We start from the raw sequence: 60948 nt of genomic DNA on the forward strand, positions 1-60948 counted from the left end.
TATTACAGGATTTTTTAGACATAAAGCATGTTTGGTTTTAGAGTTATGTTTATATAACTTTCATATTTAGTATGAAAGTTATACCATCATATTGAGTAAAAAACAACAAATATTGTGTATCTTTACAAACCTTACAAAATATTGTTTTCCAGTAAAATTCACAAATATACCTTTCTCTAGGCATTATTAGTCATTTTGCATTTGTGTTTTAGGAGTTATTAGGAGTAATTAACTGTCATATTGAGTGTGGCAGTTATACTGTCACTATGAGTAAAACCTAATTTTTGTTTTTGTAAACCTTACCAAAATACCTGATTCTGGTAAAACTCATATAGATTCAATATTACAGGCAGTTTAAGACGGATTGCAAGTTTGGTTTAGGAGTTTGTTTTTGGAATTATGTTTATATTAATTTTATATTTAGTTTGACAGTTATACCATCATATTCAGTAAAAAAAAAAAAAAAATTTTTTCTTTACAAACCTTACAAAATAGATTTTTCTAGTAAAATTCACAAAGATACAATTCTCCAGGCATTATTAGCCATTTAGCATGTTTGGTTTAGGAGTTGTGTTTAAATAACTGTTATTTTGAATATGGCAGTTATACTGTCATTATGAGTAAAACCCAATTTTTGTATTTGTAAACCTTACCTAAATACCGGATTCTGGTAAAACTCACATAGATTCAATATTACAGGCATTTTTAGACGTATTGCAAGTTTGGTTTTGGAGTTATGTTTATTTAACTTTCATATTTAGTCTGACAGTTATACTGTCATATTAAGTAAAAAAACTAACTTGTGTCTTTACAAATCTTAAAAAATATTTTTTTTTTCCAGGAAAACTCACAAAAATACATTTCTCCAGGCATTTTTAGCCATTTAGTATTTGTGGTTTAGGAGTTATGTTTAAATAACTGTCAGATTGAATGTGACAGTATACTGTCATTATTAGTAAAAACCTAATTTTTGTATTTGTAAACCTTACCAAAAATACCTGATTCTGGTAAAAATCGCATAGATACAATATTGCAGGCATTTTTGGACATACAAATTTTTTCCCCCCCTAAACTCACAAAGATACATTTCTCCAGGCATAATTAGCCATTTATCATGTTTGGTTTAGGAGTTATGTTTAAATAACTGTCATATTGAGTGTGGCAGATATTGTATTGTGTGTCATTATAAATAAAAACCTATTTTTTGTATTTGTAAACCTTACCAAAATACCTGATTCTGGTAAAACCCACACCGATACAATATTACAGGAATTTTTAGACATAAAGCATGTTTGGTTTTGGAGTTATGTTTATGTAACTTTCATATATAGTATGACAATTATACCATCATATTGAGTAAAAAAAAAACTAATTTGTATTTTTACAAATCTTACAAAATATTGTTTTCCAGTAAAATTCACAAATATACATTTCTCTAGGCATTATTAGTCATTTTGCATTTGTGTTTTAGGAGTTATGTTTAATTAACTGTCATATTGAGTGTGGCAGTTATATTGTCACTATGAGTAAAACCTAATTTTTGTATTCGTAAACCTTACCAAAATACCTGAATCTGATAAAACTCACATATATTCAATATTACAGGCATTTTTAGACGGATTGCATATTTGGTTTTGGAATTATGTATATTATATATATATATATATATATATATATATATATATATATATATATATATATATATATATATATATATATATATATATATATATATATATATATATATATATATATATATATATATATATATATAATTATATAACTTTCATATATAGTATGACAGCTAAACTGTTAAATTGTGTAAAAAAAACAAACTTGTGTCTTTACAAACCTTTAAAAATATTTTTTCCAGTAAAACTCACAAAGATACATTCCTCAAGGCATTATTAGCCATTTTGTCAGTATACGGTCATTATGAGTAAAACCAAATTTGTGTATATGTAAACCTTACCAAAATACCTGATTCTGGTAAAACTCACATAGATACAATATTACAGGCATTTTTAGACGTATTGCAAGTTTGGTTTTGGAGTTATGTTTTATATTTAGTATGCCAGTTATACTGTCATATTAAGTAAAAAACTAACTTGTGTCTTTACAAACCTTACAAATTTATTTATTTTTTTCCAGGAAAACTCACAAAGATACATTGCTCCAGGCATTATTAGCCATTTTGCATTTGTGGTTTAGGAATTATGTTTAAATACCTGTCATGTTAAATGTGGCAGTTATATTGTCATTATGAGTAAAACCTAGATTTTGTAATTGTAAACCTTGCCAAAATACCTGATTCTGGTAAAAATCACATAGATTCAAAAGTACAGGCATTTTTAGACATAATGCATGTTTGGTTTTGGAGTTATGTTTATACAACTTTCATATTTAGTATGACAGTTATATCATTATATTGAGTAAAAAAAATAACTTGTGTCTTTATAAACCTTACATTTTTTTTCCCAGTAAAACTCACAAAGATACATTTCTCCAGGTATAATTAGCCATTTAGCATGTTTGGTTTAGGAGTTATGTTTAAATAACTGTCAGATTGAGTGTGGTAGTATAACTGCCACACATATTGAGTTATAAAGTTAAGTGTAAAACCTAATTTTTGTATTTGCAAACCTTACAAAAACAACTGATTCTTGTAAAACTCACATAGATTCAATATTAAAGGCATTTTAGACATTTTACATGTTTTGTTTAGGAGTTGTGTTTGAAAACATTAGTACTGCTTTTTTCGTTAAGGCAAGTCCAAACGGCAGGAGGCCACGGGGAAGACACAGGACACATTGGGAAGATTATATCAGCTGGCTGGCCTGGGAACGCCTCGGGATCCCCCGGGAAGAGCTGGACGAAGTAGCTGGGGATAGGGAAGTCTGGGCTTCTCTGGTTAGGCTGCAGCCCCCGCAACACGACCTCGGATAAGCGGAAGAAAATAGATGGATTTAGTATGACAGTTATACTATCATATTGAGTAAAAAAAAAAAAACTTTTGTTTTTGTAAACATTAAAAATATATTTTTTCTAGTAAAACTCACAAAGATACATGGAGTTTAAATAACTGTCATTGTAAGTAAAACCTATTTTTTGTATTTGAAAACCTTACAAAAATAACTGATTCTAGTAAAACTCACATGGATTCAATATTACAGGCATTTTTTCCCATTTTGCATGTTTGGTTTAGAAATTATGATGGAACACATTTTTATTGCTTTTTTCGCATTATCTCAGGATTTTAAGAATATTACTGTCACATTGAGTAAAAACTACTTTTTGTGTTTGCAAGGATTAAAAAAAGCATATTTTTCGAGTAAAACTCCTAAGGATGCATTATTTCAGGCATCATTAGCCATTTAGCATTTGTAGTTTAGGAGTTATGTTTAAATAACTGTCATATTAAATGTAACAGTATACTCTCATATAGAGTAAAACCTAATTTTTGTATTTGCAAACCTTACAAAAACAACTGATTCTAGTAAAACTCACATGCATTCAATATTACAGTTATTTTTAGACATTTTGCCTGTTTCGTTTAGAAATTATGATGGAATACATTTGTATTGCTTTTTTCGCATTATCTCAGGATTTTAGGAATATTACTGTCATATTGAGTAAAAAACTACTTTTTGTGTTTGCAAGCCTTAAAAAAGCATATGTTTCGAGTAAAACTCACAAGAATGCATTATTTCAGGCAATATTAGCTCATTTTTATGTGTAATTTAGGAGTTATGTTTAATTTACGGTCATATTGAGTGTACATTATCATGGTGTAAAAAAACACATTTTTTTATTTGCAAACATTTCAAACACAGCTGATTCTAGTAAAATTCACATGGATTCAATATTACAGGCATGTTTACACATATTGCATGTTTGACTTAGGAAATATGATTGAATACATTTTTATTGCTTTTTTCGCATTATCTCAGGATTTTAGGGATATAACTGTCATAATGAGTAAAAAACTACTTTTTGTGTTTGCAAGATTTAAAAAAGCATATGTTTAGAGTAAAACTCCTTAGAATGCATTATTTGAGGCAACATTAGCCATTTTGCATGTGTAGTTAGGAGTTATTTTTAAATAACTGTCATATTGAGTGTGACAGTATACTGTCATAGTGAGTAAAACTTAATTTTTGTATTTGCAAACCTTATAAAAACAACTGATTCTAGTAAAACTCACACGGATTTAATATTACAGGCATTTTTAGACATTTTGCATTGTTGGTTTAGGAAATATGTTGGAATACATTTTTATTGCTTTTTTCGCATTATCTCAGGATTTTTAAGAACATTACTGTCATATTGAGTAAAAAACTACTTTTTGTGTTTGCAAGCCTTAAAAAAGCATATGTTTCGAGTAAAACTCACAATAATGCATTATTTCAGGCAATATTAGCTCATTTTTATGTGTAGTTTAGGAGTTATGTTTATTTACTGTTATATTGTCATGGTAAAAAAAAAACTAATTTTTTTATTTGCAAAAATTTCAAACACAACCGATTCTTGTAAAACTCACATGGATTCAATATTACAGGCATTTTTACAAATTTTGCATGTTTAGTTTAGAAATTAAGATTGAATACATTTTTAACGCTTTTTTCGCATTATCTCAGGATTTAAAGAACATTACTGTCATATTGAGTAAAAAAATACTTTTTGTGTTTGCAAGCCTTAAGAAAGCATATGTTTCGAGGAAAACTCCCAAGGATCCAATATTTCAAACAATATTAGCCATTTTGCATGAGTAGTTTAGGAGTTATGATTACAAAACTGTCATATGGAGTGTGACACTTTACTTTCGTAAAGAGTAAAACTTAATTTTTGTTTTTGCAAACCTTACTAAAACAACTGATTCTAGTAAAACTCACATTGATTCTATATAATACAGGCATTTTTACACATTTTGCATGTTTAAGTTAGAAATTATGATTGAATACATTTTTGTTGCTTTTTTTGCATTATCTCAGGATTTAAAGAACATTACTGTCATATTGAGAAAAAAATACTTTTTGTGTTTGCAAACCTTAAGAACGCATATGTTTCGAAGAAAACTCCCAAGGATCCATTATTTCAAACATTATTAGCCATTTTGCATGAGTAGTTTAGGAGTTATGATTAAAATATTGTCATATTGAGTGTGACAGTTTACTTTCATAAAGAGTAAAACCTAATTTTTGTTTTTGCAAACCTTATCAAAACAACTGATTCTTGTAAAACTCACATGGATTTAATATTACAGGCATTTTTAGACATTTTGCATTGTTGGTTTAGGAATTATGTTGGAATACATTTTTATTGCTTTTTTTGCATTATCTCAGAATTTTAAGAACATTACTGTCATATTGAATAAAAACTACTTTTTGTGTTGGCAAGCCTTAAAAAAGCATATGTTTCGAGTAAAACTCACAAGAATGCATTATTTAAGGCAACATTAGCTCATTTTTAAGTGTAGTTTAGGAGTTATGTTTAATTTACTGTCATATTGAGTGTACATTGTCATGGTGAAAAAAACAACTAATTTTTGTATTTGGAAAAATTTCAAACACAACCTAATCTTGTAAAACTCACATGGATTCAATATTACAGGCATTTTTACACATTTTGCATGTTTGATTTAGGAAATATGATTGAATATATTTTCATTGCTTTTTTCGCATTATCTCAGTATTTTAGGAATATTACTGTCATATTGAGTAAAAAGCTACTTTTTGTTTGCAAGATTTGAAAAAGCATATGTTTCGAGTAAAACTCCGTAGAATGCATTATTTATGGCATCATTAGACATTTTGCATGTGTAGTTTAGGAGTTATGATTAAATAAATGTCATATTGAGTGTGACAGTTTACTTTCATAAAGAGTAAAACCTAATTTTTGTTTTTGCAAACCTTACTAAAACAACTGATTCTAGTTAAACTCACATGGATTCAATAATACAGGCATTTTTACACATTTTGCATGTTTAGTTTAGAAATTATGATTGAATACATTTTTATTGCTTTTTTCGCATTATCTCAGGATTTTAAGAACATTACTGTCATATTGAGTAAAAAACTACTTTTTGTGTTTGCAAGCCTTAAAAAAGCATATGTTTCGAGTAAAACTCACAAGGATGCATTATTTCAGGCAATATTAGCTCATTTTTAAGTGTAGTTTAGGAGTTATGTTTATTTACTGTCATATTTAGTGTACATTGTCATGGTGAAAAAAACCTAATATTTGTATTTTCAAAAATTTCAAACACAACCTAATCTAGTAAAACACACACGGATTCAATATTACAGGCATTTTTACACATTTTGCATGTTTGATTTAGGAAATATGATTGAATATATTTTCATTGTTTTTTTTGCATTATCTCAGTATTTTAGGAATATTACTGTCATAAAGAGTAAAAAAAATACTTTTTGTGTTTGCTAGCCTTAAGAAAACATATGTTTCGAGGAAAACTCCCAAGAATCCATTATTTCAAACATTATTAGCCATTTTGCATCAGTAGTTTAGGAGTTATGATTAAAAAACTGTCATATTGAGTGTGACAGTTTACTTTCACAAAGAGTAAAACCTAATTTTTGTTTTTGCAAACTTCACAAAAACAACTCATTCTAGTAAAACTCACATGGATTCAATAATACACGCATTTTTACACACTTTGCACGTTTAGTTTAGAAATTATGTTGGAATACATTTTCATTGCTTTTTTCGCATTATCTCAGGATTTTAAGAACATTACTGTCATATTGAGTAAAAAACTACTTTTTGTGTTTGCAAGCCTTAAAAAAGCATATGTTTCGAGTAAAACTCACAAGGATGCATAATTTCAGGCAATATTAGCTCATTTTTAATTGTAGTTTAGGAGTTATGTTTAATTTACTGTCATATTGAGTGTACATTGTCATGGTGAAAAAAACCTAATATTTTTATTTGCAAAAATTTCAAACACTACCTAATCTAGTAAAACTCACATGGATTCAATATTACAGGCATTTTTACACATTTTGCATGTTTAGTTTAGAAATTATGATTGATTACATTTGTATTGCTTTTTTTGCATTATCTCAGGATTTTAAGAACATTACTGTCATATTGAGTAAAAAAATACTTTTTGTATTTGCAAGCCTTAAGAAAGCATATGTTCGAGGAAAACTCCCAAGGATCCATTATTTCAAACATTATTAGCCATTTTGCATGAGTGGTTTAGGAGTTATGATTAAAAAATTGTCATATTGAGTGTGACAGTTTACTTTCATAAAGAGTAAAACCTAATTTTTGCTTTTGCAAACCTTACTAAAACAACTGATTCTAGTGAAACTCACAAGGATATAATATTACTGGCATTTTTAGACATTTTGCATTGTTGGTTTAGGAATTATGTTGGAATACATTTTTATTGCTTTTTTCGCATTATCTCAGAATTTTAAGAACATTACTGTCATATTGAGTAAAAAAATACTTTTTGTGTTTGCAAGCCTTAAGAAAGCATATGTTTCGAGGAAAACTCCCAAGGATCCATTATTTCAAAAATTATTAGCCATTTTGCATGAGTAGTTTAGGAGTTATGATTAAAAAATTGTCTATTGAGTGTGACATTTACTTTCATAAAGCGTAAAACCTAAATTTTGTTTTTGCAAACTTTACTAAAACAACTGATTCTAGTAAAACTCACATGGTTTCAAAAATACAGGCATTTTTACACATTTTGCATGTTTGGTTTAGAAATTATGATTGAATACATTTTTTTTGCTTTTTTCGCATTATCTCAGGAATTTAAGAACATTACTGTCATATTGAGTAAAAAAATACTTTTTGTGTTTGCAAGCCTTAAGAAAGCATATGTTTCGAAGAAAACTCCCAAGGATCCATTATTTCAAACATTATTAGCCATTTTGCATGAGTAGTTTAGGAGTTATGATTAAAAAATTGTCATATTGAGTGTGACAGTTTACTTTCATAAAGAGTAAAACCAAATTTTTGTTTTTGCAAACCTTACTAAAACAACTGATTCTAGTAAAACTCAAATTTAACTCACATAAAATATTACAGAAATTTTTAGACATTTCGCATTGTTGGTTTAGGAATTATGTTGGAATACATTTATATTGCTTTTGTCGCATTATCTCAGAATTTTAAGAACATTACTGTCATATTGAGTAAAAACTACTTTTTGTGTTTGCAAGCCTTAAAAAAAGCATATGTTTCGAGTAAAACTCACAAGAATGCATTTTTTCAGGCAATATTAGCTCATTTTTAAGTGTAGTTTAGGAGTTATGTTTAATTTACTGTCATATTGAGTGTACATTGTCATGGTGAAAAAAACCAATTTTTTGTAATTGCAAACCGTTCAAACACAACTGATTCTAGTAAAACATACATTGATTCAATATTACAGGCATTGTTACACATTTTGCATGTTTGGTTTAGGAATTACAATGGAATACATTTTTTTTTGCTTTTTTCATATTATCTCAGGATTTTAAGAACATTACTGTCATATTGAGTAAAAAAACTACTTTTTGTGTTTGCAAGATTTACAAAAGCATATGTTTCGAGGAAAACTCCTAAGGATGCATTATTTCAGGCATCAATAGCCATTTTGCTTGTGTGGAATAGGAGTTTTTAAATAACTGTCATATTGCGTGTGGCAGTTATACTGTCATTATGAGTAAAACCTAATTTTTGTATTTTTAAACCTTATAAACCTCCTGATTCTAGTAAAATTCACAAAGATACAACAAGATATTACAGGCATTTTTAGACATAATGCAGGTTTGGTTTTGGAGTTAGGTTTATAACTTTTCATATTTAGTATGACAGTTATACTGTCATATAAAGTAAAAAAAAAAAAAAAAAAAAGACGTGTCTGCAAACCTTACAACATATTTTTTTCCAGTAAAACTCACAAAGATGTGGTTAGGGTCTTGCATGCCAGCTCCCGCCATCGGTGTGTGAATGTGTGTGTGAATGGATGAATGGAAAAATAGTGTCAAAGCGCTTTGTGTACCTTGAAGGTAGAAAAGCGCTATACAAGTATAAACCATTTACCATAGTGAGTAAAACCAAATGTTTGTATTTACAAACCTTACAAAAACAACCCATTCTAGTAAAAGTCACACAGATACAATATTTTAGGCATTTTTAGACATAATGCATGTTTGGTTTTGGAGTTATGTTTATATAACCTACTTTCTGAGCCGCCACCTTATCGTGGTAGAGGAGTTTGCGTGTCCCACTGATCCTAGGAGCTATGCTGTCTTTGGGCTTCTATGCCCCCTCGTAGGCTCTCCCAAGACAAATAGGTCCTAGGTGAGGGATCAGACAAAGAGCAGCTCAAAGACCTTTATGAAAAGTACAAATCGAGGTCCTAGATTTTTCCTCGCCCGGACGCGGGTCACCGTGGCTCCCCTGTGGAGCCAGGCCCAGAGGTGGGGCACGATGGCGAGCGCCTGTTGGCTGGCTCAGCTCAATGAAGCAACGTGGATCCCTCCTCCAATGGGCTCACCACTCATGGGCTGGGTTATAGAGGTCGGGTGCAGTGTGAGCTGAGCGGCAGCCGAAGGCAGGGCACTTGGCGGTCCGATCATCGGCTACATAAGCTAGCTCTTCTGACGTGAAATGTCACCTCGCTGGGAGGGAAGGAGCCTGAGCTGGTGTGCGAGGTGGAGAAGTTCCGGCTAGATATAGTTGGACTCACTTCGACGCACAGGAACCTATGGCGTTGCAAGCAATGAGAGGCTGGGGTGGCAATTCTTGTTGTCCCCCCGGCTCAAAGACAAGAGTATGGGGTATCGGACTGTCTGATTGTGGCGGGTCGCTCCCTGTATGATCAGTGTAGGGCAGCCTTGGTCCGCCAAGGCTGCCCTTTGTCACCGATTCTGTTGTTAACTTTTATGGACAGAATTGCAGTCATGGCATTGAGGGGATCCGGTTTGGTGGTTGCAGGATGGGGTCTTTGCTTTTTGCAGTTGATGTGGTCCTGATGGCTTCAACTGGCCAGGATCTCCAGCTCTCATTGGATGGCCGAGTATGAAGCGACTGGGATGAGAATCAGCACCTCCAAGTCCGAGTCCATGGTTCTCGCCCGGTAAAGGGTGGGGTGCCATTTCCAGGTTGAGGAGGCGATGGCACATACTAGATGGCCCCAAGTGGAGGAGTTCAAGTACTTAGGAGTCTTGTTCACGAGTGAGGGAAGAGTGGATCATGAGATCCACAGGCGGATCGGTGCGGCGTCTTCAGTAATGAGGACGCTATATCGATCCATTGTGGTGAAGAAGGAGCTGAGCCAGAATTAAAAGCTCTAAATTTACCGGTCGATCTACATTCCCATCCTGCACCCATGGTCATGGTTATGACCGAAAAGACAAGATCCCGGGTACAAGCGGCCAAATTGAGTTTCCTCAGCCGGGTGGCGGGTCTCTCCCTTAGAGATAGGATAAGAAGCTCTGTCATCCGGGAGGAACTCCGAGTAAAGCGCTGCTCCTCCACTTGAGAGGAGCCAGATGAGGTGGTTCGGGCATCTGCTCAGGATGCCACCCGAACGCCTCCCGAGGGAGGTGTTTAGGGCAAGTCCGACCGGCAGGAGGCCACGGGGAAGACCCAGGACACATTGGGAAGATTATGTCTCCCGGCTGGCCTGGGAACGCCTCAGGATCCCCCGAGAAGAGCTGGAAGAAGTTCCTGGGGAGAGGGAAGTCTGGGCTTCTCTGTTTAGGCTGCTGCCCCCGCAACCCGACCTCGGTTAAGCGGAAGAAAATGGATGGATTTAGTAACGACAACAAAAAATGCCCATCCATCCATTTTCTACCGCTTATTCCCTTTTGGGGTGGCAGGGGGCGCTGGAGCCTATCTCAGCTACAATCGGGCGGAAGGCGGGGTACACCCCGGACAAGTCGCCACCTCATCGCAAAAAATGATTCTAGTAAAACTCACATGGATACAATTTTACAGGTATTTTTAGACATAATGCATGTTTGGTTTTGGAATTATGTTTATATAACTTTCATATGTATTATGACAGTTATACTGTCATCTTGAGTAAAACTAACTTGTGTCTTTACAAACATTACAAACTATGTTTTTGCAGTAAAATTCACAAAAATAATTTGTTCCAGGCATTATTAGACATTTTTCATGTGTGGTTTAGTAAATATGTTTAAATAACTGTGATATTGAATGTGGCAGTTATACTGTTATGTGTAAAACCAAATTTTTATGTTTGCAAACCTTACAAAAACAACTGATTCTAGTAAAACTCACATAGATTCAATATTACAGGCATTTTTAGACATTTCACATGTTTTAATACATTTTTATTGCTTTTTTCGTTAGGGCAAGTCCGATCGGCAGGAGGCCACGGGGAAGACCCAGGACACATTGGGAAGACTATGTCTCAGACTGGCCTGGGAACGCCTAGAGATCCCCCGAGAAGAGCTGGACAAAGTGGCTGAGGAGAGGGAAGTCTGGGCTTCTCTGCTTAGGCTGTTGCCCCCGCAACCCGACCTCGGATAAGCGGAAAAAAATGGATGGATTTAGTATGACAGTTATACTCTCATAAAAAAACCTATTTTTCATAGATTCAATATTACAGGCATCTTTAGATGGATTGCATGTTTGGTTTTGGAGATATGTTTATACAACTTTCATATTTAGTATGACAGTTATACTGTCATATTGAGTAAAAACAACAACAACTTGTGTCTGCAAACCTTTCAAAAGATTATTATTCTAGTAAAACTAACAAAGATACATTTTTCCAAGCATTATTAGCATTTGTTGTTTTGGAGTTATAATGCTTGCGTTGAGAGGCGACGGGCTCGGGTGGCAATTCTTGTTGCCCCCCGGCTCAAAGCCTGCACGTTGGAGTTCAACCCAGTGGACCAGTGGGTAGCTTTCCTCCGCCTTCGGGTGGGGGGACGGATCCTGACTGTTGTTTGGCCTTACGCGCCAAACGGCAGCTCAGAGTACCCACCCTTTTTGGATTCACTCGAGGGAGTACTGGAAAGTGCTCCACCGGGTGATTCCCTCGTTCTACTGGGGGCCTTCAACGCTCATCTTGGCAACAACAGTGAAACCTGGAGAGGCGTGATTGGGAAGAATGGCCGCCCGGATCTGAACCCGAGTGGTGTTTTGTTATTGGACTTTTGTGCTCGTCACAGATTGTCAATAACAAACACCAAGTTCAAACATAAGGGTGTCCATATGTGCACTTGGCACCAGGACACCCTAGGCCGCAGTTCCATGATCGATTTTGTAGTTGTGTCATTGGATTTGCGGTCTCATGTTTTGGACACTCGGGTGAAGAGAGGGGCGGAGCTTTCTACCGATCACCACTTGGTGGTGAGTTGGCTGCGATGGTGGGGGAGGATGCCTGACAGACCTGGCAGGCCCAAACGCATTGTGAGGGTTTGCTGGGAACGCCTCCGGAAGAACTTTGAACATGTCACGAGGGAGGCGCTGGACATTGAGTCTGAGTGGACCATGTTCCGTGCCTCTCTTGTCGAGCCGGCTGATTGGAGCTGTGGCCGCAAGGAGTTTGGTGCCTGTCGTGGCGGTAATCCTAGAACCCGCTGGTGGACACCAGCAGTGAGGGATGCCGTCAAGCTGAAGAAAGAGCCTATCGGGTCCTTTTGGCTCATGGGACTCCAGAGGCAGCCGACAGGCCAAGCGAAGTGCGGCTTCAGCGGTCGCAGAGGCAAAAACTCGGACATGGGAGGAGTTTGGAGAAGCCATGGAAAACGACTTCCAGACGGCTTCGAAGCGATTCTGGACCACCATCCGCCGGCTCAAGGGGGGGGAGCAGTGCACTGTAACACCGTGTATGGTGAGGATGGTGCGCTGCTGACCTCTACTGCAGCTGTTATTGATCGGTGGAGGGAATACTTCGAAGACCTCCTTAATCCCACCAACATGTCTTCCTATGAGGAAGCAGTGCCTGGGGAATCTGTGGTGGGCTCTCCTATTTCTGGGGCTGAGGATGCCAAGGTAGTTAAAAAGCTCCTCAATGGCAACGCCCTGGGGGTGGATGAGATCCGTCCGGAGTTCCTTAAGGCTCTGGATGCTGTGGGGCTGTCTTGGTTGACAAGACTCTGCAACATCGCGTGGACATCGGGGGCGGTACTTCTGGATTGGGAGACCGGGGTGGTGGTTCCTCTCTATAAGAAGGGGAACCAGAGGGTGTGTTTCAACTATCGTGAGATCACAAACCTCAGTCTTCCCGGTAAGGTCTATTCATGTGTACTGGAGAAGAGGCTACGCCGGATAGTCGAACCTCGGATTCAGGAGGAACAGTGTGGTTTACGTCTTGGTCGTGGAACTGCGGACCAGCTTTATACTCTCGGCAGGGTCCTTGAGGGTGCATGGGAGTTTGCCCAACCAGTCTACATGTGCTTTATGGACTTGGAGAAGGCATTCGACCATTTACCCCTGGAAGTCCTGTGGGGAGTGCTTAGAGAGTATGGGGTAACGGACTGTCTCATTGTGGCGGTTTGCTCCCTTTGCAAGAGTCAGAGCTTGGTCCGGCAATGCGGACCCGTTTCCAGTGAGGGTTGGACTCCGCCAAGGCTGCCCTTTGTCACCGATTCTGTTCATAACCTTTATGGACAGAATTTCTAGGCGCAGTCAGGGCGTTGAGGGGATCCGGTTTGGTGTCTGCAGGATTAGGTCTCTGCTATTTGCAGATGATGTGGTCCTGATGGCTTCATCTGGCCAAGATCTTCAGCCCTCACTGGATCGGTTCGCAGACGAGTGTGAAGTGACTGGGATGTGAATCAGCACCTCCAAGTCCGAGTCCATGGTTCTCGCCCGGAAAAGGGTGGAGTGCCATCTCCGGGTTGGGGAGGAGATCTTGCCCCAAGTGGAGGAGTTCAAGGACCTCAGAGTCTTGTTCACGAGTGAGGGAAGAGTGGATCGTGAGATCGACAGGCGGAACGGTGCGGCGTCTTCAGTAATGGGGACGCTGTATTGATCCGTTGTGGTGAAGAAGGAGCTGAGCCGGAAGGCAAAGCTCTCGATTTACCGGTCGATCTACGTTCCCATCCTCACCTACGGTCATGAGCTTTGTGTCATGGCCGAAAGGACAAAATCACGGGTACAAGCGGCCGAAATGAGTTTCCTCCGCCGGGTGGCGGGGCTCTCCCTTAGAGATAGGGTGAGAAGCTCTGTCATCCGGGAGGAGCTCAAAGTAAAGCCATTGCTCCTCCATTTCGAGAGGAGCCAGATGAGGTGGTTCGGGCATCTGGTCAGGATGCCACCCGAACGCCTCTCTAGGGAGGTGTGAGTAAAACCAATATTTTGTATTTGCAAACCTTACAAAAACAACTGATTCTAGTTAAACTCACATGAATACAATATTACAGGCATTTTTAGATATAATGCATGTTCGGTTTTGGAGTTATGTTTATAATTTTTTTACATTTAGTATGACAGTTATACTGTCATATTGAGTAAAAAAACTTGTGTCTTTGCAAACCTTACAAAAGATCATTACTCTAGTAAAACTAACAAAGATACATTTCTCCAGGTTTAATAGCCATTTTCATGTGTCGTTTATGAGTTATGTTTAAATAACTGTCATATTGAGTGTGGCACTTAACACTCATTATATCCATTTTGCACACATGCAAAATGGATATAATGCCTGGAGAAATGTATCTTTGTGAGATTACTGGAAAAACATATTTTGTAAGGTTTGTAAAGAAACAATTTAGTTTTTTTACTTAATATGATGAGGTGGCGACTTTTCCAGGGTGTCCCCGCCTTCCGCCCGATTGTAGCTGAGATAGGCTCCAGTGCCCCCCGCGACCCCGAAGGGAATGAGCGGTAGACAATGGATGGATGGATGGACAGTATACTGTCACACTAAATGTAAAAGTAGTATAAACATAACTCCAAAACCAAACATGCATTATGTCTAAAAATGCCTGTAATATTGTATCAATGTGAGTTTTACTAGAATCAGTTGTTTTTGTAAGTTTTGCAAATACAAAATATTGGTTTTACTCACTATGACAGTATACTGTCACATTCAATCTGACAGCTATTTAAACATAACTCCTAAACCACACATGCAAAATGACTAAAAATGCCTAGAAAAATGTATCTCTGTGAATTTTAATGGAAAAAAATATTTGTAAGGTTTTTAAAATTACAAGTTTGTCATTTTTTACTCAATTTGACAGTATAACTGTCATACTAAATATGAAAGTTATATACACATAACCAAACCAAACTTGCAATCCGTCTAAAAATGCCTGTAATATTGAATCTATGTGAGTTTTACCAAAATCAGGTATTTTGGTAAGGTTAACAAATACAAAAATTAGGTTTTACTCATAATGACAATATAACTGCCACATTTAACATGACAGGTATTTAAACATAATTCCTAAACCAAACATGATAAATGGCTAATAATGCCTGGAGAAATGTATCTTTGTGAGTTTTACAGGAAAAACATAATTTGTAAGGTTTATAAAGACACAAGGTAGTTTTTTTTACTCAATATGATGGTATAACCGTCATACTAAATATGAAAGTTATATAAACATAACTCCAAAATCAAACATGAAATTTGTCAAAAAATACCTGTAATATTGTATCTATGTGAGTTTTACCAGAATCAGGTATTTTGGTAAGGTTTACAAATACAAAAATTAGGTTTTACTCACTATGACAGTATACTGTCACATTCAATCTGACAGTTTTGTAAACATAACTCCTAAACCACACATGCAAAATGGATAATAATGCCTGGAGAAATGTATCTTTGTGAGTTTTACTAGGAAAAATATTTTGTAAGGTTTGTAAAGACACACGTTAATTTTTTTTTTACTCAATATGACAGTATAACTGTCATACTACATATATATATATATATATATATATATATATATATATATATATATATATATATATATATATATATATATATATATATATATATATATATATAAACATGACTCCAAAACCAAACTTGCAATCCGTCTAAAAATGTCTGTAATATTGAATTTATGTGAGTTTTACCAAAATGAGGTATTTTGGTAAGGTTGACAAATAAAAAAAATAGGTTTTACTGATAGTGACATTATAAGTGCCACACTCAATATGACAGTTATTTAAACATAACTCATAAACGACACATGAAAATGGCTATTAAACCTGGAGAAATGTATCTTTGTTAGTTTTACTAGAGTAATGATCTTTTGTAAGGTTTGCAAAGACACAAGTTTTTTTACTCAATATGACGGTATAACTGTCAAACTAAATAAAAAAGTTATAGAAACATAACTCCAAAACCAAACTCAAAAACCAAACATGCAATCCATTTAAAAATGCCTGTAATATTAAATATATGTGAGTTTTATCAGAATCAGGTATTTTGGTAAGGTTTACAATAACAAAATTAGGTTTTACTCATAATGACAGTATAACTGCCACGCTCAATATGACAGTTATTTAAACATAACTCCTAAAACACACATGCAAAATGACTAATAATGCGTGGAAAAATGTGTCTTTGTGATTTTTACTGGAAAAAAATATTTTGTAAGGTTTGTAAAGATACTGTTTTTTTTTTTTTAACTCAATATGATGGTATAACTGTCATACTAAATATGAAAGTTTTATAAACATAACTCGAAAACCAAACTTGCAATTCGTAAAAAAATGGCTGTAATATTGAATATATGTGATTTTTACCAGAATCAGGTATTTTGGTAAGGATTACAAATACAAAAATGAGGTTTTACTCATAATGACGGATAACCGCAACTTTTTTTAAACATAACTCCTAAACAAAACATGCTGAATGGCTAATAATGCCTGGAGAAATTTATCTTTGTGAGTTTTACTGGGGGAAAAAAAATAAAAAATTGTAAGGTTTGTAAAGACACAAGTTAGTTTTTTCTAACTCAAAAAGACAGTATAACTGTCATACTAAATGGAAAAGTTATATAAACATAACTCCAAAACCAAACATGCATTATGTCTAAAAATGCCTGAAATGTTGTATCCATGTGAGTTATACTAGAATCAGTTGTTTTTGTAAGTTTTGCAAATACAAAATATTGGTTTTACTCACTATGACAGTATACTGTCACATTCGATCTGACAGTTATTTAAACATAACTCCTAAACCACACATTCAAAATGACTAATAATGCCTGGAGAAATGTATCTCTGTGAATTTTTCTGTATATATTTTGTAAGGTTTGTTATAACACAAGTTTTTTTTACTCAATATGACAGCAGTATACTGTCCAAGTGAGTAAAACCAATATTTTGTATTTGCAAACCTTACAAAAACAACTGATTCTAGTAAAACTCACATGGATACAATGATACAGTTATTTTTAAATATAATGCATGTTTGGTTTTGGAGTTATGTTTATATAACTTTTACATTTAGTATGACAGTTATAATGTCATATTGAGTAAAAAAAATAACTTGTCTTTACAAACTTTACAATTTTTTCCAAGAATTATTAGCCATTTTGCATGTGTGGTTTAGGAGTTCTATTTAAATAACTGTCATATTGAGTGTGGCAGTTATACTGTCATTATGAGTAAAACCTTATTTTTGTATTTGTAAACCTTACCAAAATACCTGATTGTAGTAAAACTCACATAGATACAATATTACAGGCATTTTTAGACATAATGCATGTTTGGTTTTGGAGTTATGTTTATATGACTTTCATATTTAGTATGACAGTTATACTGTCATATTAAGTAAAAAAAACTAACTTGTGTCTTTACAAACCTTACAAATTATAATATTTTTTTTTCAGTAAAACTCACAAAGATACATTTCTCCAGGCATTATTAGTCATTTTGTATGTGTGGTTTAGGAGTTATGTTTAAATAACTGTCAGATTGAATGTGACAGCATACTGTCATAGTCAGTAAAACCAATATTTTGTATTTGCAAACCTTAAAAAAACAACTGATTCTAGTAAAACTCACATGGATACAATATTACAGGCATTTTTTAGACATAAAGCATGTTTGGTTTTGGAGTTTTGTTTATATACATTTTACATTTATTATGACAGTTATACTGTCATATGGAGTAAAAAACAACTAACTTGTGTCTTTACAAACCTTACAAAAATGTTGTTGTTTTTTCAGTAAAACTCACAAAGATGCATTTCTCCAGTCATTATTAGCCATTTAGCATGTTTGGTTTAGGAGTTATGTTTAAATAACTGTCATTTTGAACGTTGCAGTTATACTGTCATTATGAGTAAAACCTAATTTTTGTATTTGTAAACCTTACCAAAATACCTCTTTCTGGTAAAACTCACATAGATTCAATATTACAGGCATTTTTAGATGAATTGCATGTTTGGTTTTGAAGTTAGTTTACATAACTTTCAAATTTAGTAAGACAGTTATACCATCATATTGAGTAAAAAAAACTAACTTGTGTCCAAACAAACCTTACAAAATATTTTTTTTCCAGTAAAACCCACAAAAATACATTTCTCCAGGCATTATTAGCCATTTTGCATCTGTGGTTTAGAATTTATGTTTAAATAACAGTCAGATTGAATGTGACAGTATACTGTCATAGTGAGTAAAACCAAAATGTTGTATTTGCAAACCTTACAAAAACAAATGATTCTACTAAAACTCACTTGGATACAATATTATAGGCAATTTAAGACATAATGCATGTTTGGTTTAGGAATTATTTTGAAAAGGGATTTTATTGCTTTTTTTGCATTTTATCAGGATTTTAAAAACATCACCGTCATATTGAGCAAAAAAACTACTTTTTGTAATTGCAAGCCTTAAAAAAGCATATGTTCGAGTAAAACTGACAAGGATGCATTGTTTTAGGCATTGTTAGCATTTTTGCATGTGCGGTTTAGGAGTTATGTTTAAATAACTGTCATTTTGCGTGTGGCAGTTATACTGTCATTATGAGTACAACTTATTTTTTGTATTTGTGAACCTTACCAAAATACCTGATTGTAGTAAAACTCACATAGATACAATATTACAGGCATTTTAAGACATAATGCATGTTTGGTTTCGGAATTATGTTTATATAACTTTCATATTTAGTATGACAGTTATACAGTCATATTGAGTAAAAAAAAACTAACTTGTGTCTTTACAAACCTTACAAAATTTATTTCCCAGTAAAACTCACAAAGATACATTTCTCCAGGCATTATTAGTCATTTTGTATGTGTGGTTTAGGAGTTATGTTTAAATAACTGTCAGATTGAATGTGACAGTATACTGTCATAGCGAGTAAAACCAATATTTTGTATTTGCAAACCTTACAAAAACAACTTATTCTAGTAAAACTCACATGGATACAATATTACAGGCATTTTTTAGACATAAAGCATGTTTGGTTTTGGAGTTATGTTTATATAAATTTTACATTTAGTATGAGAGTTATACTGTCATATGGAGTAAAAAACAACTAACTTGTGTCTTTACAAACCTTACAAAAAAATGTTTTTTCCAGTAAAACTCACAAAAATGCATTTTGCCAGTCATAATTAGCCATTTAGCATGTTTGGTTTAGGAGTTATGTTTAAATAACTGTCATTTTGAACGTGGCAGTTATACTGTCATTATGAGTAAAACCTAATTTTTGTATTTGTAAACCTTACCAAAATACCTGATTCAGGTAAAACTCACAGAGATTTAATATTACAGGCATTTTTAGACGGATTGCAAGTTTGATTTTGGAGTTATGTTTATATAACTTTCATATTTAATATGACAGTTATACTGTCATATTGAGTAAAAAAAACTAACTTGTGTTTTTACAAACCTTACAAAATATTTTTTTTCCTGTAAAATTCACTAAAATACATTTTTCCAGGCATTATGTCATTTTGCATGTGTGGTTTAGGAGTTATGTTTAAATAGCAGTCAGATTGAATGTAACAGTATACTGTCATATTGAGTAAAACCAATATTTTGTATTTGAAAACCTTACAAAAACAACTGATTCTACTAAAACTCACATGGATACAATATTACAGGCATTTTTAGACAAAATGCATGTTTGGTTTTGGAGTTATGTTTATCTAACTTTTCCATTTAGTATGACAGTTATACTGTCTTTTTGAGTTAAAAAAAACTAACTTGTGTCTTTACAAACCTTACAATTTTTTTTTTCCAGTAAAACTCACAAAGATACATTTCTCCAGGCATTATTAGCCATTTTGCATCTGTGGTTTAGAATTTATGTTTAAATAACAGGCAGATTGAATGTGACAGTATACTGTCATAGTGAGTAAAACCTAATTTTTGTATTTGCAAAACTTACAAAAACAACTGATTCTAGTAAAACTCACATGGATACAATATTACAGACATTTTTAGACATAATGCATGTTTGGTTTTGGAGTTATGTTTATACTACTTTTACATTTAGTATGACAGTTATACTGTCCATCCATCCATCCATTTTCTACCGCTTATTCCCTTCGGGGGGTGCTGGAACCTATCTCAGCTATAATCAGGCGGAAGGCGGGGTACACCCTGGAAAAGTCGCTAGCTCATCATATTAAGTAAAAAAACAACTAAATTGTTTCTTTACAAACCTTACAAAATATTTTTTTCCAGTAATTTCACAAAGATACATTTCTCCAGGCATTATAGCCATTTTGCATGTTTGGTTTGGTAGTTATGATTAAATAACTGTCAAATTGAATGTGACAGTATACTATCATGGTGAGTAAAACCAATATTTTGTATTTGCAAACCTTACAAAAACAACTTATTCTCGTAAAACTCAACAATTGATTTTAGTAAAACTCGCATGGATACAAAATTACAGGCATTTTTAAACATAATGCATGTTTGGTTTTGGAGTTATGTTTATATATTTTTTACATTTAGTATTACAGTTATACTGTCATATTGAGTAAAAAATACTAACTTGTGTCTTTATAAACCTTAAAAAAAATGTTTTCCAGTAAAACTCACAAAGATACATTTCTCCAGGCATTATTAGCCATTAACCATGTTTGGTTTAGAGTTATGTTTAAATAACTGTCATATTGAGTGTGGCAGATATACTGTCATTATGAGTAAAACCTATTTTTTGTATTTGTAAAATTACCAAAATAACTGATTCTGATAAAACTCACATGGATAAAATATTACAGGATTTTTTTAGACATAAAGCATGTTCCCATCATATTGAGTAAAAAAAACTAACTTGTGTGTATACAAACCTTACAAAATATTTTTTTTCCAGTAAAACTCACAAAAATACATTTCTCCAGTTATTATTAGCCATTTTGCATCTGTGGTTTAGAATTTGTGTTTAAATAACAGTCAGAGTGAATGTGACAGTATACTGTCATAGTGAGTAAAACCTAGATTTTTTATTTGTAAACCTTAACAAAATACCTGATTCTAGTAAAACTCACATAGATTCAATATTACAGGCATTTTTAGACGGATTGCATGTTTGGTATTGGAGTTATGTTTATATAACTTTTACATTTATTATGACAGTTATACAAACATATTGAATAAAAAAAAACTATTTTGTGTCTTATCAAACCTTACAAAATGTTTTTTTTCCTGTAAAACTCACAAAGATACATTTCTCCAGGCATTATTAGCCATTTTGCATGTGTGGTTTGTTAAGTTAACATAACCGTCATATTGAGGGTGGCAGTTATACTGTCATTATGTGTAAAACCTAATTTTTGTATTTATAAACCTTACCAAAATTCCTGATTCTGGTAAAACTCACATAGATACAATATTACAGGCATTTTTAGACATAATGCATGTTTGGTTTTGGAGTTATGTTTATATACATTTTTCCAGGCATTATTAGCTATTTATCATGTTTGGTTTAGGAGTTATGTTTAAATAACTGTCATAACAAATAATGCAGTTATACTGTCATTATGAGTAAAACCCAAGTTTTGTATTTGTAAACCTTACCAAAATACCTGATTCTGGTAAAACTCATATAGATTCAATATTCGATATATATATATATATATATATATATATATATATATATATATATATATATATATATATATATATATATATATATATATGTGTATATATATATATATATATATATATATATATATATATATATATATATATATATATATATATATATATATATATATATATATATATATATATATATATTCGATATATATATATATATATATTCAATAATATCCGTTTAAGACGGATTGCAAGTTTCGTTTAAGAGTTTGGTTTTGGAATGATGTTTATATTACTTTTATATTTAGTTTGACAGTTATACCATCATATTGAGTAAAAAAACAAAAAACTTCTGTCTTTACAAACCTTACAAAATATTCTTTTCTAGTAAAACTCACAAAGATACATTTCTTGTTAGCTATTTAACATGTTTGGTTTAGGAGTTATGTTTAAATAACTGTTATTTTGAATATGGCAGTTATACTGTCATTATGAGTAAAACCCAATTTTTGTATTTGTAAACCTTACCAAAATACCTGATTCTGGTAAAACTCACATAGATTCAATATTACAGGCATTTTTAGACGGATTGCATGTTTGGTATTGGAGTTATGTTTCTATAACTTTTACATTTATTATGACAGTTATACAAACATATTGAATAAAAAAACCTATTTTGTGTCTTATCAAACCTTACAAAATATTTGTTTTCCTGTAAAACTCACACAGATACATTTCTCCAGGCATTATTAGCCATTTTGCATGTGTGGTTTAGGAGTTATGTTAACATAACCGTCATATTGAGGGTGGCAGTTATGCTGTCATTGTGAGTAAAACCTAATTTTTGTATTTATAAACCTTACCAAAATTCTTTATTCTGGTAAAACTCACATAGATACAATATTGCAGGCATTTTTAGACATAATGCATGTTTGGTTTTGGAGTTATGTTTATATACATTTTTCCAGGCATTATTAGCTATTTATCATGTTTGGTTTAGGAGTTATGTTTAAATAACTGTCATATCAAATAATGCAGTTATACTGTCATTATGAGTAAAACCCAAGTTTTGTATTTGTAAACCTTACCAAAATACCTGATTCTGGTAAAACCCATATAGATTCAACATTACAGGCAGTTTAAGACGAATTGCAAGTTTGGTTTAGGAGTTTGGTTTTGGAATGATGTTTATATTACTTTTATATTTAGTTTGAAAGTTATACCATCATATTGAGTAAAAAAAAAAAAAAACTTTTGTCTTTACAAACCTTACAAAATATTTTTTTCTAGTAAAACTCACAAAGATACATTTCTCCAGGCATTATTAGCTATTTAGCATGTTTGGTTTAGGAGTTATGTTTAAATAACTGTTATTTTGAATATGGCAGTTATGTCATTATGAGTAAAACCCAATTTTTGTATTTGTAAACCTTACCAAAATACCTGATTCTGGTAAAACTCACATAGATTCAATATTACAGGCATTTTTAGATGTATTGCAAGTTTGGTTTTGGAGTTATGTTTATTTAACTTTCATATTTAGTATGACAGTTCTAATGTCATATTAAGTACAAAAACTAACTTGTGTCTTTACAAACCTTATAATTTTGTATTTATTTTTTTCCCAGGAAAACTCTTAAAGATACATTTCTCCAGGCATTATTAGCCATTTTGTATTCGTGGATTAGGAGTTACAATATGTTTAAATAACTGTCAGATTGAATGTGACAGTATACTGTCATAATGAGTAAAACCTAATGTTTGTATTTGTAAACCTTACCAAAAATACCTGATTCTGGTAAAAATTCAGCATGGTTATAAAAATAGTGACAGAGAATAGAACAAGGATGGACAATTCAACCCTTAACTCAACAATGAGTAGATGAGTGTTATGTGTGTGTATATGTGTAAATAAATGAAAACTGAAATTCAAGTATTTATTTTATATATATATATATATATATATATATGTATATATATATATATATATATATATATATATATATATATATATATATATATATATACATATATATATATATATATATATTAGAGATGCGCGGTTTGCGGACACAACCGCGGAGTCCGCGGATTATCCGCGGATCGGGCGGATGAAATTAAAAACAATAAGATTTTATCCGCTCGCGGGTCGGGTCGGGCGGATTAATTAGATATTTTTTTTATTTTTTTATTTTTTTTGCGGGTGGCAGTTAAACCAATTCGGAAATATATATACATAGTTAAATGTTGTTACCCACATACGAAAAACGAGCAGGCACCTGCTGCATATGCCACAACAGAAGAAAAAAAAAGAAAAGAGATGGACACTTTTACGGAGCGGAGAAGGGACGCCTCGCCGGGGTCCGGGACCGAGGCCCCTTCCCCCGAGAGGGCCCCACCGGGAGCCGTAGCTGAGGCGATCCGTGAGAAGGGCCCGACGCACGTCCAGGGTCACTACCGCGCCCACCGCACCGACACCCCGTCTCGTCCGCTTTCGCAGTGCGCTCACGAAAGGGGTGGGGCTCACCCTGGTTGATATAGAGAGCAGGACGGTGGCCATGGAATTTCATTTAAGGTTTGTGATAAACCATCAAACTCATTCGTTAAAAGGACTCTATAGTAATATAAAGCAAATTTTTCTGGACATTATCATGCAAGAAAAGTTTATTTTTGGGATCGCGATCACCGCATAATGATTTTTAAAGGTTGCATTACATTAACTGTCCCATGTGATCAGCCAGTGCGATTGGAAGTCCATGCTCAATTATTGCCTCCGTAAATAAAACTTCGGCATTTATCACATCCAAAGAATCTGTTTGGGCGACGAAAAACGTTGAAAGTTTTCCACTTGTATCGCTAGCAACGGCATTAGACTTGTGTTTTTTTGTCCCAACGTGGTCTTTTACATCGCTAATTCCTCCGTGTCCGATCGAAAAATCTTGTCTGCACAAGGTGCAATTCGCGTAGTTTTCACCCTTTTTTTTTTTTTTTTATTAATATTAGATATATAACAACGGGCGGATGGCGGGCGGGTGCAGTTCTGATCAAACGTTACATCGGGTGGATGGCGGATGGTTGACGACTTTCTGACGCGGTTGCGGATGAAATAAATTGCCTATCCGCGCATCTCTAATATATATATATATATATATATATATATATATATATATGTCTTATATCTCCTGATGATTGAGGGAACCCCTCATGAAACAGGCCTGTAGAGATGAAGTAGTCTTGTGATTTTTTCCCCCACACATACATGTATATATATATATATATATATATATATATATAGCTAGAATTCACTGAAAGTCAAGTTTTTTTTAATATGTGTGTATATATAAATATATATATATATATATATATATATATATATATATATATATATATATATATATATATATATATACATATATATATATATATATATATATATATATATATATATATATATATATATATATATATATATATATATATATATATATATATATATATGAAATACTTGACTTGGTGAATTCTAGCTCTAAATATACTCCTCCCCTCTTAACCACACCCCCAACCACGCCCCCACCCCACCCCCGACCATGCCTTCCCCACCCCCACCTCCTGAAATCGGAGGTCTCAATGTTGGCAAGTATGAGTTTAGGAGTTATGTTTAAATAACTGTCATAGTGAGTGTGGCAGTTACACTGTCATATTGAGTAAAACTAACTTGTGTCTTTGCAAACCTCACAAAAGAAAAGGTTTCTAATAAAAATCACAAAGATACATTTCTTCACGCATTATTAGACATTTTTCATGTGTGGTTTAGGAGTTATGTTTAAATAACTGTCATATTGAGTGTGGCAGTTATACTGTCATTATGTGTAAAACCTAATTTTGTATTTGCAAACCTTATAAAAACAACTGATTCTAGTAAAACATAGATTCAATTTTACAGGCATTTTTAGACATTTTACATGTATGGTTTAGGAGTTGTGTTTGAATACATTTTTTATTGCTATTTTCGTTAGGGCAAGGCCGACCGGCAGGAGGCCACGGGGAAGACCCAGGACACATTGGGAAGACTATCATTCAAGTACCTTGGGGTGTGGGTGGATATGACGCTGCACGTTTAGTTCCTCTTCCAGCCGTCAGTTGGAACTCTGCCAAAGTTTAGATTGTTTCCTCCGACGCCTCCCGCCGGTGTCCTGACGACACCTTTAGGTCCTGCCGGGAGGAACACTGTGACACTCACCTTTTCTTCTTTTGAGGAAATCCATGTGATTTGCATAAGAATGCAAATCACATGGATTTAATATAAGCTGGACTGGACTGTTAACACAGACCACTTGTACAGGAAAGGACAGAGCTGTACTTCCTGAGGCGGCTGTCCTTTGTCCCACATGCCATTAGACTGTACAACTCTTCTCTGGGGGGAGGGGGGCTACTAGGATGACAGGGGATGCAAATCAATAAGAGTGCAATATTTTTTCAAAACATGGTCACTACTGCCTAGTTTCTCTTGTTATATTCTTATTTTACTGTTATATTTTTATTCTCATTGTTGCTTTTTATTTTTATTCTATTGTAATATGTTTCTATTTTGTTTCAATTTATACCCCCATTATTTACTTTTCACTTTTTACAATTGTGTACAATACTGCTGGAATTTAAATTTTCCTGAGGGAACTCTCCTGAAGGAATCAATAAAGTACTATCTATCTATCTATCTATTTATGTCTCCTGGCTGGCCTGTAAATGCCTCAGGATCCCCCGAGAAGAGCTGGACAAAGTGGCTGGGGAGAGGAAAGTCTGGGCTTCTCTGCTTAGGCTGCTGCCCCCGCAACCTGACCTCGGATAAGCAGGAAGAAAATGGATGGATTTAGTATGACAGTTATACTGTCATATTAAGTAAAAAACTAACTTGTGTCTTTGCAAACATTAGAAAAATATTTTTTTTCTAGTAAAACTCACAAAGATACATAACTCAAGGCATTATTAACCATTTTGCATGTGTGGTTTAGGACTTATGTTTAAATAATCTATGAAATATGAGTGTGACAGTATACTGTCATAGTGAGTAAAACCCATATTTTGTAATTGCAAACCTTATGAAAACAAATGATTCTACTAAAACTCACATGGATACAATATTACAGGAAATTTTAGACATAATGCATGTTTGGTTTTGGAGTAATGTTTATATAACTTTCATATTTTGTATGACAGTAATACTGTCATATTGAATAAAAAAAACTAACTTGTATCTGTACAAACCTTAAAAAATGTTTTTTTTTCCAGTAAAACTCAAAAAGAGACATTTCTCCAGGCATTATTAGCCATTGTGCACATGTGGTTTAGGAGTTATGTATAAATAAATGTCAAATTGAATGTGGCAGTTATACTGTTATTATGAGTAAAACCTAATTTTTGTAAATGTTTACCTTACCACAATACCTGATTCTGGTAAAACTCACATAGATTCAATATTACAGGCATTTTTAGACATTTTACATCTTTTGTTTAGAGTTGTGTTTGAATACATTTGTATTGCTTTTTTCATTAGGGCAAGTCCGACGGGCAGGAGGCCGCGGGGAAGACCCAGGACACATTGGGAAGACTATGTCTCCCGGCTGGGCTGTCGAACGCCTCGGGATCCCCCGAGAAGAGCTGGACGAAGTGGTTGGGGATAGGGAAGTCCGGGCTTCTCTGCTTAGGCTGCTGCCCCTGCAACCGGACCTCGGATAAGCGGAAGAAAATGGATGGATTTAGTATGACAGTTATACTGTCATATTAAGTAAAAAAACTAACTTACAAAATATATTTTTTCTAGTAAAACTCACAAAGATACATATCTACAGGCATTATTAGCCATTTTGCATGTGTGGTTTAGGAGTTATGTTTAAATAACTGTCATATTGAATGTGGCAGTAATACTGTCATCATGACCTAATTTTTGTAATTGTAAACCTTACCAAAATACCTGATTCTGGTAAAACTCACAAAGATTCAATATTACAGGCATTTTTAGACAGATTACATGTTTGGTTTTGGGGTTATGTTTATACAACTTTCATATTTAGTATAACAGTTATACTATCATATTGAGTACAAAAAACAAACTTGTGTCTTTGCAAACCATACAAAAGATCATTGTTTTAGTCATTTTGCATTTGTTGTTTAGGAGTTATGTTTAAATAACTGTCATAGTGAGTAAAACCTAATTTTTGTATTTGCAAAAACCTTACAAAAACAACTGATTCTAGTAAAACTCACATGGATGCAATATTGCAGGCATTTTTAGACATGATGCATGTTTGATTTTGGAGTTGTGTTTATATAACTTTCATATTTAGTATTACAGTAATACTGTCATATTGAGTAATAAAAACTAACTTGTGTCTTTACAAACCTTACAAAATATTTTTTTTTCCTGCAAAACTCACAAAGAGACATTTCTCCAGGCATTATTAGCCATTTGGCATGTGTGGTTTAGGAGTTATGTTTAAATAACTGTCAGATTGAGTGTGACAGTATACTGTGAGTAAAACCCATATTTTGTATTTGCAAACCTTACAAAAACAACTGATTCTAGTAAAACTCACATGGATACAAAATTACAGGCATTTTTAGAGATAATGCATGTTTGGTTTTGGAGTTATGTTTATATAACTTTCATATTTAGTATGACAGTAACACTGTCATATTGAGTAAAAAAAACTAACTTGTGTCGGTACAAACATTACGAAATATTTTTTTTCCAGTAAAACTCACAAAGAGACATTTCTCCAGGCATTAATTGCCATTGTGCATGTGTGGTTTAGGAGTTATGTTTAAATAGATGTCAAATTGAATGTGGCAGTTATACTGTCATTATGAGTGAAACCTTTTTGTAATTGTAAACCTTACCAAAATACCTGATTCTGGTAAAACTCACATAGATCCAATATTACATGCATTTTTAGACGGATTGCATGTTTGGTTTTGGAGTTTTGATTATACAACTTTCATATTTATACTGTATATTACCATTGAGTAAAAAAAAAAACTAACTTGTGTCTTTGCAAACCTTACAAAAGATCGTTATTCTAGTAAAGACTTAGACTTAGACTTAGACTTTCTTTTTATTGTCATTCAAATTTGAACTTTACAGCACAGATAAGAACGAAATGTCGTAGTGCAGGATAAAAAAGCAATAAGGTGCATATTTCGATACATAAATATAAATAAATAATATATAAATACTATATATATATATATATATATATATATATATATATATATATATATATATATATAATAAATAAATATATATAAATATATATATAAATAGATAAATAGATTACTGTGCAGATAAATATATTGCACTTTTTCCACATGCGCCCACGTTTATGGGTGTATGTTATATTGTTTATTTCATTCCAGCGAGTTAATTCATTTTGAGGGGAGTTTAGGAGATAATTTAATTATGATGCGTTCAAGAGTCTTACGGCCTGAGGGAAGAAGCTGCTACAGAAGCTGGAGGTTCTGCTTCGGAGGCTGCGGAACCTCTTTCTAGAGTCCAGCAGTGAAAACTGTCCTTGGTGGGGGTGGGAGGAGTCTTTGCAAATTTTCTGAGCCCTGGTCAGGCAGCACTTTTTGCCATCTCCTGGATAGGAGGAAGAGGAGTCCTGATGATCTTTTCCGCCGTCCTCACCACTCTCTGGAGATACTTCCAGTCTGAGGCACTGCAGGCTCCAGTCCAGACAGAGATGCTGTTGGTCAGCAGGCTCGCTATAACAACGATACATCTCTCCAAGCATTATTAGCTATTTTGCATTTGTTGTTTAGGAGTTATGTTTAACTGTCAAAGTAAATAAAACCTAATTTTGGTATTTGAAAACCTTACAAAAACAACTGATTCTAGTAAAACTCACACAGATACAATATTACAGGCATTTTTAGACATAATACATGTTTGGTTTTGGAGTAATGTTTGGCGCAGTGGAAGAATGGCCGTGCGCGACCCGAGGGTCCCTGGTTCAATCCCCACCTAGTACCAACCTCGTCATGTCCGTTGTGTCCTGAGCAAGACACTTCACCCTTGCTCCTGATGGGTGCTGGTTAGCGCCTTGCATGGCAGCTCCCTTCATCAGTGTGTGAATGGGTAAATGTGGAAGTAGTGTCAAAGCGCTTTGAGTACCTTGAAGGTAGAAAAGCGCTATACAAGTACAACCCATTTATTTATATATAGTATGACAGCTATACTGTTATATTGAGTAAAAAAAACTAACTTGTGTCTTTACAAACCTTACACAATATATTTTTTCTAGTAAAACTCAGAGACATTTCCCCAGGTATTATTAGCCATTGTGCATGTGTGGTTTAGGAGTTATGTTTAAATAAATGTCAAATTGAATGTGGCAGGTATACAATATAAAACATGAGACAAAATAAACATGTTGGATTATGTACTGTAGCACTTGACTGGTGCTCTTAAAGAGACAGTAGTCAATATAAGACATTAGACAAAATAAACATGTTGGATTATGTACTGTAGCACTTGACTGTGCTCTTAAAGAGATAGTAGTCAATATACGACAAAAGACAAAATAATAAAAGTTGGATTATGTACTGTAGCACTTGACTGGTGCTCTTAAAGAGATAGTAGTCAATATACGACAAAAGACAAAATAATAAAAGTTGGATTATGTACTGTAGCACTTGACTGGTGCTCTTAAAGAGACAGTAGTCAATATAAGACATTAGACAAAATAAACATGTTGGATTATGTACTGTAGCACTTGACTGGTGCTCTTAAAGAGATAATAGTCAATTTAAGACATAAGACAAAATAAACATGTTGGATTATGTACTGTAGCACTTGACTGGTGCTTTTAAAGAGACAGTAGTCAATATAAGACATTAGACAAAATAAACATGTTGGATTATGTACTGTAGCACTTGACTGGTGCTCTTAAAGAGACAGTAGTCAATATAAGACATTAGACATAATAAACATGTTGGATTATGTACTGTAGCACTTGACTGGTGCTCTTAAAGAGATAGTAGTCAATATAAGACATAAAACAAAATAAACATGTTGGATTATGTACTGTAGCACTTGACTGGTGCTCTTAAAGAGATAGTAGTCAATATAAGACATAAGACAAAATAAACATGTTGGATTATGTACTGTAGCACTTGACTGGTGCTCTTAAAGAGATAGTAGTCAATATACGACAAAAGACAAAATAATAAAAGTTGGATTCTGTACTGTAGCACTTGACTGGTGCTCTTAAAGAGACAGTAGTCAATATAAAACATTAGACGAAATAAACATGTTGGATTATGTACTGTAGCACTTGACTGGTGCTCTTAAAGAGATAGTAGTCAATATACAACAAAAGACAAAATAATAAAAGTTGGATTCTGTACTGTAGCACTTGACTGGTGCTCTTAAAGAGACAGTAGTCAATATAAGACATTAGACAAAATAAACATGTTGGATTATGTACTGTAGCACTTGACTGGTGCTCTTAAAGAGACAGTAGTAAATATACGACAAAAGACAAAATAATAAAAGTTGGATTATGTACTGTAGCACTTGACTGTGCTCTTAAAGAGACAGTAGGCAATATACGACAAAAGACAAAATAATAAAAGTTGGATTATGTACTGTAGCACTTGACTGGTGCTCTTAAAGAGACAGTAGTCAATATAAGACAATAGACGAAATAAACATGTTGGATTATATACTGTAGCACTTGACTGGTGGTCTTAAAGAGATAATAGTCAATATAAGACATAAGACAAAATAAACATGTTGGATTATGTACTGTAGCACTTGACTGGTGCTTTTAAAGAGACAGTAGTCAATATAAGACTTTAGACAAAATAAACATGTTGGATTATGTACTGTAGCACTTGACTGGTGCTCTTAAAGAGACAGTAGTCAATATAAGACATAAGACAAAATAATAAAAGTTGGATTATGTACTGTAGCACTTGACTGGTGCTCTTAAAGAGACAGTAGTCAATATAAGACATAAAACAAAATAAACATGTTGGATTATGTACCGTAGCACTTGACTGGTGCTCTTAAAGAGACAGTAGTCAATATAAGACATAAGACAAAATAAACATGTTGGATTATGTACTGTAGTACTTGACTGGTGCTCTTTAAGAGACAGTAGTCAATATAAGACATTAGACAAAATAAACATGTTGGATTATGTACTCTAGCACTTGACTGTGCTCTTAAAGAGACAGTAGTCAATATAAGACATAAAACAAAATAAACATGTTGGATTATGTACTGTAGCACTTGACTGGTGCCTTTAAAGAGACAGTAGTCACTATAAGACATTAGACAAAATAAACATGTTGGATTATGTACTGTAGCACTTGACTGGTGCTCTTAAAGAGACAGTAGTCAATATAAGACATTAGACAAAATAAACATGTTGGATTATGTACTGTAGCACTTGACTGGTGCTCTTAAAGAGACAGTAGTAAATATACGACAAAAGACAAAATAATAAAAGTTGGATTATGTACTGTAGCACTTGACTGTGCTCTTAAAGAGACAGTAGTCAATATACGACAAAAGACAAAATAATAAAAATTGGATTATGTACTGTAGCACTTGACTGGTGCTCCAAAAGAGACAGTAGTCAATATAAGACAAAAGACAAAATAAACATGTTGGATTATGTACTGTAGCACTTGACTGGTGCTCTTAAAGAGATAGTAGTCAATATACGACAAAAGACAAAATAATAAAAGTTGGATTATGTACTGTAGCACTTGACTGTAATCTTAAAGAGACAGTAGTCAATATACGACAAAAGACAAAATAATAAAAGTTGGATTATGTACTGTAGCACTTGACTGGTGCTCTTAAAGAGACAGTAGTCAATATAAGACATTAGACAAAATAAACATGTTGGATTGTGTACAGTAGCACTTGACTGTGCTCTTAAAGAGACAGTAGTCAATATAAGACATAAGACAAAATAAACATGTTGGATTATGTACTGTAGCACTTGACTGGTGCTCTTAAAGAGACAGTAGTCAATATAAAACAAGACAAAATAATAAAAGTTGGATTATGTACTGTAGCACTTGACTGGTGCTCTTAAAGAGACAGTAGTCAATATAAAACAAGACAAAATAATAAAAGTTGGATTATGTACTGTAGCACTTGACTGGTGCTCTTAAAGAGACAGTAGTCAATATAAGACATTAGACAAAATAAACATGTTGGATTATGTATTGTAGCACTTGACTGTGCTCTTAAAGAGATAGTAGTCAATATACGACAAAAGACAAAATAATAAAAGTTGGATTATGTACTGTAGCACTTGACAGGTGCTCTTAAAGAGACAGTAGTCAATATAAAACATAAGACAAAATAATAAAAGATGGATTAAGTACTGTAGCACTTGACTGTGCTCTTAAAGAGACAGTAGTCAATATAAGACATAAGACAAAATAAACATGTTGGATTATGTACTGTAGCACTTGACTGGTGCTCTTAAAGAGACAGTAGTCAATATAACACATAAGACAAAATAAACATATTGGATTATGTACTGTAGCATTTGACTGGTGCTCTTAAAGAGATAGTAGTCAATATAAGACATAAGACAAAATAAACATGTTGGATTATGTACTGTAGCACTTGACTGGTGCTCTTAAAGAGACAGTAGTCAATATAAGACATTAGACAAAATAAACATGTTGGATTATGTACTGTAGCACTTGACTGGTGCTCTTAAAGAGATAGTAGTCAATATACCACAAAAGACAAAATAATAAAAATTGGATTATGTACTGTAGCACTTGACTGGTGCTCTTAAAGAGACAGTAGTCAATATACGACAAAAGACAAAATAATAAAAGTTGGATTATGTACTCTAGCACTTGACTGGTGCTCTTAAAGAGACAGTAGTCAATATAAGACATAAAACAAAATAAACATGTTGGATTATATACTGTAGTACTTGACTGTGCTCTTAAAGAGACAGTAGTCAATATAACACATAAGACAAAATAAACATGTTGGATTATGTACTGTAGCACTTGACTGGTGCTCTTAAAGAGACAGTAGTCAATATACGACAAAAGACAAAATAATAAAAGTTGGATTATGTACTGTAGCACTTGACTGGTGCTCTTAAAGAGACAGTAGTCAATATAAGACATAAGACAAAATAAACATGTTGGATTATGTACTGTAGCACTTGACTGTGCTCTTAAAGAGACAGTAGTCAATATAAGACATAAAACAAAATAAACATGTTGGATTATGTACTGTAACACTTGACTGGTGCTCTTAAAGAGACAGTAGTCAATATAAGACATAAGACAAAATAAACATGTTGGATTATGTACTGTAGCACTTGACTGGTGCTCTTAAAGAGACAGTAGTCAATATAAAACAAGACAAAATAATAAAAGTTGGATTATGTACTGTAGCACTTGACTGGTGCTCTTAAAGAGATAGTAGTCAATATAAGACATAAAACAAAATAAACATGTTGGATTATGTACTGTAGCACTTGACTGGTGCTCTTAAAGAGACAGTAGTCAATATAAAACATAAGACAAAATAAACATGTTGGATTATGTACTGTAGCACTTGACTGGTGCTCTTAAAGAGACAGTAGTCAATATAAGACATAAGACAAAATAAACATGTTGGATTATGTACTGTAGGACTTGACTGGTGCTCTTAAAGAGACAGTAGTCAATATAAAACAAGACAAAATAATAAAAGTTGGATTATGTACTGTAGCACTTGACTGGTGCTCTTAAAGAGACAGTAGTCAATATAACACATAAGACAAAATAAACATATTGGATTATGTACTGTAGCATTTGACTGGTGCTCTTAAAGAGATAGTAGTCAATATAAGACATAAGACAAAATAAACATGTTGGATTATGTACTGTAGCACTTGACTGGTGCTCTTAAAGAGACAGTAGTCAATATAAGACATTAGACAAAATAAACATGTTGGATTATGTACTGTAGCACTTGACTGGTGCTCTTAAAGAGATAGTAGTCAATATACCACAAAAGACAAAATAATAAAAATTGGATTATGTACTGTAGCACTTGACTGGTGCTCTTAAAGAGACAGTAGTCAATATACGACAAAAGACAAAATAATAAAAGTTGGATTATGTACTCTAGCACTTGACTGGTGCTCTTAAAGAGACAGTAGTCAATATAAGACATAAGACAAAATAAACATGTTGGATTATGTACTGTAGCACTTGACTGGTGCTCTTAAAGAGACAGTAGTCAATATAACACATAAGACAAAATAAACATATTGGATTATGTACTGTAGCATTTGACTGGTGCTCTTAAAGAGATAGTAGTCAATATAAGACATAAGACAAAATAAACATGTTGGATTATGTACTGTAGCACTTGACTGGTGCTCTTAAAGAGACAGTAGTCAATATAAGACATTAGACAAAATAAACATGTTGGATTATGTACTGTAGCACTTGACTGGTGCTCTTAAAGAGATAGTAGTCAATATACCACAAAAGACAAAATAATAAAAATTGGATTATGTACTGTAGCACTTGACTGGTGCTCTTAAAGAGACAGTAGTCAATATACGACAAAAGACAAAATAATAAAAGTTGGATTATGTACTCTAGCACTTGACTGGTGCTCTTAAAGAGACAGTAGTCAATATAAGACATAAAACAAAATAAACATGTTGGATTATATACTGTAGTACTTGACTGTGCTCTTAAAGAGACAGTAGTCAATATAACACATAAGACAAAATAAACATGTTGGATTATGTACTGTAGCACTTGACTGGTGCTCTTAAAGAGACAGTAGTCAATATACGACAAAAGACAAAATAATAAAAGTTGGATTATGTACTGTAGCACTTGACTGGTGCTCTTAAAGAGACAGTAGTCAATATAAGACATAAGACAAAATAAACATGTTGGATTATGTACTGTAGCACTTGACTGTGCTCTTAAAGAGACAGTAGTCAATATAAGACATAAAACAAAATAAACATGTTGGATTATGTACTGTAACACTTGACTGGTGCTCTTAAAGAGACAGTAGTCAATATAAGACATAAGACAAAATAAACATGTTGGATTATGTACTGTAGCACTTGACTGGTGCTCTTAAAGAGACAGTAGTCAATATAAAACAAGACAAAATAATAAAAGTTGGATTATGTACTGTAGCACTTGACTGGTGCTCTTAAAGAGATAGTAGTCAATATAAGACATAAAACAAAATAAACATGTTGGATTATGTACTGTAGCACTTGACTGGTGCTCTTAAAGAGACAGTAGTCAATATAAAACATAAAACAAAATAAACATGTTGGATTATGTACTGTAGCACTTGACTGGTGCTCTTAAAGAGACAGTAGTCAATATAAGACATTAGACAAAATAAACATGTTGGATTATGTACTCTAGCACTTGACTGTGCTCTTAAAGAGACAGTAGTCAATATAAGACATAAAACAAAATAAACATGTTGGATTATGTACTGTAGCACTTGACTGGTGCCTTTAAAGAGACAGTAGTCACTATAAGACATTAGACAAAATAAACATGTTGGATTATGTACTGTAGCACTTGACTGGTGCTCTTAAAGAGACAGTAGTCAATATAAAACATAAGACAAAATAATAAAAGTTGGTTTATGTACTGTAGCACTTGACTGGTGCTCTTAAAGAGATAGTAGTCAATATACGACAAAAGACAAAATAATAAAAGTTGGATTATGTACTGTAGCACTTGACTGGTGCTCTTAAAGAGACAGTAGTCAATATAAGACAATAGACGAAATAAACATGTTGGATTATATACTGTAGCACTTGACTGGTGGTCTTAAAGAGATAATAGTCAATATAAGACATAAGACAAAATAAACATGTTGGATTATGTACTGTAGCACTTGACTGGTGCTTTTAAAGAGACAGTAGTCAATATAAGACTTTAGACAAAATAAACATGTTGGATTATGTACTGTAGCACTTGACTGGTGCTCTTAAAGAGACAGTAGTCAATATAAGACATAAGACAAAATAAACATGTTGGATTATGTACTGTAGCACTTGACTGTACTCTTAAAGAGACAGTAGTCAATATAAGACATAAAACAAAATAAACATGTTGGATTATGTACTGTAGCACTTGACTGGTGCTCTTAAAGAGACAGTAGTCAATATAAGACATAAGACAAAATAAACATGTTGGATTATGTACTGTAGCACTTGACTGGTGCTCTTAAAGAGACAGTAGTCAATATAAAACAAGACAAAATAATAAAAGTTGGATTATGTACTGTAGCACTTGACTGGTGCTCTTAAAGAGATAGTAGTCAATATAAGACATAAAACAAAATAAACATGTTGGATTATGTACTGTAGCACTTGACTGGTGCTCTTAAAGAGACAGTAGTCAATATAAAACATAAGACAAAATAAACATGTTGGATTATGTACTGTAGCACTTGACTGGTGCTCTTAAAGAGACAGTAGTCAATATAAGACATAAGACAAAATAAACATGTTGGATTATGTACTGTAGCACTTGACTGTGCTCTTAAAGAGACAGTAGTCAATATAAGACATAAAACAAAATAAACATGTTGGATTATGTACTGTAGCACTTGACTGGTGCTCTTAAAGAGACAGTAGTCAATATAAGACATAAGACAAAATAAACATGTTGGATTATGTACTGTAGCACTTGACTGGTGCTCTTAAAGAGACAGTAGTCAATATAAAACAAGACAAAATAATAAAAGTTGGATTATGTACTGTAGCACTTGACTGGTGCTCTTAAAGAGATAGTAGTCAATATAAGACATAAAACAAAATAAACATGTTGGATTATGTACTGTAGCACTTGACTGGTGCTCTTAAAGAGACAGTAGTCAATATAAAACAAGACAAAATAATAAAAGTTGGATTATGTACTGTAGCACTTGACTGGTGCTCTTAAAGAGATAGTAGTCAATATAAGACATAAAACAAAATAAACATGTTGGATTATGTACTGTAGCACTTGACTGGTGCTCTTAAAGAGACAGTAGTCAATATAAAACAAGACAAAATAATAAAAGTTGGATTATGTACTGTAGCACTTGACTGGTGCTCTTAAAGAGATAGTAGTCAATATAAGACATAAAACAAAATAAACATGTTGGATTATGTACTGTAGCACTTGACTGGTGCTCTTAAAGAGACAGTAGTCAATATAAAACATAAGACAAAATAAACATGTTGGATTATGTACTGTAGCACTTGACTGGTGCTCTTAAAGAGACAGTAGTCAATAGAAGACATTAGACAAAATAAACATGTTGGATTATGTACTCTAGCACTTGACTGTGCTCTTAAAGAGACAGTAGTCAATACAAGACATAAAACAAAATAAACATGTTGGATTATGTACTGTAGCACTTGACTGGTGCCTTTAAAGAGACAGTAGTCACTATAAGACATTAGACAAAATAAACATGTTGGATTATGTACTGTAGCACTTGACTGGTGCTCTTAAAGAGACAGTAGTCAATATAAAACATAAGACAAAATAATAAAAGTTGGATTATGTACTGTAGCACTTGACTGGTGCTCTTAAAGAGATAGTAGTCAATATACGACAAAAGACAAAATAATAAAAGTTGGATTATGTACTGTAGCACTTGACTGGTGCTCTTAAAGAGACAGTAGTCAATAAAAGACAATAGACGAAATAAACATGTTGGATTATATACTGTAGCACTTGACTGGTGGTCTTAAAGAGATAATAGTCAATATAAGACATAAGACAAAATAAACATGTTGGATTATGTACTGTAGCACTTGACTGGTGCTTTTAAAGAGACAGTAGTCAATATAAGACTTTAGACAAAATAAACATGTTGGATTATGTACTGTAGCACTTGACTGGTGCTCTTAAAGAGACAGTAGTCAATATAAGACATTAGACAAAATAAACATGTTGGATTATGTACTGTAGCACTTAACTGTGCTCTTAAAGAGATAGTAGTCAATATACGACAAAAGATAAAATAATAAAAGTTGGATTATGTACTGTAGCACTTGACTGGTGCTCTTAAAGAGACAGTAGTCAATATAAGACATAAAACAAAATAAACATGTTGGATTATGTACTGTAGCACTTGACTGGTGCTCTTAAAGAGATAGTAGTCAATATACGACAAAAGACAAAATAATAAAAGTTGGATTCTGTACTGTAGCACTTGACTGGTGCTCTTAAAGAGACAGTAGTCAATATAAGACATTAGACAAAATATACATGTTGGATTATGTACTGTAGCACTTGACTGGTGCTCTTAAAGAGACAGTAGTCAATATACGACAAAAGACAAAATAATAAAAGTTGGATTATGTACTGTAGCACTTGACTGTGCTCTTAAAGAGACGGTAGTCAATATACGACAAAAGACAAAATAATAAAAATTGGATTATGTACTGTAGCACTTGACTGGTGCTCTTAAAGAGACAGTAGTCAATATAAGACAAAAGACAAAATAAACATGTTGGATTATGTACTGTAGCACTTGACTGGTGCTCTTAAAGAGATAGTAGTCAATATACGACAAAAGACAAAATAATAAAAGTTGGATTATGTACTGTAGCACTTGTCTGTGCTCTTAAAGAGACAGTAGTCAATATACAACAAAAGACAAAATAATAAAAGTTGGATTATGTACTGTAGCACTTGACTGGTGCTCTTAAAGAGACAGTAGTCAATATAAGACATTAGACAAAATAAACATGTTGGATTGTGTACAGTAGCACTTGACTGTGCTCTTAAAGAGACAGTAGTCAATATAAGACAGAAGACAAAATAAACATGTTGGATTATGTACTGTAGCACTTGACTGGTGCTCTTAAAGAGACAGTAGTCAATATAAAACAAGACAAAATAATAAAAGTTGGATTATGTACTGTAGCACTTGACTGGTGCTCTTAAAGAGACAGTAGTCAATATAAGACATAAAACAAAATAAACATGTTGGATTATGTACTGTAGCACTTATTTGGTGCTCTTAAAGAGACAGTAGTCAATATAAAACAAGACAAAATAATAAAAGTTGGATTATGTACTGTAGCACTTGACTGGTGCTCTTAAAGAGACAGTAGTCAATATAAGACATTAGACAAAATAAACATGTTGGATTATGTACTGTAGCACTTGACTGTGCTCTTAAAGAGATAGTAGTCAATATACGACAAAAGACAAAATAATAAAAGTTGGATTATGTACTGTAGCACTTGACTGGTGCTCTTAAAGAGACAGTAGTCAATATAAGACATAAAACAAAATAAACATGTTGGATTATGTACTGTAGCACTTGATTGGTGCTCTTAAAGAGATAGTAGTCAATATAAAACATAAGACAAAATAAACATGTTGGATTATGTACTGTAGCACTTGACTGGTGCTCTTAAAGAGACAGTAGTCAATATAAGACATTAGACAAAATAAACATGTTGGATTATTTACTGTAGCACTTAACTGTGCTCTTAAAGAGATAGTAGTCAATATACGACAAAAGATAAAATAATAAAAGTTGGATTATGTACTGTAGCACTTGACTGGTGCTCTTAAAGAGACAGTAGTCAATATAAGACATAAAACAAAATAAACATGTTGGATTATGTACTGTAGCACTTGACTGGTGCTCTTAAAGAGATAGTAGTCAATATAAGACATAAGACAAAATAAACATGTTGGATTATGTACTGTAGCACTTGACTGGTGCTCTTAAAGAGATAGTAGTCAATATACGACAAAAGACAAAATAATAAAAGTTGGATTCTGTACTGTAGCACTTGACTGGTGCTCTTAAAGAGACAGTAGTCAATATAAGACATTAGACAAAATAAACATGTTGGATTATGTACTGTAGCACTTGACTGGTGCTCTTAAAGAGACAGTAGTCAATATACGACAAAAGACAAAATAATAAAAGTTGGATTATGTACTGTAGCACTTGACTGTGCTCTTAAAGAGACGGTAGTCAATATACGACAAAAGACAAAATAATAAAAATTGGATTATGTACTGTAGCACTTGACTGGTGCTCTTAAAGAGACAGTAGTCAATATAAGACAAAAGACAAAATAAACATGTTGGATTATGTACTGTAGCACTTGACTGGTGCTCTTAAAGAGATAGTAGTCAATATACGACAAAAGACAAAATAATAAAAGTTGGATTATGTACTGTAGCACTTGTCTGTGCTCTTAAAGAGACAGTAGTCAATATACAACAAAAGACAAAATAATAAAAGTTGGATTATGTACTGTAGCACTTGACTGGTGCTCTTAAAGAGACAGTAGTCAATATAAGACATTAGACAAAATAAACATGTTGGATTGTGTACAGTAGCACTTGACTGTGCTCTTAAAGAGACAGTAGTCAATATAAGACAGAAGACAAAATAAACATGTTGGATTATGTACTGTAGCACTTGACTGGTGCTCTTAAAGAGACAGTAGTCAATATAAAACAAGACAAAATAATAAAAGTTGGATTATGTACTGTAGCACTTGACTGGTGCTCTTAAAGAGACAGTAGTCAATATAAGACATAAAACAAAATAAACATGTTGGATTATGTACTGTAGCACTTATTTGGTGCTCTTAAAGAGACAGTAGTCAATATAAAACAAGACAAAATAATAAAAGTTGGATTATGTACTGTAGCACTTGACTGGTGCTCTTAAAGAGACAGTAGTCAATATAAGACATTAGACAAAATAAACATGTTGGATTATGTACTGTAGCACTTGACTGTGCTCTTAAAGAGATAGTAGTCAATATACGACAAAAGACAACATAATAAAAGTTGGATTATGTACTGTAGCACTTGACTGGTGCTCTTAAAGAGACAGTAGTCAATATAAGACATAAAACAAAATAAACATGTTGGATTATGTACTGTAGCACTTGATTGGTGCTCTTAAAGAGATAGTAGTCAATATAAAACATAAGACAAAATAAACATGTTGGATTATGTACTGTAGCACTTGACTGGTGCTCTTAAAGAGACAGTAGTCAATATAAAACATAAGACAAAATAATAAAAGTTGGATTATGTACTGTAGCACTTGACTGGTGCTCTTAAAGAGACAGTAGTCAATATAAGACATAAAACAAAATAAACATGTTGGATTATGTACTGTAGCACTTGACTGGTGCTCTTAAAGAGACAGTAGTCAATATAAAACATAAGACAAAATAAACATGTTGGATTATGTACTGTAGCACTTGACTGGTGCTCTTAAAGAGATAGTAGTCAATATAAGACATAAGACAAAATAAACATGTTGGATTATGTACTGTAGCACTTGACTGGTGCTCTTAAAGAGACAGTAGTCAATATAAAACATAAGACAAAATAATAAAAGTTGGATTATGTACTGTAGCACTTGACTGGTGCTCTTAAAGAGACAGTAGTCAATATAAGACATAAAACAAAATAAACATGTTGGATTATGTACCGTAGCACTTGACTGGTGCTCTTAAAGAGACAGTAGTCAATATAAGACATAAGACAAAATAAACATGTTGGATTATGTACTGTAGTACTTGACTGGTGCTCTTAAAGAGACAGTAGTCAATATAAAACATAAGACAAAATAAACATGTTGGATTATGTACTGTAGCACTTGACTGTGCTCTTAAAGAGACAGTAGTCAATATAAGACATAAGACAAAATAAACATGTTGGATTATGTACTGTAGCACTTGACAGGTGCTCTTAAAGAGACAGTAGTCAATATAAAACATAAGACAAAATAATAAAAGTTGGATTATGTACTGTAGCACTTGACTGTGCTCTTAAAGAGACAGTAGTCAATATAAGACATAAGACAAAATAAACATGTTGGATTATGTACTGTAGCACTTGACTGGTGCTCTTAAAGAGACAGTAGTCAATATAAAACATAAGACAAAATAAACATGTTGGATTATGTACTGTAGCATTTGACTGGTGCTCTTAAAGAGATAGTAGGCAATATAAGACATAAGACAAAATATACATGTTGGATTATGTACTGTAGCACTTGACTGGTGCTCTTAAAGAGACAGTAGTCAATATAAGACATTAGACAAAATAAACATGTTGGATTATGTACTGTAGCACTTGACTGGTGCTCTTAAAGAGATAGTAGTCAATATACCACAAAAGACAAAATAATAAAAATTGGATTATGTACTGTAGCACTTGACTGGTGCTCTTAAAGAGACAGTAGTCAATATACGACAAAAGACAAAATAATAAAAGTTGGATTATGTACTCTAGCACTTGACTGGTGCTCTTAAAGAGACAGTAGTCAATATAAGACATAAGACAAAATAAACATGTTGGATTATATACTGTAGTACTTGACTGTGCTCTTAAAGAGACAGTAGTCAATATAACACATAAGACAAAATAAACATGTTGGATTATGTACTGTAGCACTTGACTGGTGCTCTTAAAGAGACAGTAGTCAATATACGACAAAAGACAAAATAATAAAAGTTGGATTATGTACTGTAGCACTTGACTGGTGCTCTTAAAGAGACAGTAGTCAATATAAGACATTAGACAAAATAAACATGTTGGATTATGTACTGTAGCACTTGACTGTGCTCTTAAAGAGACAGTAGTCAAAATAAGACATAAAACAAAATAAACATGTTGGATTATGTACTGTAGCACTAGACTGGTGCTCTTAAAGAGACAGTAGTCAATATAAGACATAAGACAAAATAAACATGTTGGATTATGTACTGTAGCACTTGACTGGTGCTCTTAAAGAGACAGTAGTCAATATAAAACAAGACAAAATAATAAAAGTTGGATTATGTACTGTAGCACTTGACTGGTGCTCTTAAAGAGATAGTAGTCAATATAAGACATAAAACAAAATAAACATGTTGGATTATGTACTGTAGCACTTGACTGGTGCTCTTAAAGAGACAGTAGTCAATATAAAACATAAGACAAAATAAACATGTTGGATTATGTACTGTAGCACTTGACTGGTGCTCTTAAAGAGACAGTAGTCAATATAAGACATTAGACAAAATAAACATGTTGGATTATGTACTCTAGCACTTGACTGTGCTCTTAAAGAGACAGTAGTCAATATAAGACATAAAACAAAATAAACATGTTGGATTATGTACTGTAGCACTTGACTGGTGCCTTTAAAGAGACAGTAGTCAATATAAGACATTAGACAAAATAAACATGTTGGATTATGTACTGTAGCACTTGACTGGTGCTCTTAAAGAGACAGTAGTCAATATAAGACATTAGACACAATAATAAAAGTTGGATTATGTACTGTAGCACTTGACTGGTGCTCTTAAAGAGATAGTAGTCAATATACGACAAAAGACAAAATAATAAAAGTTGGATTATGTACTGTAGCACTTGACTGGTGCTCTTAAAGAGACAGTAGTCAATATAAGACAATAGACAAAATAAACATGTTGGAATATGTACTGTAGCACTTGACTGGTGGTCTTAAAGAGATAATAGTCAATATAAGACAAAAGACAAAATAAACATGTTGGATTATGTACTGTAGCACTTGACTGGTGCTTTTAAAGAGACAGTAGTCAATATAAGACATTAGACAAAATAAACATGTTGGATTATGTACTGTAGCACTTGACTGGTGCTCTTAAAGAGACAGTAGTCAATATAAGACATTAGACAAAATAAACATGTTGGATTATGTACTGTAGCACTTAACTGTGCTCTTAAAGAGATAGTAGTCAATATACGACAAAAGATAAAATAATAAAAGTTGGATTATGTACTGTAGCACTTGACTGGTGCTCTTAAAGAGACAGTAGTCAATATAAGACATAAAACAAAATAAACATGTTGGATTATGTACTGTAGCACTTGACTGGTGCTCTTAAAGAGACAGTAGTCAATATAAGACATTAGACAAAATAAACATGTTGGATTATGTACTGTAGCACTTGACTGGTGCTCTTAAAGAGATAGTAGTCAATATACGACAAAAGACAAAATAATAAAAGTTGGATTATGTACTGTAGCACTTGACTGGTGCTCTTAAAGAGACAGTAGTCAATATAAGACATTAGACAAAATAAACATGTTGGATTATGTACTGTAGCACTTGACTGGTGCTCTTAAAGAGATAGTAGTCAATATAAGACATAAAACAAAATAAACATGTTGGATTATGTACTGTAGCACTTGACTGGTGCTCTTAAAGAGATAGTAGTCAATATAAGACATAAGACAAAATAAACATGTTGGATTATGTACTGTAGCACTTGACTGGTGCTCTTAAAGAGATAGTAGTCAATATACGACAAAAGACAAAATAATAAAAGTTGGATTCTGTACTGTAGCACTTGACTGGTGCTCTTAAAGAGACAGTAGTCAATATAAGACATTAGACAAAATAAACATGTTGGATTATGTACTGTAGCACTTGACTGGTGCTCTTAAAGAGATAGTAATCAATATAAGACATAAGACAAAATAAACATGTTGGATTATGTACTGTAGCACTTGACTGGTGCTCTTAAAGAGACAGTAGTCAATATAAGACATTAGACAAAATAAACATGTTGGATTATGTACTGTAGCACTTGACTGGTGCTCTTAAAGAGACAGTAGTCAATATACGACAAAAGACAAAATAATAAAAGTTGGATTATGTACTGTAGCACTTGACTGTGCTCTTAAAGAGACAGTAGTCAATATACGACAAAAGACAAAATAATAAAAGTTGGATTATGTACTGTAGCACTTGACTGGTGCTCTTAAAGAGACAGTAGTCAATATAAGACATTAGACAAAATAAACATGTTGGATTATGTACTGTAGCACTTGACTGGTGCTCTTAAAGAGATAGTAGTCAATATACGACAAAAGACAAAATAATAAAAGTTGGATTATGTACTGTAGCATTTGACTGGTGCTCTTAAAGAGACAGTAGTCAATATAAGACATTAGACAAAATAAACATGTTGGATTGTGTACAGTAGCACTTGACTGTGCTCTTAAAGAGACAGTAGTCAATATAAGACATAAGACAAAATAAACATGTTGGATTATGTACTGTAGCACTTGACTGGTGCTCTTAAAGAGACAGTAGTCAATATAAAACAAGACAAAATAATAAAAGTTGGATTATGTACTGTAGCACTTGACTGGTGCTCTTAAAGAGACAGTAGTCAATATAAGACATAAAACAAAATAAACATGTTGGATTATGTACTGTAGCACTTGACTGGTGCTCTTAAAGAGACAGTAGTCAATATAAGACATTAGACAAAATAAACATGTTGGATTATGTACTGTAGCACTTGACTGTGCTCTTAAAGAGATAGTAGTCAATATACGACAAAAGACAAAATAATAAAAGTTGGATTATGTACTGTAGCACTTGACTGGTGCTCTTAAAGAGACAGTAGTCAATATAAGACATAAAACAAAATAAACATGTTGGATTATGTACTGTAGCACTTGATTGGTGCTCTTAAAGAGATAGTAGTCAATATAAGACATAAGACAAAATAAACATGTTGGATTATGTACTGTAGCACTTGACTGGTGCTCTTAAAGAGACAGTAGTCAATATAAAACATAAGACAAAATAATAAAAGTTGGATTATGTACTGTAGCACTTGACTGGTGCTCTTAAAGAGACAGTAGTCAATATAAGACATACAACAAAATAAACATGTTGGATTATGTACTGTAGCACTTGACTGGTGCTCTTAAAGAGACAGTAGTCAATATAAAACATAAGACAAAATAAACATGTTGGATTATGTACTGTAGCACTTGACTGGTGCTCTTAAAGAGATAGTAGTCAATATAAGACATAAGACAAAATAAACATGTTGGATTATGTACTGTAGCACTTGACTGGTGCTCTTAAAGAGACAGTAGTCAATATAAAACATAAGACAAAATAATAAAAGTTGGATTATGTACTGTAGCACTTGACTGGTGCTCTTAAAGAGACAGTAGTCAATATAAGACATAAAACAAAATAAACATGTTGGATTATGTACTGTAGCACTTGACTGGTGCTCTTAAAGAGACAGTAGTCAATATAAGACATAAAACAAAATAAACATGTTGGATTATGTACTGTAGTACTTGACTGGTGCTCTTAAAGAGACAGTAGTCAATATAAAACATAAGACAAAATAAACATGTTGGATTATGTACTGTAGCACTTGACTGTGCTCTTAAAGAGACAGTAGTCAATATAAGACATAAGACAAAATAAACATGTTGGATTATGTACTGTAGCACTTGACAGGTGCTCTTAAAGAGACAGTAGTCAATATAAAACATAAGACAAAATAATAAATGTTGGATTATGTACTGTAGCACTTGACTGTGCTCTTAAAGAGACAGTAGTCAATATAAGACATAAGACAAAATAAACATGTTGGATTATGTACTGTAGTACTTGACTGGTGCTCTTAAAGAGACAGTAGTCAATATAAAACATAAGACAAAATAAACATGTTGGATTATGTACTGTAGCACTTGACTGTGCTCTTAAAGAGACAGTAGTCAAAAAAGACATAAGACAAAATAAACATGTTGGATTATGTACTGTAGCACTTGACAGGTGCTCTTAAAGAGACAGTAGTCAATATAAAACATAAGACAAAATAATAAAAGTTGGATTATGTACTGTAGCACTTGACTGTGCTCTTAAAGAGACAGTAGTCAATATAAGACATAAGACAAAATAAACATGTTGGATTATGTACTGTAGTACTTGACTGGTGCTCTTAAAGAGACAGTAGTCAATATAAGACATAAGACAAAATAAACATGTTGGATTATGTACTGTAGCACTTGACTGGTGCTCTTAAAGAGACAGTAGTCAATATAAAACATAAGACAAAATAAACATGTTGGATTATATACTGTAGCACTTGACTGTGCTCTTAAAGAGACAGTAGTCAATATAAGACATAAGACAAAATAAACATGTTGGATTATGTACTCTAGCACTTGACTGGTGCTCTTAAAGAGGTAGTAGTCAATATACGACAAAAGACAAAATAATAAAAGTTGGATTATGTACTGTAGCACTTGACTGGTGCTCTTAAAGAGACAGTAGTCAATATAAGACATAAAACAAAATAAACATGTTGGATTATGTACTGTAGCACTTGACTGGTGCTTTTAAAGAGACAGTAGTCAATATAAGACATTAGACAAAATAAACATGTTGGATTATGTACTGTAGCACTTGACTGTGCTCTTAAAGAGATAGTAGTCAATATACGACAAAAGACAAAATAATAAAAGTTGGATTATGTACTGTAGCACTTGACTGGTGCTCTTAAAGAGACAGTAGTCAATATAAGACATAAAACAAAATAAACATGTTGGATTATGTACTGTAGCACTTGATTGGTGCTCTTAAAGAGATAGTAGTCAATATAAGACATAAGACAAAATAAACATGTTGGATTATGTACTGTAGCACTTGACTGGTGCTCTTAAAGAGACAGTAGTCAATATAAAACATAAGACAAAATAATAAAAGTTGGATTATGTACTGTAGCACTTGACTGGTGCTCTTAAAGAGACAGTAGTCAATATAAGACATAAAACAAAATAAACATGTTGGATTATGTACTGTAGCACTTGACTGGTGCTCTTAAAGAGACAGTAGTCAATATAAAACATAAGACAAAATAAACATGTTGGATTATGTACTGTAGCACTTGACTGGTGCTCTTAAAGAGATAGTAGTCAATATAAGACATAAGACAAAATAAACATGTTGGATTATGTACTGTACCACTTGACTGGTGCTCTTAAAGAGACAGTAGTCAATATAAAACATAAGACAAAATAATAAAAGTTGGATTATGTACTGTAGCACTTGACTGGTGCTCTTAAAGAGACAGTAGTCAATATAAGACATAAAACAAAATAAACATGTTGGATTATGTACTGTAGCACTTGACTGGTGCTCTTAAAGAGACAGTAGTCAATATAAGACATAAGACAAAATAAACATGTTGGATTATGTACTGTAGTACTTGACTGGTGCTCTTAAAGAGACAGTAGTCAATATAAAACATAAGACAAAATAAACATGTTGGATTATGTACTGTAGCACTTGACTGTGCTCTTAAAGAGACAGTAGTCAATATAAGACATAAGACAAAATAAACATGTTGGATTATGTACTGTAGCACTTGACAGGTGCTCTTAAAGAGACAGTAGTCAATATAAAACATAAGACAAAATAATAAAAGTTGGATTATGTACTGTAGCACTTGACTGTGCTCTTAAAGAGACAGTAGTCAATATAAGACATAAGACAAAATAAACATGTTGGATTATGTACTGTAGTACTTGACTGGTGCTCTTAAAGAGACAGTAGTCAATATAAAACATAAGACAAAATAAACATGTTGGATTATGTACTGTAGCACTTGACTGTGCTCTTAAAGAGACAGTAGTCAAAAAAGACATAAGACAAAATAAACATGTTGGATTATGTACTGTAGCACTTGACAGGTGCTCTTAAAGAGACAGTAGTCAATATAAAACATAAGACAAAATAATAAAAGTTGGATTATGTACTGTAGCACTTGACTGTGCTCTTAAAGAGACAGTAGTCAATATAAGACATAAGACAAAATAAACATGTTGGATTATGTACTGTAGTACTTGACTGGTGCTCTTAAAGAGACAGTAGTCAATATAAGACATAAGACAAAATAAACATGTTGGATTATGTACTGTAGCACTTGACTGGTGCTCTTAAAGAGACAGTAGTCAATATAAAACATAAGACAAAATAAACATGTTGGATTATGTACTGTAGCACTTGACTGTGCTCTTAAAGAGACAGTAGTCAATATAAGACATAAGACAAAATAAACATGTTGGATTATGTACTCTAGCACTTGACTGGTGCTCTTAAAGAGGTAGTAGTCAATATACGACAAAAGACAAAATAATAAAAGTTGGATTATGTACTGTAGCACTTGACTGGTGCTCTTAAAGAGACAGTAGTCAATATAAGACATAAGACAAAATAATAAAAGTTGGATTATGTACTGTAGCACTTGACTGGTACTCTTAAAGAGACAGTAGTCAATATAAGACATAAGACAAAATAAACATGTTTGATTATGTACTGTAGCACTTGACTGTGCTCTTAAAGAGACAGTAGTGAAAGAGAAAGTACAAATAAAAACGGCCACATGACCTCTCAGGACTTCTGTAGGCGCTTTTATTCAACTTTTTCTGCAGCTTTGCTTGTTGTCCCTGGCAAAGCCACAGGGCCTTGCGGTGTGTTGGTGAGGAAGGAGTATTGATTGTGAAACAGCAGCCACTTCATTAGGAACACTGAGGGCTAAAAGGTAAGGTGTGGTCATTCTACTCTTGTAGAGGAGAGTCCCTAATGAAGTGTCCATCAAAGATGGAGGCTGCAGAGGAACATTTAGCGTGTCATCCATTATGTATGACTTCATGGGCTCCATGGGGGGAGGGCTTCATCTGCAAATATTATACAAATACAGCATTTTCTGTTCATGACAAATAAAAGCAGAGTGTCTAGTTGAGTATGAAGTCATGTAGCACATAACTTGCCGACACCACGCCATCTCAAGCACTTGGCGGGAAAACAGGCGTATTCGTGGCCGACTGCCTCCAGATAATGTCGCCATTGTCCACGCCAACAAAGCAAGCACGCCTACGTCTAATTTACATTGGATATATATGCTACTGGCTAGCATTAGCCATTTTACATGGCACGTCATTTGTTTTTCAGATTTCATCTGTGTTTCACGTGCAAATATTGCCGCAAATACCATCGAAACATCCCGGAAACCATTTTGTGTTGATGAGGGATGAAAGCAGGAGTGTGTAGTTGAATATGAAGTGGATCGCCTCCTCTGTTGCACGTAATGTCTCAAGCACTTGGCGGGCAAACAGGCGTATTCGTAGCCGACCGCCTCCACACAACAACAAAGCAAGCACGCCTAATAGAAAGCGCTCAAAAAATGTGCTCGCTTGATGCTAATTTATGTTGGATATGCCATATACAGTACATGCTACTGGTTAGCATTAGCCATTTTTAAATGGTGATTTCAACGCCTCCAACTTCTGTAATGAAAACTACAAATCAGACGCACGCTACCATCAAACAGCTGGTGCGTAATAAGTACAATACTTACCGTGTTAACACTTTAGGGCGCAACAAAAGACAAAGTGGCATATTCAACATATAGCTTACTGTTAAATGTTTAATCAACATTTTTGTTTGCCGACAAATGAACATTTATTACCACGTGCACACTAAAGTACTGACAACTTGTACGATTCAGATTTGTCAGTCTGTTTTTTAAAATATTGAATACAACTGCAAGATAATCCACCGTGGGGCCAAGGAAAGGTGCGAGTGCCAGCACTTTGACAAATAACTTTGATTCCTGCGGTGACGATGCGATTTTCCGAATTGATTCTGAATTCAAACAGACTCTCACAATGTATCATTTGGTATAATAATTATAATGAAACTTTTTCTAAGCAGGTTAGAAAAGCTCCTGTTTGCATGGAGATGGCCTAATTTTGTTTTAATGTATCCCTATAAAAATTATATATATATATACACTGTGTATATATATATATATATATATATATATATATATATATATATATATATATATATATATATATATATATATATATATATATATATATATATACATACAGTATATATACAGGTAAAAGCCAGTAAATTAGAATATTTTGAAAAACTTGATTTATTTCAGTAATTGCATTCAAAAGGTGTAACTTGTACATTATATTTATTCATTGCACACAGACTGATGCATTCAAATGTTTATTTCATTTAATTTTGATGATTTGAAGTGGCAACAAATGAAAATCTAAAATTCCGTGTGTCACAAAATTAGAATATTACTTAAGGCTAATACAAAAAAGGGATTTTTAGAAATGTTGGCCAACTGAAAAGTATGAAAATGAAAAATATGAGCATGTACAATACTCAATATTTGGTTGGAGCTCCTTTTGCCTCAATTACTGCGTTAATGCGGCGTGGCATGGAGTCGATGAGTTTCTGGCACTGCTCAGGTGTTATGAGAGCCCAGGTTGCTCTGATAGTGGCCTTCAACTCTTCTGCGTTTTTGGGTCTGGCATTCTGCATCTTCCTTTTCACAATACCCCACAGATTTTCTATGGGGCTAAGGTCAGGGGAGTTGGCGGGCCAATTTAGAACAGAAATACCATGGTCCGTAAACCAGGCACGGGTAGATTTTGCGCTGTGTGCAGGCGCCAAGTCCTGTTGGAACTTGAAATCTCCATCTCCATAGAGCAGGTCAGCAGCAGGAAGCATGAAGTGCTCTAAAACTTGCTGGTAGATGGCTGCGTTGACCCTGGATCTCAGGAAACAGAGTGGACCGACACCAGCAGATGACATGGTACCCCAAACCATCACCCAACCATGCAAATTTTGCATTTCCTTTGGAAATCGAGGTCCCAGAGTCTGGAGGAAGACAGGAGAGGCACAGGATCCACGTTGCTTGAAGTCTAGTGTAAAGTTTCCACCATCAGTGATGGTTTGGGGTGCCTATGTACATCATATATATATATATATATATATATATATATATATATATATATATATATATATATATATATATATATATATATATATATATATATATATATATATATGTATATATATAACATATATTATTTACAAATAATATATGTTATATATATATGTGTATATATAACATATATTATATACATATTATATATATATATATATATATATATATATATATAAATATATATATATATATATATATATATATATATATATATATATATACAGGTAAAAGCCAGTAAATTAGAATATTTTGAAAAACTTGATTTATTTCAGTAATTGCATTCAAAAGGTGTAACTTGTACATTATATTTATTCATTGCACACAGACTGATGCATTCAAATGTTTATTTCATTTAATTTTGATGATTTGAAGTGGCAACAAATGAAAATCTAAAATTCCGTGTGTCACAAAATTAGAATATTACTTAAGGCTAATACAAAAAAGGGATTTTTAGAAATGTTGGCCAACTGAAAAGTATGAAAATGAAAAATATGAGCATGTACAATACTCAATATTTGGTTGGAGCTCCTTTTGCCTCAATTACTGCGTTAATGCGGCGTGGCATGGAGTCGATGAGTTTCTGGCACTGCTCAGGTGTTATGAGAGCCCAGGTTGCTCTGATAGTGGCCTTCAACTCTTCTGCGTTTTTGGGTCTGGCATTCTGCATCTTCCTTTTCACAATACCCCACAGATTTTCTATGGGGCTAAGGTCAGGGGAGTTGGCGGGCCAATTTAGAACAGAAATACCATGGTCCGTAAACCAGGCACGGGTAGATTTTGCGCTGTGTGCAGGCGCCAAGTCCTGTTGGAACTTGAAATCTCCATCTCCATAGAGCAGGTCAGCAGCAGGAAGCATGAAGTGCTCTAAAACTTGCTGGTAGATGGCTGCGTTGACCCTGGATCTCAGGAAACAGAGTGGACCGACACCAGCAGATGACATGGCACCCCAAACCATCACCCAACCATGCAAATTTTGCATTTCCTTTGGAAATCGAGGTCCCAGAGTCTGGAGGAAGACAGGAGAGGCACAGGATCCACGTTGCTTGAAGTCTAGTGTAAAGTTTCCACCATCAGTGATGGTTTGGGGTGCCTATGTACATCATATATATATATATATATATATATATATATATATATATATATATATATATATATATATATATATATATATATATATATATATATATATATATATATATATATATATATATATATATATATATATGTATATATATAACATATATTATTTACAAATAATATATGTTATATATATATGTGTATATATAACATATATTATATACATATTATATATATATATATATATATATATATATATATATATATATATATATATATATATATATATATATATATATATATATATATATATATATATACAGGTAAAAGCCAGTAAATTAGAATATTTTGAAAAACTTGATTTATTTCAGTAATTGCATTCAAAAGGTGTAACTTGTACATTGTATTTATTCATTGCACACAGACTGATGCATTCAAATGTTTATTTCATTTAATTTTGATGATTTGAAGTGGCAACAAATGAAAATCCAAAATTCCGTGTGTCACAAAATTAGAATATTACTTAAGGCTAATACAAAAAAGGGATTTTTAGAAATGTTGGCCAACTGAAAAGTATGAAAATGAAAAATATGAGCATGTACAATACTCAATACTTGGTTGGAGCTCCTTTTGCCTCAATTACTGCGTTAATGCGGCGTGGCATGGAGTCGATGAGTTTCTGGCACTGCTCAGGTGTTATGAGAGCCCAGGTTGCTCTGATAGTGGCCTTCAACTCTTCTGCGTTTTTGGGTCTGGCATTCTGCATCTTCCTTTTCACAATACCCCACAGATTTTCTATGGGGCTAAGGTCAGGGGAGTTGGCGGGCCAATTTAGAACAGAAATACCATGGTCCGTAAACCAGGCACGGGTAGATTTTGCGCTGTGTGCAGGCGCCAAGTCCTGTTGGAACTTGAAATCTCCATCTCCATAGAGCAGGTCAGCAGCAGGAAGCATGAAGTGCTCTAAAACTTGCTGGTAGACGGCTGCGTTGACCCTGGATCTCAGGAAACAGAGTGGACCGACACCAGCAGATGACATGGCACCCCAAACCATCACCCAACCATGCAAATTTTGCATTTCCTTTGGAAATCGAGGTCCCAGAGTCTGGAGGAAGACAGGAGAGGCACAGGATCCACGTTGCCTGAAGTCTAGTGTAAAGTTTCCACCATCAGTGATGGTTTGGGGTGCCTATGTACATCATATATATATATATATATATATATATATATATATATATATATATATATATATATATATATATATATATATATATATATATATATGTATATATATAACATATATTATTTACAAATAATATATGTTATATATATATGTGTATATATAACATATATTATATACATATTATATATATATATATATATATATATATATATATATATATATATATATATATATATATATACAGGTAAAAGCCAGTAAATTAGAATATTTTGAAAAACTTGATTTATTTCAGTAATTGCATTCAAAAGGTGTAACTTGTACATTGTATTTATTCATTGCACACAGACTGATGCATTCAAATGTTTATTTCATTTAATTTTGATGATTTGAAGTGGCAACAAATGAAAATCCAAAATTCCGTGTGTCACAAAATTAGAATATTACTTAAGGCTAATACAAAAAAGGGATTTTTAGAAATGTTGGCCAACTGAAAAGTATGAAAATGAAAAATATGAGCATGTACAATACTCAATACTTGGTTGGAGCTCCTTTTGCCTCAATTACTGCGTTAATGCGGCGTGGCATGGAGTCGATGAGTTTCTGGCACTGCTCAGGTGTTATGAGAGCCCAGGTTGCTCTGATAGTGGCCTTCAACTCTTCTGCGTTTTTGGGTCTGGCATTCTGCATCTTCCTTTTCACAATACCCCACAGATTTTCTATGGGGCTAAGGTCAGGGGAGTTGGCGGGCCAATTTAGAACAGAAATACCATGGTCCGTAAACCAGGCACGGGTAGATTTTGCGCTGTGTGCAGGCGCCAAGTCCTGTTGGAACTTGAAATCTCCATCTCCATAGAGCAGGTCAGCAGCAGGAAGCATGAAGTGCTCTAAAACTTGCTGGTAGACGGCTGCGTTGACCCTGGATCTCAGGAAACAGAGTGGACCAACACCAGCTGGACTGCTGCTGAGTGGTCCAAAGTCATGTTTTCTGACGAAAGCAAATTTTGCATTTCCTTTGGAAATCGAGGTCCCAGAGTCTGGAGGAAGACAGGAGAGGCACAGGATCCACGTTGCCTGAAGTCTAGTGTAAAGTTTCCACCATCAGTGATGGTTTGGGGTGCCATGTCATCTGCTGGTGTCGGTCCACTCTGTTTCCTGAGATCCAGGGTCAACGCAGCCGTCTACCAGCAAGTTTTAGAGCACTTCATGCTTCCTGCTGCTGACCTGCTCTATGGAGATGGAGATTTCAAGTTCCAACAGGACTTGGCGCCTGCACACAGCGCAAAATCTACCCGTGCCTGGTTTACGGACCATGGTATTTCTGTTCTAAATTGGCCCGCCAACTCCCCTGACCTTAGCCCCATAGAAAATCTGTGGGGTATTGTGAAAAGGAAGATGCAGAATGCCAGACCCAAAAACGCAGAAGAGTTGAAGGCCACTATCAGAGCAACCTGGGCTCTCATAACACCTGGGCAGTGCCAGAAACTCATCGACTCCATGCCACGCCGCATTAACGCAGTAATTGAGGCAAAAGGAGCTCCAACCAAGTATTGAGTATTGTACATGCTCATATTTTTCATTTTCATACTTTTCAGTTGGCCAACATTTCTAAAAATCCCTTTTTTGTATTAGCCTTAAGTAATATTCTAATTTTGTGACACACGGAATTTTGGATTTTCATTTGTTGCCACTTCAAATCATCAAAATTAAATGAAATAAACATTTGAATGCATCAGTCTGTGTGCAATGAATAAATATAATGTACAAGTTACACCTTTTGAATGCAATTACTGAAATAAATCAAGTTTTTCAAAATATTCTAATTTACTGGCTTTTACCTGTATATATATATATATATATATATATATATATATATATATATATATATATATATATATATATATATATATATATATATATATATATACATATATATATATCATATATATATATATATATATATATATATATATATCATATATATATCATCTATATATATGATGTACATAGACTTGTAAAGAACATCATGTCATGGCTGTCTTGACTTTCCAATCATTTCTACAACTCTTCTTTTTTGTGATGTAGTGATTGGAGCACATACTTGTTGCTCACAAAAAACATTCATGAAGTTTGCTTCTTTTATGAATTTATTATGGCTCTACTGAAAATGTGTGTGTTTTGCATGGCCATGAACTGAGAAGCTACCATGCAAGAAGGAAGCTTTGCTCCAGAAGTCACACCTTAAGGCTCCTCTAAAGTTTGCTGCTGACCACATGGACAAAGATAAGATCTTTTGGAGGAAAGTTCTGTGGTCAGATGAAACAAAAAGTGAGCTGTTTGGCCACAATACCCAGCAATATGTTTGGAGGAGAAAAGGTGATCCCAAGAACACCATACCTACCGTCAAGCATGGTGGTGGTAGTATTATGCTCTGGGCCTGTTTTGCTGCCAATGGAACTGCTGCTTTAAATGGGACAATGAAAAAGGAGGATTAGCTCCAAATTGTTCAGGACAAGCTAAAATCATCAGCCTGGAGGTTGGGTCTTGGGCGCAGTTGGGTGTTCCAACAGGACAATGACCAAAAGTGGTAAAGGAATGACTAAATCAGGCTAGAATGAAGGTTTTAGAATGGCCTTCCCAAAGTCCTGACTTAAAGGTGTGGACAATGCTGAAGAAACAAGTCCATGTCAACACATTTAGCTGAACTGCAGAAATTTAGTGGTCAAGTGGTCAAGCAGAAGCTTGTGGATGGCTACCAAAAGCGCCTTATTGCAGGTCAACTTGCCAAGGGACATGTAAGCAAATATTAACATTGCTGTATGTATACTTTTGACTCTCACATTTTCAGTAGAGCCATAATAAATTCATCAAAGAAGCAAACTTCATGAATGTTTTTTGTGACCAACAAGTATGTGCTCCAATCACTACGTCACAAAAAAATAAGAAATGATTGTAAAGTCAAGACAGCCATGACATGATGTTCTTTACAAGTGGTCTACCAGGGCGTCCCATGGTCCTGGTCTACCATGGCGTCCCATGGTCTTGGTCTACCATGGCGTCCCATGGTCTTGGTCTACCGTGGCGTCCCATGATCCTGGTCTACCGTGGTGTACGATGGTCCTGGTCTACTGGGGCGTCCCATGGTCCTGGTCTACCATGGCGTCCCATGGTCTTGGTCTACCATGGCGTCCCATGGTCTTGGTCTACTGTGGCGTCCCATGATCCTGGTCTACCGTGGTGTCCGATGGTCCTGGTCTACCGGGGTGTCCCATGGTCCTGGTGTACCGGGGTGTCCCATGGTCCTGGGAGCTGGTGTAAGGGTGAAGTGCATCCAGATGTCTTCTTGCAGGTGTGGCAGACATTTTGTGTTATTTCCAACACACACGGTAGTTGTGATTGGATCCCTGCTGGGAGTATGCCCCGCCCCCTCTCCTACATGCAGCTGTGATTGGATGACTCCTCCCAGACTTTTTATTCACTCATTCAATTGTCAAGCGTGTGTTTGTTTTGATTCCTTGTCCTCTTTTTTCCCACCCCAAACCTTGCTGACCTCTGACCTCATCGACCGGCACAGTAGAAGGTCCCGATATTTTTGTCCAATCAGACCGTGTTGTCGTGTTGCGCTCAAGGACGTGGGAAGGAACGCCAACTTTTGACAGCACGCCGCTACTATAACGACGAGCTGGCCCGCTTCCTGGCAGCGGTTGCCATGGCAACAGAGATAAGGGGGGGCGGGGAGGGCTGCAGAAGGCTGACGTTTGAACATCAAGTCATTCCCTTGGAGGGATGATGCCTTCACACACACACACACACACTCAAACACACACACACACACACACACACACACACACACACACACACACACACACACACACACACACACACACACACGGAGTGCACCTACCTGCGTGTGAAAAGGCTTCCAGAAGAAGAAGAAGAAGGTCCATGGAAGCTGAGGTCTGGCCATGGCCACGCAGAGAAGAGAGGAGAGGAGAGCAGAGGAGAGGAGAGGAGAGGAGAAGAGAGGAGAGGAGAAGAGAGGAGAGGCGGGCAAAGTGGAGCCGAGCTCAACATCAGACCACGCCCACTGTAACCAGCTCTGGTCACATGATGGCCATCCCTGAGGACGCACCACGTGATGGAGCAGCCCCGCCCACCTCCACATTTGGGTTAGGACCATCACACTCATTGATCTAAGCAGCCTCATTGTGATATATATATCATAGTTCATAAATATATATTACTGTACAAATATGAACTCTGACATTACACTGGTAAATATTTCTACTATTTTACTGTTGAATGTTTGATTTGAGATGATGTCATTACAATCTAAAATCAAAGGTAATATGATCTTTATGAAATATGTTTTTCAAAAAGCTATGTGCACATAAAAGCTCTATATACTAATAGACCCTGTGATGAGGTGGCGACTTGTCCAGGGTGTACCCCGCCCATCCGCCCGAATGCAGCTAAGATAGGCTCCAGCAACCCCTGCGACCCCAAAAGGGACAAGCAGTAGAAAATGGATGGATGGATTATACTAATAATTTATAATAATACAGTACTTTATTATAATAATGCATTATTGTTAAAATGGGCATCACGGCGGTAGAAAGTGGGTAGTGCGTGTGCCTCACAATACAAAGGTCCTGGGTTCGATTTCCGGGCTCAGAGTCTTTCTGTGTGGAGTTTGCATGATCTCCCCTTGACTGGGTGGGTTCTACTCCAGCTTCTTCCCACCTCCAAAGACATGCACCTGGGGATAGGCCCCTCCCACCTCCAAAGACATGCACCTGGGGATAGGCTCCTCCCACCTCCATAGACATGCACCTGGGGATAGGCCCCTCCCACCTCCAAAGACATGCACCTGGGGATAGGCTCCTCCCACCTCCAAAGACATGCACCTGGGGATAGGCCCCTCCCACCTCCAAAGACATGCACCTGGGGATAGGCCCCTCCCACCTCCAAAGACATGCACCTGGGGATAGGCCCCTCCCACCTCCAAAGACATGCACCTGGGGATAGGTTGATTGGCAACACTAAATGGTCCCTAGTGTGTGAATGTTGTCTATCTGTGTTGGCCCTGTGATGAGGTGGTGACTTGTCCAGGGTGTACCCCACCTTTCTTGTCCAGGGTGTACCCTGCCATACTTGTCCAGGGTGTAAACCACCTTCCTTGTCCAGGGTTTACCCCGCCATACTTGTCCAGGGTGTACCCCGCCTTACTTGTCCAGGGTGTACCCTGCCATACTTGTCCAGGGTGTAAACCACCTTCCTTGTCCAGGGTGTACTCCGCCATACTTGTCCAGGGTGTACCCCGCCTTACTTGTCCAGGGTGTACTCCGCCATACTTGTCCAGGGTGTACCCCGCCTTACTTGTCCAGGGTGTACTCCGCCATACTTGTCCAGGGTGTACCCAGCCTTCCTTGTCCAGGGTTTACCCTGCCTGCCGCCCAAGTGCAGCTGGGATAGGCTCCAGCCCTCAAAAACATCCTGCAGTAGTGAATATTTAGAATTGCAATGACAGTAAAATGAAAGAATCCACAAAGAATATTGATATATTACAACTCCGCCCTCTAGTGGCCGTGAGCAGTAAGACATGACAATAAACTCAGCAACAATTGATTTATTCATCAGCAAGCAGAGAGTGTTTGCTTCTCCACAGTTACAATGTTGTCATGTTAATGTGTTTGTTCTCCACAGTTACAATGTTGTCATGGAGCCACAGAGCACCAAGGCTGAGTGGATATTTCCTGTCATTAACTTCTGTGGGAGGATCCACACTTTGTTTGCACAACAACACCCACTCTTGTCATGTCTCTACACAATGTTCACTTCACACCATGTGAATGTTCATTATTGTACACATCTTTTCATAATGTTCACTTCACACCATGTGAATGTTCATTATTGTACACATCTTTTCATAATGTTCACTTCACACCATGTGAATGTTCATCAAGTGATTTATCACACAGTGACTACCTTATTCAGCTGCATGATGACTAA

General features: G+C 34.5%; 1 protein-coding gene across 1 annotated transcript; it reads right to left on the bottom strand.

The window, feature by feature from the left end:
- Nucleotides 1-26133: 26133 nt before the first annotated feature.
- On the bottom strand, nt 26134-59125 carry LOC140679559 (uncharacterized). Its single transcript, XM_072915150.1, has 3 exons — nt 58841-59125; nt 29451-29714; nt 26134-26187 (listed from the first exon to the last, which is right to left on the bottom strand). The coding sequence occupies exons 1-3, from the start codon at nt 59123-59125 to the stop codon at nt 26134-26136; spliced, it is 603 nt and encodes a 200-aa protein (XP_072771251.1).
- Between the last annotated feature and the right edge of the window lie 1823 nt (nt 59126-60948).

This window comes from Nerophis lumbriciformis, linkage group LG18, assembly GCF_033978685.3.
Source record: "Nerophis lumbriciformis linkage group LG18, RoL_Nlum_v2.1, whole genome shotgun sequence".
Taxonomy (NCBI): Eukaryota; Metazoa; Chordata; class Actinopteri; order Syngnathiformes; family Syngnathidae; genus Nerophis; species Nerophis lumbriciformis.

Coding starts and splice junctions, on each gene's coding strand:
- LOC140679559 (XM_072915150.1), bottom strand. CDS start 59,125: ATGAGTGTGATGGTCCTAACCCAAATGTGGAGGTGGGCGGGGCTGCTC. Junction 29,715..58,840: donor GGAAGCCTTTTCACACGCAG/GTAGGTGCACTC, acceptor GCTGACCAACAG/CATCTCTGTCTGGACTGGAG. Junction 26,188..29,450: donor GCAGCTTCTTCCCTCAGGCC/GTAAGACTCTTG, acceptor TCCTCCCGGCAG/GACCTAAAGGTGTCGTCAGG.